At 40.6% G+C, this 60,948-nt stretch overlaps 2 protein-coding genes across 7 annotated transcripts in view; one reads left to right on the forward strand and one right to left on the reverse strand.

Moving 5' to 3' along the window:
- IDE (insulin degrading enzyme) overlaps positions 1-16,825 on the reverse strand; it is a 98,754-nt gene extending 81,929 nt beyond the window's left edge. For 2 of the 6 annotated variants that reach the window (XM_078391315.1, XM_020782916.3), the window contains exon 1: positions 15,874-16,825. In XM_078391315.1, the coding sequence (XP_078247441.1) occupies positions 15,874-16,148 (275 nt within the window). In that variant the 5' untranslated portion in view covers positions 16,149-16,825. Of the gene's footprint in view, positions 1-15,518 lie in introns of all 6 variants that reach the window. The other 4 variants (XM_072995335.2, XM_020782910.3, XM_020782913.3 and 1 more) reach the window with 3 other exon arrangements.
- Positions 16,826-26,947: 10,122 nt separating this feature from the next.
- Positions 26,948-60,214, forward strand: KIF11 (kinesin family member 11). Its single transcript, XM_020782909.3, has 22 exons — positions 26,948-27,158; positions 35,477-35,609; positions 38,810-38,907; positions 38,988-39,066; positions 39,507-39,692; positions 39,780-39,904; positions 41,774-41,864; positions 43,152-43,394; positions 43,856-43,951; positions 44,104-44,192; positions 46,127-46,214; positions 47,935-48,123; positions 49,857-50,064; positions 50,230-50,402; positions 51,753-51,875; positions 52,304-52,462; positions 53,646-53,785; positions 55,952-56,231; positions 57,251-57,473; positions 57,625-57,764; positions 58,278-58,391; positions 59,867-60,214. The coding sequence occupies exons 1-22, from the start codon at positions 27,091-27,093 to the stop codon at positions 59,990-59,992; spliced, it is 3,171 nt and encodes a 1,056-aa protein (XP_020638568.3). The 5' UTR covers positions 26,948-27,090; the 3' UTR covers positions 59,993-60,214.
- Positions 60,215-60,948: the final 734 nt, after the last annotated feature.

Genomic DNA, 60,948 nt, shown 5'->3' on the forward strand with positions numbered 1-60,948 from the left:
TAGTCAGTACATTGTAAAGGTCTATGGCCAGAAATAATAAAGTTTATATTTATGACTGTGCTATCCAGGATGTTTACCTTAGTAGCAGGTTGTATGGTCCAGTGTTAATTCTTAATTATTGCCTTATAGATTTTAAACAATATTTTTCTTTCTAACGCAAACTACAAAGGGCTTATAAAATGATATACAAATATGTAAAATAAATGCATGAACAGAAACTAGACTGGAAGCAATAGTAAAAGGTTGTTAGTTGGGATTTGCATCCCTTCCCATTCAAGGGGGTGCAGTGGGGCTAGGAAAGATTGCACTCCCCTATCTATGCAGTTTCTGTGAGAGAAAGTCCAGTGCTGGACACAGGCTAAAGTATGGAAGGGTTCAAAGACAAGTAAAGCAATCCTTCCACAAACAATTGTAATGATGTTGCCCTCCTGAGAAAATCTAGTAATGAAAACAATTTTTTAAAATGTCTTTTCCAGAGACAAGAAGCAGAGCATCAAGATTTAGCTGAACAGTATCCAAATATCTATGCAATGGGGTGTTTGGCTAGAGCACCAAACTGAAATTCTTGTAGACAAACTGCAACTAAATCTTATTCATAAATTAAAATGAAGTGGTTAAACCTGTAATGAACAATATATGTCCAATTACATTATAGTGAGAGATGTTACCAGGTTATCAATATCAGAAATGACTACAATTGACAGAATCATACATAAAGCTTACAGAAGACAATTTTTCCAGCAGTTAACCCACCCAGACCCAGAATTACCACAAGGGTAGATAAAAATCAATGTTTTTTAAAAAAATCAAATTGAGTTAAATCACGACTTAAATAAAAAGATTTTTTTTTAAAAATTTACATTGTTAAAAATCAATTTTTTAAAATTTTAATTGTGATTTAAATAAAATTGTGGTTTTAATAAAAATTCTCTCTAATTACCACCACATGAAAATCAGCATGGTGGAACTTCTCACCTTTTGTATAATGTTGAGAGCTTTCGAGCATTTCGTTAAACTCACTGCTACATGACAAAAGTATGGTATCAAACCTGGGTCCGTTCCCTAACACAGATTTTATTCTAGTCCTTTTTCTACACATTACCTATTGATCTTGAAAAAAAGATTCTTCACATGGAGTAGAGATGGGAGTTGATAATTGTGACATCTTTCCTAAGGTAATGGTGACATCTAAGATACATCAGCCAATAACAGCTAGTTTCCTTCCAGTATTGAGAATATTTTGTTTTCATAAACATATAGACCTGTTAGAACTACTAAAATGTAAGGGATTTAATGTCACTTTTTACATTATTCATAATAATACAATACAAAGATTCATTGTATTTGGAAAAAGCACATTTATCCCTAATGGTCAAAAACAAATTTCATTTGAGGCTGCATCATCATTCATATCCTCTGTCATTTAAAACTCTCCATACTTTGAAATATATAGTAGATATCAGATTTGTATTAAATTCAGTCCCTGGAAACCACTAACTATAGTAATCAGTGTCACCTAGGATTATTAAATGAAACAATACAGGTACAATATTAGTATAGATCTCACTTGTTTTAGTAATATATGCTTAAAATATTTCATGAGCATAAGACTTTTCAAAGTATATAAATAAAAGTATTGGCATACTCGCCTACCTTGTGAAGGCAGAGAAAAATGTGTCTAAAAAAGAAAGGTTACTTACCTGTAACCATGGTTCTTCAAGTGGATCTCTGAATTCACACATTTGGGTTACAGTCTGTAACTCCTCGGAATATTCTAGAGCTTTTTTCTGAAAAAAGTAACAAGCTTGAGGGTTGCCCTTATAACGCATGCTCCGCCCACTTCAGCCTTCAGTTCCATTTTATTCACCACTTGCAAAGTCAAGGCTCATTAAGCTAAAAAAAAGTGACGGATAGGGGGAGGTTGGGCGGGTAGTGTGTGAATTCACAGAGGTCCACTAGAAAAACCATGGTTACAGGTAAGTAACCTTTCTTTCTTCTTCATGGCTTCTGTGAACATACACATTTGGGTGATTAGCAAGCTTCACTTACCGGAAGGCGGGCCGTCACTCCAATATTGACGTCTGAACTGCTTTCCCAAATCCTGCTTCCCTCTTGGGCCTGAGGACTAGTCTGTAGTGCATTACAAATGTAGAAGCTGCCTTGCAAATGTCCAGAACATCCACGCCTCGTAATAATGCAGTGGACGTTGCCATAGCTCTAGTGGAATGGGCTCTCAAATGTTCTGGAGGAGCCTTGCCAGACAGCTCATACGACAAACTGATAGTGGAGACAATCCATCTAGAAATGATTGCAGAGCAAGCAGGTGAACCCTGAACCATAAAAGCAGAGGAACAACTTGGGAGAAGCACGAAAGTCTTTAGTTCTGGATGTATGGTATGCTAAGGCACGTCACACATCCAGAGAGTGAAACGTTCTTTCAACGTCTGAAGAAGGATTCGGGAAAAGGTAGGCAAAGTCAATGGCTGATTAAGATGAAAACCGGAGACAACTTTAGGTAAGAAGGAGACATCAGGGTAGAAGACCACTTTATCCTGGTAAAACTACAGGTAAGGTGGGTCTGCCCTAAGGGCAGCAAGCTCACTGGCCCTTCTAGTAGGAGTTATTGCCACCAAGAACAATGTTTTAAAGGACAGCAGTCGAATGTCGTAAGTAACCATAGGTTCGAAAGGGCGGCATGTGAGAGCATGGAGGACAAGCTGTAGAGACCATTGAGGCAAAGGCGGCCTAACAGGCGGATGAAGGTTGTGGAGGCCTTTCATGAAAGACTTAAGAGTAGGATGGGAAAACAAGTGAGCCGAGTCTGAATCACAGGGTTGATAGGAGACTATTGCAGAAATATACACCTTTAAGGTTGATAAAGTCAGGCCAAGATCGAACAGATAGCGCAAATAGTGAAGAAGGGCTTCTAATGAAACTGTAATGACTGTAAGCCCCTAGACTAGGCAAACTTTAGAAAACTGTTCCATTTAGAAGCGTATACTGTAGAAGTTTAGTACATGGTTTTCTGGCCCCTTTGAGGACTTCCCGCGTTAGGGGAGAATCCTCCAAGCCGTTAGGTGGAGTGATTCCAGGTCTGGGTGATGGATGTTGCCGGCATTCTGGGTAAGAAGGTGAGGCAGAAGCGGCAGCTTTATAAAATCTGATGCCATAGCCTTGAGAGTGGTAAACCATGATTGCTGAGGCCACCATAGTGCTACTAGAATGACACTGGCCCTTGTTTCCCGGATTTCCAATACTAATGGTATTGGTGGAAATAGGTAAAGAAGCTCGGTTGGCCACCTGATCATGAAAGCATCCCCCAGGGGCGCACGCGCGAGAGCAAAATACCTCACATTTCGTGTTTAGCTGAGTTGCAAACATGTCCAACTTTGGATGACCTCACCTTGTGCAAATCATCTTGAAAGTAGGCGCGTCTAGTTCCCACTCGTGAGTCTCTCCTGTCTGACTCAGCCTATCCGCCACTTCGTTTTCTGATGTGGACACATGAATGGCTACAGGAAACACATGCCAGTCATAACACCACTCCCAAAGGTGAACTGTCAGGTAGAGGAGTGACATGGAGGGGGTACCTCCTTGTTTGTTTATATAATACATGGTCATGGTGTTGTCCATGGACTCCACAACCCTGTATCAACAGCACGAACGCACAGAAGGCCTTTATCACTACCAACATTTCTAGATGATTTATATGAGGAGCACCTTCCTGCTTGGATCAAAGAGTGTGCACTTGGTGGCTGCTGCAGTGTGCCCCCAATCCTGTGGGACAGGCATCTGTGGTGACTTGTACTGTAAGTTGCAGTGGATGAAATGGCTGTCCCATGAGGAGGTGGGGAAGGACAGTAGTTGCTTCGCTAGTTCTAGTGTGACACAAAGGCGTTTCCTCGGGCTGCCTACCATCGGATCGAATTGGGACAGGTACCAAGCCTGCAAGGATCTCATTTTTAGACGTGCGTGCAGAAGAGCGGATGTTGTAGAAGCCATGAGGCCTAGAAGATGTTGGGTGTGATGAGCTGTGACCCTGGAGAAAGGACGAAAAGGGTGGACTGCTCGACATATCTTCTGGATCCATTCTGGAGGCAGAAAAATGCAGGCATGAACAGAATCCAGTTGCGCTCCTATGTAATTGGCTATCCGAGAGGGAACTCGGTGAGATTTCTTGAAGTTCACCTTGAGACCGAGATTTTGTAAGGTATGAAGAACAAATTCGGTGTCTCGAATGGCTTTCTGATGAGAGGCAGCTACGATTAGCCAATCGTCTATATAAGGAAAGACCATGACATTGTTGAGGTGCAGGTGAGCCGCTACTGGGGCCGTACACTTTGTGAATGTGCAAGGAGCGGTGAACAGCCCGAACGGTAGGGCGCAAAATTGATAAGCCATATCTATAAAGAAAAAATTGAGGTATTTTCGATGCTGTTGGTGAATAGAAATATGAAAATACAGTGGTGCCCCGCATAGCGACATTAATCCGTTCTGGATTAATCATCGCTATGCAGAAACATTGCTAAACGGAATGGAAAATGCCATAGGAACGCATTAAACTTTGTTTAATGCGTTCCTATGGCTCCCAAACTCACCGTTGAGCGAAGTTCCTCCATAGCACCACCATTTTCGCGCCCTCGGTAAGCGAGGGCAGGGCGCAAAAACACTTGCAGCAGCCATTTTGGGCACCCGGCGGCCATTTTGGAACCGCCGATCAGCTGTTTAAAAAAACATCGCAATGCGAAGATCGGTAAGCGAAATGCTTACCCATCATTGCAATGCGATGTTTTGCCTATTCAGAACATCGCAATGTGGTCGCATTAGCGATCTAAAAAAATAGATCGTTATGCAGATTCGTTGTTAAACGGTGCACTCGTTATGTGAGGCACCACTGTAAACATCTTGCAAGCCTATTACTACAAACCAATCGCCGCAACGCGTCTAAAGTCCCCATGCCAAAATGACGGGGTTGGAGGTAGGCATTCAGATCTCTGAGATCTAAGATTGGCCTGATACCTCCATCTTTTTTGGCACTGTGAAATAACGGGAATAGAAACCGTTCTGGATGTCTTGTGGTGGAACTTGTTGAATGGCATGTTTTTTGAGTAGAGCCAAAATTTCTTCTTCTAGAGCAGGGTTGAACGATGTAAATTTGATGTGCTCTAGAGGAGAAAGTTTGAAAAACTCTAGCCAATAGCTGAAACGAATAATGTTTAACACCCAATTGTCCTGTGTAATCATTAACCAATTTTGAAGAAAAGATACTAACCGAGTAGAGGGATTTGAGTCAGGAGGAACCATGCTGCTTAAGTCAAAGATAATGCTTTGATTTCTTTGCAGGTGGATGATAAGATTGACGCCTTTGAGTAGACCCCTGAGACCTGAAAGCAGACGAAGTGGATGATGCCTGTATGGGCTTGATGTGGCTCTGTGGTCTGTACGCACGGTAAGGTTGTGAGGATGTCTGCTGATATTGTTGTTGAGTATATGGTCTACGCCATTGAAATTTTTGGTATTTAGGTTGTTGATAAATGATATAAGACTTGGCCATTTTCTTCTTCTTGTGCAGGTTCTCCATGGGACCATTGGTTTTTTCATTAAATAAACCTGTGGCACTGAAAGGGAGCTCTTCTATGTGAGATTTAGCATCCTCCGTGATGTCTGAAGATCTTAACCAGGCATGTCATCGCAAACAAGATGCACCTCCTAAATCGACCGGATGGGGACATAAATCAGTACACTAGAGAGAATTCAAAGACTCACAAAAATGAGGAACTGAAGCCTGTGACCAATTGGTTGAGGTCAGGATGAGACAGAAGATGGAAGTTGTAAATCAGTCTGGGTCAGAAGCAATTAATTCTAATAAACTGAAACAGTAGTCAGGAGCAGTCTACGTCAGTACTGAGTAGTCAAGGAGATCCAAAAACCAAGCCAAAAGAGCAGCCAAAAACCAATCCGAAGTCAAATGAGAAAGCAAGTTCAGTCAGAAAACGCAGGAAGCAAACCAGTCCGAGTCAAAACACGACAGAGTAAAATCAGTAGTCCGTTCAATGATCCGAAGTCAAAAGAGGGGCAACCAGAGTAATATCTAAAGCGTAATCCAAACAGTCCAAGTAAAAAAAAAAACCATTTTTTAAAAAATGCAAAATAGTAAAGCTCTAAGCCGAGAAGTTCCTAACACCTAGGCAGTAAAATGGAACTGAAGGCTGAAGCAGATGGAGGATATGCTATAGGGGCAACCCTCAATATTGTTACTTTTTTTCAGAAAAAAAAGCTCTAGAATATTCCGAGGAGTCCTGCGCCAGCGCAGACTGTACAAGTAACTCAAATGTGTGCATTCACAGAGGGCATGAAGAACTTGTAAGTAAAGAACAGTATCATTATTTCTGTTTTAATCGTGGAAGGGGTGGGGGGAAATTGACCATTTATTTCTGGTTAGCGTTGAAAGATCTTACTCAAGATTTTAAAACAACTCACTCTGTATCACAGCAAAACCATGACTCCGCCATATGTTTCTGTTTCCCTGAATCTGATTATAACACATATATTTCATGGTGATCCAGTCCCCACTTTGCCTCTAAAAATCTCCCATTAGGGAGAAGTGCAATATGTTCTTAGTTCCCAACATTCCTGAAGTATACTACAAAGGCTACATCTGTTCTATGATTGTCTGCTTTACAGCTATTAAATGCAAGGACCTCTTGTTATAATATGTATTCTACAAAATAAGTTGACACATATGGTAAGATAGCACCTATTAATTGTGCTGAGAATAAATACTGCAGAAGCATATGACAAAGTAATATTATTTATAGCAACTTGAACACTCACCTGCAGTAACACAGATAACAAGATCAAGTAATTTCCAGTTCAACAGAATCTGGACTTTTTGCTGGAGAGTTACAACCTGGAACTATGGTTGCATTCCTTCCAGTTCCTACCTCTCTGTCTCCTTGATACTTTAAGAAAGAAATTTATTTACACCCCAAGCACTAGTGGTACTTTTCACAAACCTCACAGAAAACCAGCTTTTGGGTGCTTGGGAGCAACCAGGGGTGTTAAATGAACTCACTGGAGCAGCAAGACTCATACTTCCTGGACTCTCTCAATGAACAGTACTTTTAGCCAATTGTGAATTAGTAGTCTTGTTACACAGGAAATGTTTTCATGAAGGACACTTATTATAGTAGAATTTTCAATAGCTGGAAGTTGCAACAGCTTCCCACATAACTTTTTTATGGCACAAATGGCCTCTCGATTTGCTCAGATCTAAATAACAATAATGAGGGGGAAACTTATATACATGATAATAACAAAAAAATTATTGTCAAACAGTTCATGAGTTTGAAAAACACTGCTGACACAAGCATTTGCTTCCAGTAATTTCATGTATTATTACTAAAAATAAAAGAACTCAAAAGTAGCACCCAACATATTAAGACACAATAGCTTGAACCTTGGTGTTTGCAAAGGGACTGTGTAACTTGCCACAGTTACATGATTCCAACAAATTGACAAGGTGTTGGATCTGAAGATACTGTAGTTGAAAAATTGGGGAACTATGGGTTGGGGATCTTTATAGAAAATCCAAGCTTTTCTCATTGCCTGAGAAATGCTGGGAGAAAGGTGGGGACAAATGTTGCCCACAAAAGAATGGAAGTACCACCTGTGGTTTATATTTTGGGCAAAGACTTCAAAGTCAGATTAACTTCTTCCCTGTTAGTATGCTGATTGGAAAATGAATTTGGCTGTGTATACGAGAGAGGGGGGTTTGAAACTGCTCTTCTCTTTTGAACATTTGAGGGAACTTGAAGCCTAATTGGCAGATCATCTCGAAAGGTCCAGAAGCTGATTAATGAGTTATTTAAAGATGTTCAAAAGTTACTTTAGTTGACTTAGTTATCTAGGAGACACTATGCTTAGGTGCTGTCCTGTTATGCTGTGCTGGAAGGGTTGCACTCAGAGCATGCTGTAAAACTACAGTGGTGCCCCGCTAGACGACGACCTCACAAAACAATGAATCCGAATGAAGATGAGGTTTTGAGATCGCTATAACAATTCGCAAAACAGTGTTTCCAATGGGTGATTTTCACTGGACAATGTTTGGGTCCGTGCCTCGCAAACCATTTCTCGCAAGACGACGATTTTGGCACTGATCGGCACTTCGCAAAATGTGTGTTTTTGGGACCGATGCCTCACAGGCTAGCCATTTTAACAGTTGATCGGCGGTTCTCAAAATGGCTTCCCTATGGGCGATCTTCACAAAACAACGATTTTTCCCCATTGGAACGCATTAAACGGATTTCAATGCATTCCAATGAGGAAACGGTTTCACAAGACAGCGATTTCTATGGAACAGATTATCATCGTCATGCGGGGCACCACTGTATATTGATGCTATGTTAGTGTGTAAGTACTAGATAGTTCAGATAGCTTTCTTAAATTCTAGAGTGTTTTCTCTGTATGGTTCAGCATTCGACTTTAAACGAGTTAAAATACTTTTGATGTATTTTTGCAATCTTTTGAAACTTTCATCTTTTTGGTTTTTTCACTATCTTTAAGAAAATATTGAAATTCTCCACCTATGTCTCGGTTTTTGGCTAAGAGTGTTTCTGGTACTTAAAACCAGTTCTTGCTTTGACCAGCTATCTGGAGTCTATGTTTTTGTGGGTTGTGGTGGCAGTTCTTACTTGCAGGGTTGGTGGAACATTTCAGTGAAAAAGCATGGGAAAACAATTAACCATAGGAATATACAGTACCTTAAAATGCAGATGTGTACCTCATCACAACTCTATTTGATTTATTTATTTAAAATATTTCTTTGCCACCTTTCTCCCCAAAAGGACCCAAGGCAGCTTACATCACTAAAACCTTATTTAAAAGCTAAAACACAAGCTTGTTATTATCTTCAGTCGCTTACTTTAGCAAGTGTTTCTCAACAGTGACAAGCAATATGTTTGCTTCTGTTTTCATTCAGAAAATATATAACGATATTTAAAAAGTTAAAGCAAACAACAGACTACACAAAAATATAGGTTGAATAAGTGAGACCTTTCACTCTCTCCTAGCTGGTTTTACTAAAACTGTCAGCATTCCTTGTTGCTATATATCACATGTGATTAATTCCTGTTACCAACCGGCTGAAAAACTACGTGGCAAGTGTCCCAGGTCTTAAAGTCAAATCCAGCCCTCCTGGGAGTTGAATGCAAACATCTTGGGCTTCACGAGACAGCCACACTTCCTTCTGTCTCATATTGCTGTCACAGACTTCCCAGATTTTATGAGAGTCCCCTCAACTTGCCATTATGAAATTTGAAATCCATCTCTTCACAGTTGAGGAAGGGTTTTAAGCTAAAACCTTGTCTTTTTGGCTCCATGCTTTTACATTTGGCCCTGCTCAATATAGGAATGTGGCTCCTGGAAACATCCCTGAAATTGAATTCAGCCTTCAGGCTGAATGAAGTTTCCTACTCGTTATGAACCCACTTAAATATTCTTACTGCTTACTTGCTAAAATACCACCAAGTTAAATGTAGGCTGCCTGCAAACCTTACCACCAGCCACTCCAGCTGGCTACAGAAGAAAGAAATGAATGAGAAGAAGGACATTTCTACCACCCCTGCAGAAATACTACAGTGGACCCTCTACTTAACTGAATCAATCGGTATTGGAATGGTGGCTGCAGGTCGAAAAGTCTGTAGGTTGAGGCTCCATTGACCTACAATGCATTGAAAACCAATTAATCCCATAACTGACCATTTTTGTTTTTGTTCCATTTTTGTTCCATTTTTGGTTTTTTCTGGTCTGTAGGTCGATTCTCTGACTGCAAGTCGAAGCTAAATTTTGCAGCCAAAGAAGTCTGTAACTCAAAAAGTCTGTAAGTCGAGGGTCCATTGTATTTCCTATCTTACATTTCCCTCCTTATTCCCGATGACTGTAATAGGAACATAGAAAGCTGTCTTATACTGTATTAAATCACTGGTCTGTCTAGCTGAGATTGTCATCACTAACTGGCAGTAGCTCTTTATGATTTCAGGAGGGATCCTTTCATCATTTCACTTTCAAATGCAAGGAAGTGAACTTGGGACCTCCTGCATAAAAAGAAAGCGCTCTCATCAAGCTATAGCCCTTTGCAACTTTCCCCCCTCAATATACGGAGGCAGCTCCAGAAGCCATTTGGCTGAACAGCAGGATAACTAACTGGACAAATAAAATACAGTCAACCCTCGACTTAGAAACGGCCCTAGTTACAAACATTTCGACTTACAAACCGCTCTGACAGAAAAATTATTGACTCGACTTGCAAACTTAGATTCGAGTTACAAACCGAAAAAACACGTGGGAGGTGGGGAAAGCGCGAAATTTGAACTTTCAGCTAACCATTGGCCAGTGAAGAGGGTGCCTGTCTGCTTCCTTGCTCTTCCCAGCGTTTTGAGAGTGGATTTGGAGACAGTATTCAGACTGCCTGGTACTGCCTGGTATTGCCTGGTACAGTGCTGTACGGACTGTATTTTAATTTTTTGGCTTTTTAAAAATTTTTGATTTTTGAATTTTTAAAAGGTGTTCCCTCCCTCCTTTGCTGCCCCCTTTTTCCCCCAAAGGTGCTTGTATTGGCTTGTCTTGATTGAAAAGGTGACTTTCAAAGTGATCTGTTGTCTGAAAGGTGCTTGGTTTTTCCCAGAAGGTGCTTATCTTGGCTGAAAAGGTGCTTTTCAAGGTGTTCTGTTGAAAAGGTGTCTGTTCCCTCCTTCCCTCCCTCTTTTCTTTCCTTTTTTAAAACCTAAGTCATCTTAGGTTAAAAGGGAAAAAAAGAAAAAAATTATGCCCTGAGTGGTAGGAACGGATTAACCAGCTTTGCATTAGTTCCTATGGGAACTAATGATTTGAGTTACAAACCGCCCCTCGACCTAAGAACCAAAAACAGCCAGAACGGATTAATTGGTTTTCAATGCATTCTTATGGGAAATGCTGATCTGACTTACGAACTTTCCGACTTACAAACTACCTTCCAGAACAGATTAAGTTTGTAAATTGTAAAATTATGGAATAAACAAGCAAGCAAATGTTCCTCACAGGGAAGAAAATATGTTAACTAACACACTCAAGAAATTTCCCATCAATACCAAAACCTACTAAATCAACAATGTGGTATCTGATGCGATTACATCACCCACATGTGCAGAATATATTTCAGGTCCAATTATACATATTGCAGTGCCAAGATAAAAAGCGAGAGATATGTTGCCAAACAGATCATGATACACTTTCCTGAACTAGGAGCTCCTTTCTTGAGAGAAAGGAGAGCATTATAATGCATCTGTGATTTTTACAGGATCAGTAGTACTCTAGCACTGGTGAGGCAAGCTGAGGGAAAGAAGATACATGTCAATGAAACAGCAGTCTCTCAACCATTTACACTCATATTTAGGCCACTCCAAAGGACCACTACAGATTCAAGTTCTACTGGGGGACTCTACCATTAACTTCTTTCTCAGAAACAATCAGCTGGTATATTTCTGATACTGTAACAATAACCCTATGAGAGCTATTTCCTCATCTTTATACAGTACTATGATGTCTGGTTTAAGAACAATTTAAAATGAACAACACTAGCTACTAGTACCATAAATAAATCTTCAAATATGGTTCTCTTAAAAGACTGAAGCAGCAACTCCATTCATCATCTGAATATTAACTTCCAAGTCCATAGAGGACTATTTAACTGTAAGTGAATACAAGCTATTCATTTATTCTTAGAATAAAGCATCTTCCACAATTTCTATGACTATTATCAGCATTAACAAATAGATGATGATCAGGGGGACCCATTTATTTTTTAATCCTACACAATGAATCAAAGCAGGTGCAAGAGAGGAACTAAGGAGCAGCCCACACCTGTTTATACATGCAGAAAAAGTTGCAGATACCATTCAGAAAATAACTGCTACTATTTTTAACATAGTTTACTAGCTGCTCCTCTCCTGTAACGGAGTAGAGACAAAGAGTGGAGGAAAGGGATATTGTTCTCTGTGAGATAGCAATAAAGACACACTTTAAACTCATACACCCTTTGGTAAACCACAGCCACAGTGATTTTAGAGAAGTGAAGTTAAGAAACATATCCTGGAGATAGTACTTGTGGCGACCACCCAGGTCATGAATATTAATGTGCTATTCGCTTGGACCAGTGAGAGTGCTGGAGAGGCAGAGTCACGATATGAGAGCAGGAAGAGGAGGGGGAGATTGAGGATTTAGAGTTTTGAGAGATCAGAGATTGGAGGGGATACAGAGAGAGGGTTGGCGGTTGAGGGTGGATGAAGTTGGATTGTTTGGTTAAGAGTGAAAGATATTGATTGTACCTTCATCACCTGTAATAATAAACACCTTCTTTTTGGTTCTTTTTAAAATGACACATTGCCTGGTCCTCTGTGATTAACAATGTTGATGTAATCAACTGGTGAAATCAACATGACACGTAGCTTGTGCCCTTTGATTGGTGAAACAACCAAGGGACAGGCGGGAACATGACAGTACCACTTCTAATAAACAACAAAAACAAAGGGGTTAAAGACGCAGCAGAACAGGCTGGGTGGACAATTTGATGGTCTTACTTTTCCTTGTATTAATATGGGTATATCTGGACATTTACAGGGAGGATGGAAAGTCCACCCACTTCTTACTGTTTGGTACCCAGTGTGGTATAGTGGACAGAGTGATGTATTAGGACCCAGGAGGCCTGGATTTGAATTCCTGCTCAGCCATGGAAACTCACTGGGGGAGTGGAACTAGTAAAACCACCCCTTAAATACCTCACTTACCTGGAAAACTCTACTAGGACTGCTATAAGTAGGTTCTAACTTGATGACATATAGCAGCTCCAGCAAAAAAATAACACATATTGCCTAAGAACAAAGAATGTGTGTGTTTTTCTTCCAGATTACTGTTTCTTCTTAAGTCCAAAGGCTGCCATGAAATCCCTTTTATCATGAAAAAGCCATTGGAGGGAATCTTTAATTTCTGAAAATTGCTGTTGGTAAAGTCATCAGTGATTGTTGACAATTAAAGTCTTCCTTCTCCTGTCCAACTGGCTTCCTGATGATTAAAGGCTCCATGGGAGCCTTGGGACATTCAGGTGAGGAATATGAAATGTCTGATTTTTTAAAATTCACTGCAGCTGCAGATGGCATCAGCCTTATATGTTTTACCTGCATATATATATTACCACCATATACAGTACATATGCCACTACGGTAAACTTTCAAAAACACTATCATATTCCAATCACTCCTTCAGTCAGTAAATTCTGTGAAAAAAACTAGAGAAGTACTGTATTGTAAACATTTCTGATCCTCAGTTTGTTACAACCTTAACACAAGTTGCAGGCCCTACTTTCTAGTTACAATGGCTAAAGGTTGCTATTCCTTTCATCTCCAAACTAATCCCATCCAAACAGTTTCACACTGCCAAGATTTTCACATTTAGCTGAGCAGATGATTGTCATTAACTGAGGCCCACCGTATTCCAAGGAGCTGCAATGAAAGGCATCAAAATTCTGTTCTGGCTGACAAAGAAGAGAAATTAAGGGCACTTGCGTTCCTTTTTTTTTAACTGAAAGGTGCTGTTTCACTTTTGTATCACAGACTTAGACACAACTAAAATGTATCAATGGGCGTATGCCACTAAATGGGCAGTATATAAATCTAGTTAATCAAAAACAAATTAATACTAGGCAAATAATTTATCTTCAGTAAATTCTTGTTAGTTCTGAATTCAAAATTTTACACAAAGTTCATTATGACATCTGGTAATGTTTGCTACTCACTTCAGAAAACCTAGAGCTTAAAGACCTTGATACTGTATTACACACTCACTGGAAACGTGTGCGATCCAATCTTATGTTTACTTACAAAACTCACTCTGAATTCAGCTGTGCTTAGTTCCAGGTCTGTTTGGTGTACTGTATGATCCCTCTCACCTTTTGAAATACTAACCTCAGACTCAAATTCAAACCTACACAAGTTTTTGTTTTGCTACCTACTATTCAGTCCATAATTGTCATTCTTTTTTTGAAAAAAATCATAATAATCTCTTAGCAAACAAATTTCTGACATCCCTAGATTCTTCTACTATTCTTAAGCTGTTTACATTAATTATTGCCCCACTTCTACTCAAGTATGAATTCTGATTATAAGCCAAATTATATTGTGTTAAATTATGACACACACACACGAGTGAGCCTCATTGTGTTAAGTCAATATTACTGCCACATAAACAGGAATAGGAACTGAAACCACGGCAAACTCAAGACCTACATCTCACGAAACATGTATGGAACTGTACTGTATGCAACCAGATAGGTTTTTTCTTTTACAACTGTCAAAGTGTCACACCCACAATACTTATAAGGAATTATTTCTTACCCAGAAGAACTAAGAGGTTTTCAGTCAATTTCTCATCTATGTGACACTGTATTAGTTCTACTGTACTATTTTGCTCCCAGTAAAGTTGTCTGAAGTATTACTGAAGCCAATATGGCAGACATATAAGCACTATAACTTAATCCTCTATTAAGACTAGCAGTGTCTGATGTGCTTGTTATATACTAGGAAGTCCATCCCCCTGGAAAAGGAGCTGATAAGCATCACACTTAGTCTGAAGAAAATTACGAAGAGATAACTAAAATAAAACAAGTACTGTATTAAAATACAGCCAAGAGTCTTGTTGGGAAACAGCATAAAATAACCTGACATGCTTTGAACACTTGTATCCAACACCTCAAAATCAGAAAGATCAATATTTAAATACAGTTCTGGTGTTAAGGAAGGCTCCCAGGCCATGTCACAAAAGACAACTGAACAGAAACTACAGTACACGAACAATTCCGTCCGATCCTTCCCTGCCAAGTTCTTCTGAGTAAATCTGTTTAGATCTGTGTGACGTTAGCTTCCTCCCACAAAACATGACTCCTAACAAGACGTACGTCAGAGGCCGGGAGGGGGGTCCGCTTTAACAGTATTCGCGACAGGCGTTCCCCACTTGCTTACTCCCTCTTCAACTTCTTCTATCACGGCGCAAATGCACGGCCTGTTCGCGGTCGCAAAACAGACCCTTCCCTCGTCAGTAACCCACCCACTGTACAGTAGTATCTGCAGAGAAGCAGTTCATGGATTAAGAAGGCGGGGGGGGGGGGAGGAAAAGGCCAAACTCCCTGTTGAAACTCCATAGTGCCCGGGTTCGCCTTCCTTTCCTTAACGTGGATTCACCGGTTCCCACATGAAAGCTCGAAAATATTCCCTATCATATTCACCGCGTGTTACACAACGAGGGGAGAACACGGGGGTTGAGGAGGAGAGGCGGCTCCTTGTTACATTCTCGTTATACAACAACTACTGCTGCTACTACTGTACTACTATTACCACCAACCCTCCCAACACGTTTCACGGGGGGGGGGAGGCCACACCACCCCCCATTTTGGGCAACGGGCGCGCCACGAGAGGAAAGCCCCAGAACTCTACCCAGGAAAGCAGAGGCACTGTTGCTGTCGCCACAGGCACGAACGAGGCGGAAGAAGAGGCCGTCGGAAGCCACAAGAGAGCGCCGGTGAAGTCTGGCTGAAGAGAAGAACTAGCCGGGAAAGCCACTGCCGCATATTCCGGCCCTGCCTGCTGCCACCGGTGCCAGAGCCCGGCCTCCCTTTGCCCGCCCCTCCCTCAGCAAAAAAGCCGCTTCACCGTTCTCCGGCCGGCGGAGGCGCCATTTTCTTTGCCCTCGTCTTCACCCAGCAGAGAGAGAGAGGAGTGACCCTCTCCCTCCTCCTCCTCCTCCTCCTCGCTTCCTTCAGCCGGGCCCTGGAAACGCCGCGTCCCCTACCTGGTGCTGAGAAGAAGCAAGCAGCTGGACTGCCCGGAGGAACCTGCGTGAAAGGAACCGAGTGGAGCGAACGGGAGGGCGGCGGCGCTTGCAGAAGCAAAGCGGCGGGAGGCGCCTGCTGCAGCAAAAAAAACAACCGCACTGGCAAGAGCCCGGGGAAGTGCCTGTTGGTGCTGCGGTGGCGAAGCCGAAGCCAGCAGGATGACTGAGTGTCTGAGAAAGATCCCCGTTATTAAAAAAAAAAACAAAAAACAAAAAGGATAACAGTGAGGCATTAAAGACAAACACACCCTTGCACAGATGCTTCAGAGTAAATCCTGTTCGACTGACTTCCGAGGGCACGTGGATGTACGAAAGGAACAGTGTGTGTCGAACACAAACGAGAGTCCGAGGCACGAAGCAATCAGCTGCCAGTCCCGCGACCCTTAAGGAAAGTTACCTAGAACCGGGTCCTATTAAATCTTTGAGGCCCATTGCTTTGCGTCCGCTTAAAGGGCGCCGGGAGATCAGAAACCTACAGTAATTAACAGAACTCAATCTCTGCAATAGCAGAATGTGCAATAATCTGGTCTAAGGTTATGTGACTGAAAAACAGGAGCTGTGACAGGCAACAGCCTACTACTCAAACTAGACTTGTCTGTGAAATCCGATGATACAGTAAGAAGGTGTACCCCATGTGGCCTGGATTGAGTCATTTAATCAATGGCTCAATCCTATATTATTCCAGAAGAAAAGATTTGTCTGGAAGGCTCTGTAGTCTGCCATTCTTAACTGATTAGCGTTATATCTGTCCTGCATAATTACAGCAGTTTCCTACCAGTTTAACTCTCTTGATTGCACTTACAGAATCCTGAAGTTTGGTGGTGGTGACACGCATTGAAGTCTTTGCTAGAGAGTTGTAGCACATTGTATTCCTTGAACTGCAATAGAAAGTTCCAAATAAAAACTTTAAATCCCAGGATTGGGCAGGATGGAGGTATGGCATTAAAATTATATCAGGTTGCTTTAACTATGGTATATAATGTAGGTCCAAACTATATTTCTGAATCCAAGCCATTGTCCATAATTGCTGAAGTCAATACAGTGATGCCTCGCAAGATGAATGCCTTGCGCAGCGAAAAACTTGCAAGATGAAAGTGTTTTGCGATTTTTGGTGACTCGCAAAAACAAATTTTTCTATGGCCGTGCTTCGCAAGACAAATAGGAAAGCATTAATTAAATTTCAATGCATTCCTGTGGGAAACAGCACTTCGCAAGACAAAATTTTTGCAATACGAAAGGACACACAGAAAGAATTATTTTCATCTTGTAAGGCATCACTATACTGTGGTTGTGGAAGGAAGCTTTGTGACTCAGAAATAAGCCCCACAGAATGCAGGGAACTTGCAGTGCCATCCTATACACATCTGTTCAGAAATGGCCATTGCGTTTAATGGGGCTTACTCCCAAGTAAGCATATATAAGGAAATCCTGTTCCAAAAAGCTGTATGCAAGTGGTAGGGAAAATTACACTAAAACAGAAGTGATGATCTTGAGGGATTTCTATAGGCCTTTTCTGTAACGGTAACATCTAAACAGTTCGATCAGTTTTGCAGTCTAATTCTACAATATGGACTGCTTGGTGTAACTTTATGTTATACCAGCTATAACAGGATTTCAGCCTCCACTTAATTTTTGAAACATGCATACTATTGTCAGAATCCTACTGGTGTTTATGCGACATATTGTGGCTAATCTGTGAGGTGCTGGGTTGTATCATACGTACTCACATGCCCAATCATAAATAGAATTGCACATTCAAGATGTGCTCAGGTCCCTTGTCACTTAGCCTTCTTTCTTTCTTTCTTTCTTTCTTTCTTTCTTTCTTTCTTTCTTTCTTTCTTTCTTTCTTTCTTTCTTTCTTTCTTTGTTTCACACCGATCTAATGCTGGGGCACTATTCTGGGTGGCCAACAATTAAAATACCACAATCCGGTGTCACCCACAAAGACATAAACAGAGAAACAAGAAACATTAAAAACCCAGGATATCCCCCTAAAAAGCAGGAATCCTGGATGGCAAATTGAAGTCAAGATCAACTGAGTAGATAGGCCCATGAAAATGTTACACGGGTAAGATGTTGCCAAAGGCCTCTTTGAACAGTATGATTTTAACCTGTTTTCAGAAGGGCAAGAGGAATGGGGCCTGGCATGTATCTGCGGGCAACACATTCCATAGTGTTGCAGGCATCACCGAGAAGGCCCAGTTTCTTGTGGTAGTTTTCTGAGCCTCTCTCCCACAAACACATCTGGCTGGTCTGGGTGGACAGTCTTAGGGAGAGACGCTCCGTCAGGAAACAAGGTGCCAATCAGCTGCATTAAGGTATGCAGACCTTACACAAACACCCAAAGGATTCTACCATGTGTATTCTTCTTGGTTTATCTGTGTGGGAGATTTATAATGCAGAGTGTAGTCATGTGTAAACCTACTGATTTCAAGAAGGGTTAGATATATTTAAGTACATAATATTAGGATGCAAATAACCATAAGAAGGAAGCATGAGACAGACTCTTAAAAATTTGACACAATTGTAACAAACTACAAGTAAACTTTAATGAACATTTAAGGGGGTATTTGAAGGACTATAATCTTTAAAAGAAGAATCCTGTAGAACCAATATACTGTACAAGGTTCATTACTTTTAATTGCAGACTTCAAAGTAATTACGCATAATTATGTCAAAAACAGTAATTATGTCATGGAGCAAAGTTGTTTTGAAATTTACATCCTGGAAAATGCAGTGTCACAGTCTTTGAGGCCAAAAGTTACACCATTTGTCTTCTTTTTAAAAAATGTGTATTTGGTTTTGACCTGGTATATCATATACCATTTGCAAAACTATGCAAGAGGATTTTGGCCATTATATAGTATGTTTTTTAGTAGTCACTTATTTTTAAATATTGTATAGCCTATTCACCAACAATAACACAACTTTATTTTAAAGTAAAATGTTAGAGCTGAAGCAAGGGAGCATATATCAATCCTCCATTCCCATTCAAAATAGGAAATAATTGATACACCCTTTTTGAACCCTAATATCTACCCACATAAACAGAAGAGCAGAGCTCCATTCTTTGATTTCCTAAAGTGAGGTGAGGGTAAAATCACCTTTGCTTGTCCATTAAACTTAGTGGTACTTCCATGTAACAAATACAAATAGACTGAAGTAAGAAAGATTATGGATAAGACTGTACTGCAAACACATTATGTTATCATGACCAGAGCATTTATTTTCAGCTCTTTCATATCACTAGATATGTGCTATGTAGAGAGTGAGCAGCTTCGGAAATTGTATTGCAGTGACCACTTAGGATGAATTATAAGGTCCAATAGAAGTTCAGCAGTAAGCCCCTATTTTGAGTTAGAATGAAAGAGGATGGCCTGAGTTTGCATACTTTCTGGAATACTGTATACATTCAACCATAGCTGTCTGCTTTAAACTCAAGGTTCTGCCCCCACCCCCTGGCTTGGGAACATCCCTGGTTTTTGAAATATAGGAACAGATAAACATAAATGCTAGAAGTCTATCTTCACTGAACAATTCAAAGTTATAGGCTTTTTACGCAACAAACAACAAAGGAAACGGTCAACAGCAACATAATACTATAATACTATAGACTTACTGTGCAAAATAGGCCAATTAGTTGTAGTAGCACTGTATTTATAAGGAAACAACATACATTTACAAAGCAGAGAGATTACTGTTTACACCTGTCTCTTAAAGAGATTGATCCTGCATACTATAAAGGTAAAGGTAAAGGTCCCCCTTGACAATTTTTTGTCCAGTCGTGTTTGACTTTAGGGGGCGGTGCTCATCCCCGTTTCCAAGCCATAGAGCCAGCGTTTTGTCCGAAGACAATCTTCCATGGTCACATGGCCAGTGCGACATAGACATGGAACGCTGTTACCTTCCCACCGAGGTGGTCCCTATTGATCTACTCGCATTTGCATGCTTTCGAACCACTAGGTTGGCGGGAGCTGGGACAAGTGACGGGCGCTCACTCCGTCACGTGGATTCGATCTTACGACTGCTTGGTCTTCAGACCCTGCAGCACAGGCTTCTGCGGTTTAGCCCACAGCACCACCACGTCCCACGTGGTATTACTCTAACCCCCTATAGAATAGTGTGCTGCTCAGAGTTTTCTCCTGGAAACACAAACTACAATTTTCACCCCACAATTGCCACTCTACATTGTCTTAAAGAAACTGAAAGCTTTCAGCATGTGGCAGGATTCTGAAATGGATGTGCAGTGGATAACAGTCCTAGCAAAATAGTCACCAAAGAAAAGAACAGTCTTGACTCATTCAATCCACAGGGAGCTAACATGGACTAATCTCTCATCAACCACAACCATGCAACAGCTAGACCTACCACGCAATTTGAAAGTAAATGTGCTGAATTCCCATTGACCTTTTGCCTATGTTCAGTAGTATTTAGTCAGAAATGTGCAAAACATTGTGTGTGCATTGCATTTCTAAGTGATATGAAGTTTTGAGTTTCTAACTATTATTCATGGTTTATTTTGCTGAGAAAATCGAGATTGATGGTGTTTCTGTTTGCAGCAGTACACACTGCATCTGAGTATATCTACTCGGAAATAAATCTCACTTTCAACTGAAGTTAATCCAGATGTAAGTCTCAAGGCTTGATTAAAAACTGGAGTATCCTCTTTGATAAGGTGCCTGTTTTGAAGAATATGCAGACAAATTGATTCCCTTTTGCTTCCTTTCATTTGCTTTATTAAAGCTCCTAATATTTTTGTTTACCTTTCTGGAAAAAGTTTCAACAGCCATCACTTCCTTAATTTTGAAATGGTAGCATAATGCCAGTGTTCACAGAGTATACTGTGTACACGCTTTACCTTTGGTTATTCACATATTTTTAGGTGTTGAGGATGATTCAGTTCCTCATGTGATGAGATGCTAGTGAGAACTAATTAGTAAGAATACATTTCATGCATTATAACATGCTAAATATGCACACACATTGTGTCATTACTTTTAACTCTGATCTCCTCAAAATTTGTTAAAGAATGCATACACAGATATGCCTGCTAAGTAGCCATTCCATTATGTGGTCAACTGGCAAACTCTTATTGTGTTTGTTATGCTGTATATGAAATTGTTGTTTGTACCTGTATTGTGATTTGGACTGTTCTGGGTGTCCTCAGACAGAAGAACAGCATAGAAAGAAAAGGAAAAAATAAAAAGATTTTTCAGATCCTGGCTGTGTGCAGATTACAGAGAAAAGAGCTGACCTTTGTAACAATACTATGATATATATAAGTTACTTCACTAGCCTTTCCTGGTTCAAAGTGGGGTATTAATACACAAATGAATAATAAGTAATTAACAAACCTGGCAATACATTTACTACAGAATGGAATTTAAGAGCACAATTCCAGGATGAAGCATGGCACTGTTAAACCTTATTTATTATCTGAGGCACAGGGCTTAGGGCAGTGCTGGCAAACCTTTTTGAGCCCAAGTACCCAAACTGCAAAATACAAAACAAAATACCAACCCAATGGGTGCCTCCAGACCCCACTCCAGATCCGCCTCCAGTTGTGCCCAACACCGCCACTGCCTATAGCTCAGCCAGCCCGCCACTACCAGCGCCAGCTGCTCCAGATCCTGGCCCACCACTTGTCAGGGTGCTACCACTGCGGCTGCAGTCGCCTCCTCAGGTTTGGCTGCCAAGGGTAGTGATCCAGTGACTTGTGGCTTGCGTGCCCACAGAGAGGGCTCTTCATGCCAGCTGTGGCATGTGTGCCATAGGTTCACCGTCGCTGGCTTAGGGCATCACCAGAACCTAGAAGTATATGTAAGAGTTAAGACTGCCTGAAGTCAGTTAAGATTTTTCTTGCAGAGCCAAAGCTGGTCTGAAAGAATAATGATCCTCACATATGTTTATTGCAGTTGTCTTCTCTCCTTTCAAAAGAAAGCCACTACTGAAATGTACAAGAAATGTGTTTCAATTATAGCAATCAGTGCTCTTCTCAGAGTCGTTTGAACTGTTTGTTTTAAAAACAGTTTAAAGCAGTTTGTCTTAAAAAACTACTGTAGCCTTCCTTTGAAGACAAAGAGCTATTTGTGGATTTACAGATCCTGGGCATGATTTTAAAATTGGCGTCTCTTCTCTGATGATTACAGGACTTTGCCACCTGTTCCTGCCTATCATACACCCACCTGGGCCAGCTAACCAAGCCTCAGAGATTTGGTTGCTGTTATCAATAAGGCCCAAGCAGCCCCAAAAGGACATCGACAGGTTATTAAATATGTGGGAAAGGCAAACAATGCCCAGCTAATTTGAATCTGGATAATCAACAAATCCTGGAATGCCCTGTCTTTTATGTTCAACATCTCGCAGAAATAACATAGACTAATCTGCAAGAAGATGGTGCTGATGCTTCTTGGACAAGGTGGGGAAGCTTTAGCCATTTTAATATATTTCAACTTTTAGAAGCTCCCAGACACGATGACCAGTAGTAACATGATTATGGAAGTTGTAGTTCAAAACACCTAAAGATTTCCCATCTCTGTTATAGGAAGGAAGTGTTAGTGATTGTTGGCACTCACAGCTGAAATTAAGCATTTGTTTCAACTCTTAGGGTCAAAAATTATAAAAAACATTTACTGGTATTTTATAACAGATACAAGTTTTAACCAAAAACCTAAGTATCTATTAAATATCAACGTAGTATGTACAGTATGCTGTTCCTAATATTGCTGTTTTTTAAAGCTCTGGGGGTGTGATTTCTGAGATCTGCAACTGCTTCTAGTACTGTGTGAAATTTCTTGATAATTTCTTCCTAAGGCCCCAATTAATACAGGGACTACTGAAGTGTGTTTCTTCCAGAGGTGAGATGTTTCAATTGCCAGGTCTTTGTACTTGGTTAGTTTTTCCAATTCTTTATTTTCAACTCTGGCATCCCCTGGAATTGCAATGTCAATGATCCAGACCTTTCTTTGTTCTATTACTACTATGTCTGGTGTGTTATGTTCAAGGTGTCTGTCCGTTTGGATCCAGAAATCCCACTTTCTTATTTTCTGACACCTTCTCTACCTGAGAAAATGAGAAGGTATCAGAAAATTATTATTATTATTATTATTATTATTATTATTATTATTATTATTATTATTATTATTATTATTATTATTATTATTATTATTATTATTATTATTATTATTATTATTATTATTATTGTTATTATTATTGTTATTGTTATTGTTATTGTTGTTGTTGTTGTTGTTGTTGTTACCGCTGCTGCTGCTGCTGCTGCTGCTGCTGCTGCTGCTACTACTACTACTACTAGCCATGATGGGGTGTGCTGACACTGAGGAATTCGGGTTTTCTCCACAAAAGCTTGCAATTTGTTTGATTGTATAGTGGCCCCAAAAGAAGTATCACTCTCCCTTACGTTTGTGTAATCTGGCGGAGCACAACGCCCTATCCTTGTTCTTTCTGGCTCTACCGAGGTGGAGAACTGAACTCCCAACATGTGACTCCGCAGCCACATAGATAGTTAACTCACCAAGCTACCCAGCCAGCTCTAGGTGCTTAAGAAGTGCTTTTAAAAACTTGTTCCAGGCTTTGCCCTTTCAAACTTCACCCGTGAGCCAAAGAGTTATTTCCGGAAAATAAATCACCACCCCTCCCCCGCCACACATTTAGATCAGTCTTTCTTAGCACAACAAGGAGGCGGGAATTGTGATTGTTTCCCTAGTAACGGAACGCGTCATTGAGTGATGTCTGCGGGGAATCAACTGCCTCGGCTTGGTCTCCCTTGCTAACCAATACCAGCCACCGTATCATATCAATGCCTCATCAAAAGCAATGGAACTTGTTTTTTTTTGTCCTGCCCTCTGATTGGCCGGCGGGTATGTTTGAGGAAATAGATAGAGCAAAACTACAACTCCCAAGATGCTCGTGATCTGTCATCCTCAATCCGGCCATGCTTATTACAACAAAAGAGTTGCGAAGTAAAGATAGACTTGTAGATTTCCGGGTATAGAAACCGTGGAGCTTTCCCGGAAAGTGCCACTGAGTATGCGGTTGGGATCAGAAGACCGGGAAGGTTGGCGTTCTGTACATAGAGGCATCTTGCATCATTAACAGGCAGTATTAAGGCAAAGATCAATAAGTACTGTATACAAAAAATTTTAAAATGTCACTCTGAGAAGTGGAAAACACAAGTAGTACTAAAAAAACCAAAGCAGGCAAAAATCAAAGCAGTAGTTCATAACAATCTATCTAAAATTCACACACAAATAGCTGGTTATTGCAGGAAGGCTTGCCCAAAGGTCTTTGCCTGCTTGATGAAGGACCACAAAGATGAGGCCAGCCTGGCCTCCTGTTCCAAAGTCTGGATGCAGCAACACAGAAAGTCCTCTTCCATGTCCCCACCAAACACACCTGTGAAAGTGGAAAGGTCTCTTGAGGATCTTAACACCTGAGCCCTTTCACAACAGGAGATAGGTCTTTGAGAGATAGCTTGGATCCAAGCCATTTAGGGCTTTATAGGTTAGAACTAGCACTTTAAATTATGCCCGGTCATTTATCAGCAGCCAGTGGAGCTGCTGTAACAGTGAGGTTAAGTGATCCCTGTAACCAGCCCCAGTCAGCAACGTGGCTGCTACATTTTGGACCTATTGAAGTTTCCTGACACTTTCCATCGGCAGCCCCACAAAGAGCACACTACAGTAATCCAGCTGGGAAGTAACTGGGGTGTGTATCACAGTGGCCAGATTAGATCTTCTAAGAAGTGGACATAGCTGGTGCACTAGTTTTAATTGTGCAAATGCACTCCTGGCAACTGCTGGGCGTCAAGGCTCAGAGATTAATCCAGGAGCACCCTCAGACTATGCACCTGTCTTTTCAATGGGAGTTTAATCCTATCCAGTACCAGTTGCATCTCTATACCTTGATCTGCTTTTCGACTGACCAGGGGCACCTTCCTTCTTGTTCCTGCACCATATGATATGCATTGTGAGTTCAAAGTTTTGGCACGCCCAGATTTTGAAATATTTCCTCTAATGATACAGCAAGATCAAGCAAAAGCAATTTTTCCCAGAGTTTTCTGCTTTTCCAAAGAACAGGATTAACATTTGAAGGGTAACCCTCTCGAGAGCAGAATTCAAATCCCCAGTAGACTGTGGAAGCTCACTGAGAGAGTGGAACTGGTAAAGCCACTCCTTAAATATCACACTCACCTTGAAAGCTTTATTATGGTCATTATAATTTGTTTCCAATTTGACAGAACACAATCATGGGATCCCTGTTAGGAGAGGAGCTGACTTGGATAGCTTAATGAGTTAGGTCCAGAGGTTGGGAGTTTGATTCCTCACTATGCATCCCAGAAACGTCAACCTGTGTGGCCTTGGCCAAGCAGCATAGTCTCAGGATGCTCCCTGAAGAAGGGAATGGTAAACCATTTTTGAGTTCTCTCTATCTAGAAAACCTTCAGGGGGAGAAAAACCGTCAAGGTAAGTCAGCATTGACTTGATGGCACAGAATTATTAATAATAATTATTAGGACAGGGCAATATATTAGGTAACGCCAACCCTTACCCAAGTGTTTATGTTCTCCGGAACTCTTAGGCTACACAGGGGTCTTCAGTTTCTTTAATAATGGGCTCATGTAGACTTAGGGAAATGTCATGGGTTTTGTCTGGGAACGGCTCACTGGAAAATTTTAGATGGGCTGCTCCTCTGCCCTGTTCACAAACTGCCATGACTGCAGCTGTAAAATGGAGGGTGTGAGCCACTGGCTATGGCAGGAAGAGGGTTTTGTGGATATCAAAGGAAGTGCCTGGGGGCTTGGGCTTTTGTGTGTATATTATGTATCATCAAGTTAAAACTGACTCATAGCAACCCTTTCAAGGTAAGTCAGATATTAAGAGGTGGTTTTACCAGTTCCACACTCACACCCATTGAGTTTTCATGGCCAAGTACAGATTCGAATTCAGGTCTCCTGAGTCCTAATCCATCATGTGAACCAGAAACTGTAATAAATGGGAGGTGGTTGCGGAGGTATCAAACTTGACTGATGTCAAAACCATGAAGGAGTCAGTCTTAAGATAAAATGTGGGAGTCAGTAGCAGACATTCAAATCAAGATCTGTTAGTACTATGGTCATCTCAGGTTCCATCTGGAACTGTTCTCCAGAATTGGTGGGATGAAGAAACACACTATTTAATGTCCCATTTTTTAAAATAGAAAATTGTATACACACTTATCTGGGCAAGTCCTTTTATTAAACTCAACTTAAACAAAAAATGGCCAATGGATAATAATTTAAATTAGCACTAGGGTTGATTTGATATTCCCAAGAACATAACATGTACTTGTGTGAATTTTAATGTTGTGAGCCGCTTTGGGTCCCTTGTTGGGAGAAATGTGGCATATAAATAAAACTTCTAATAATAATAAGACAGAAAGGTGGTTAGCCTTTTAGCCTTACAACACATTATAATCAATAATGGCTCTACATTTTCACATACAACGACTGACAAATGTCTACGTCCTATTTTCAAGACCTGAGTAAACTAAGAACACGACCTCTTGCAGCTACTTGTTTTTTGTCACCTTATCGCAGGACTCTGAAATTTTTCCCCGTTAACAACCGACGGCCAAACACTTCACTTTAAAAAAAAAATCTCTGGCAGAACTAAAAATAGTACCTGGAAGACCTCCCCCTCCAAAAAAAAAACTTGGCTTGAGCTGGGGCTATACCTCTATATTATTTTGCAGTCTATGTTCCCTACTCCTGCGTCATCAAGAGTAAGCCTTAATGCCTAATCGTCCCGTTTTGCGTTACGGGAAAAAGTCCCATGCTGCCCCGCGCCTTTCTTCCCTTTTCGCTGATTGGTCGAGGACCAAGGGCGCGAGCTGTTCAAAGTTGTGGAGAGCCGAGGCGGCTGAATTTTTTGGGCGCGCACCATCGTCTGTGATTGACGAGAAGCGGAAATATCTCCGGCGCTTCTCGTCAGGGGCTTCGGGCCTTTAGCCGCCTCTCCTCCCGACCGCTGGTGGTAAGAGGAGGGGGAAAGAGAGGGACTCACCTGCCTATCGCGGCTGCGGTGAGGGGGCAGCCGGTAAGAAGCAGCCGCCGTCTCCCTTCGTCGGCGTTTGGTTCTCTTCGTCCCTTCGTCGTGGTCCGTGACGGCGTGACACGATATGGCTTCTGTGGGGGTCAGTAAGAAAGAGGAGAAGGGCAAGAACATCCAGGTGGTCGTGCGTTGCAGGTAAGTCCTCACGGAAGGAGTGTGGAAAGAAATTAGTCATGGCAAGGAATCGCTCCACTTGAGGAAGAATCAGGGGGAGCCGACCTCCTGATCCCGTGTCTGTAGACATGGAAATAAACCCCCGTAAGCCACTGTGGGGCATAATCCTGAGTAAAAGTGCACTGGGTCGCCATCTTGGGCACCGGGGCTAGACCTTAGGTTGGATCCAGACCGTCATAGTTTCGGGAGAGTCGGTTGGAAGAGGAACTGGGTGGGAGGCATCGTTGTTTGGATTCCTCCTTTCCGCCGGTAAAATTCTGTAAACGGCTTGGCAGTGGTTACAGAATAAAAGCATCGTCTGGAAGAATCCCTTAGTTTGTCTGCTCTAGCTAAATTTGGACCTAAACCATTGTCAGCTATCGCTGAAGTAAAAAAAAATCAAGTTAATGTCCACAGAAAGGAGACTGCAGCACCGTGCTTCATCTGTTGTGATGGCTATGTCTTATCCCCTTAGGGTCTCCTACTTTTGCATTCTAGCCACCTATGATTATAAGCATGTCTTGTTTTGATGTATGATCAATTTCCTACTGGATGCTTGCAGAAAAGCTTTCAATTTCATTTTTTTCACCGTTATATTGCATAGAGTTGGATGATGGTTATATTGATAGGTGTTCCACAGAGTCTGATAGAGATCATCACACTTGCTGTTACAGCCCCTAACTGCCTATGCTACATCTTGCCTCAGCATTAGACCCACTCCATTTCTTCGAAGTTTGCAATTTCCAAAGTAGAACACTTTGTAGTTGCCTGACTGAAAATATCCTGTTTCAGTCCAGTTTAGTTCACTGATACGCAGCACTGCTGGGTTTTTTTTGCATATTTGCCATATTGTTTAGTTAAAAGTTCTGGATTATGTGAAAGGTTGTACCTGGTTTTGTGACCTGGAGCTAGCTTTGCTACAATAACATGGATTTTGGATTTTTGCTTATAGACCTTTGCTTTTGTGGAGTACGGAAAATGAAATGGGAATCCAGATCTTTTTAAATGGCAAGTTTATAAAAATCAGGACAATTAATAACATAAAACGAGGAAATGTAACTGAAAAAGTGAGCCATTAGTGAGCCATTTCTCTTAAGAGAAATAAACTATTACTAGTATATTTCTCTTAACACAATTTTTATTGTCTTCTGAAATTCTTTTATCATCCAGTATATCTAAGGGACGTGGTGGTGCTGCGGGTTAAACCGCAGAAGCCTCTGTGCTGCAAGGTTGGAAGATCAGCAGTTGTGAGATCAAATCCACGCGACAGAGTGAGCTCCCGTTGCTTGTCCTAGCTCCTGCCAACCTAGCAGTTTGAAAGCATGTAAATGCGAGTAGATAAATAGGTACCACCATGGTGGAAAGGTAACGACGTTCTGTGTCTAGTCGTGCTGGCCACGTGACCCCGGAAACTATCTACAGACAAATGCTGGCTCTATGGCTCGGACACGGGGATGAACACCATGCCCTACAGTCGGACACGACTGGACTAAATGTCAAGGGGAACCTTTATATCTATTCCACACACTCTATTACAAAAAATTATCAACTGATAGTTTCGGTATATTGCCCATGGTGTTTTCAATATACCATAATTTACCCACTGACATCTTTCCTGAGACAAACACATCCAAAACTCTATATGCACTTTGCTATGGAGCTCTTGAATAATTTCAAAAAATAAAAGCAAAGCAAATTCATAGAATCATAGAAAAGTGGAGTTGGAAGGGGCCAACAAAGCCATCAAGTCCATCCCCCTGCTCAATGCAGGAATACAAGCAAAGCATACCTGCCAGGTGATTATCTCGGTTTTTCTTCGGACCTTTGTCAGCAGGGTGGTCTCTGCTTTTTAAGATGCTATCTAGGTTTGTAATCGGTTTCCTCCCAAGAAGCAGCGTCTTTTAATTTTGTGGCTGCTGTCACCATCTGCAGTGATCATGGAGCCCAACTGTCATCTGACCCATCATTAAATGTTAACAGGGCGACGGACAGTCTTAACAACTTCTGACCAGTTGGCGCATACCCTTTATTGGAAAGGTGGTTGAGTCAGTGGTGGCTAAGTAGTTCCAGACATACCTGGAGGATGTGTTGGCATACTGAGACAATAATGGTTGTGCTGCACAATGATCTTTTCGAGGGAGACCAACAGAGGGGGAACTATGCTGGTTCTCCTTCATCTCTCAGTGGATTTTGATACCACTGAGTACAATATCCTCCTGGACAGATTCTCAGAGATTGGAATTGGAGGTCTAGCTCCGAGCTGGCTCTGGTCCTTCAAGGGCCATGTCCAGAGAGTTCTGCTTGGGGATGAGTTGTTGGCTCCTGGACCCTGAATTGTGAGGTGTCCCAGGGGTTGTCAGTGTCCCCGATGCTGTTTAATATCTGTGCTAAGCTGCTGGGGGAGGTTATTAGGAGATCTGGAATAAGGTGTCATCAGTATGCTGATGACACACAACTGTATCTCTCCTTTATCACCTATACAGTTGATGCCATCCACTCAAGAAATGTCTGTCTTCAGTTCTGAAATGGACCAGGGCTAATAGGCACAAGCTGAACCCAAACGAGGAGTTGGGGGAGTTGTCCCTAGGCTGGATGGCACTGCCCTCCCATTTAGGGACCACGTTCGTAATCTGGGCATTCTTATGGACCCAGATTTTTCTTGGGACTCCCAGATTACAGCCATGTCCAGATCTGCCTTTAACTAGATTAGGCATCTTGCCCAATTCTGCCCCTACCTAGATGATTCCTTCTGGATGCTGGTGTATGCGTTAGTCATATTCCGAATCAACTATTGCAATGCTCTCTACATGGGGCTTCCTCTAAGACTGACCTAGAGACATCAACAGGTCAAGAACGTGGTAGCCAGGATGGTGGCTAACATGACCAAATTCGATCACATCACCCCGTTGTGGCTTGCCTTCGCTAGTTATCCATTGTGTCCCGGATCATGGTTCAAGGTTTTGATGCTCGCATATAAAGCTCTCTATCATTTGGGAACACCTTACTTGTCAGAATGTCTCTCCCCAATGTCATCTGCCTGGCCCACCAGATCCCAGACAATGCTCCTCCAGGTTGCCACTCCAAAGGAGGCCTGAAAGTCTTCTCCGAGGGGTCAGGCCTTTTTCACAGTGGCGCTGACTCTGTGAAACCAGCTTCCAGTGGAACTACACCTGGTCCCCTCCCTGCTAGTGCTTAGAAAGCAGCTCTAAACACTGCTTCCACAATGACCCTTCTTGATGTTATACCTCTTGCCTTGCTCTTACAGCGGCAATATACTTGTCATTGGTTTAAATTTTTGACTGTTTTAACTTTCTTACTGTTTTGTTATATGTTTATTTTATTATGGTGTGAACTGCCCAGAATAGTTCATTGCACTAATGGGGCAGTCAATTAATCAATCAATCAATCAAATAAAATAAATACATAAATTTAAATTTTATTGATTTGGTAGAAAAAAGTGATATCATTGTATTTATTGCATTTTGTGTGTTTTCTTGTATAATTTTTATCATGTTTTGATGTGTTGTGAGCCATAGAGAGTGTTCACACTGATGGGGGCGGTATAGAAATCAAAGTAATAAATAAATAAAATAACACTCCAAAACTTTTCTCCAGCCTTTGTACTTTCCTTCATCCCAGTTCTACCTTTTTCTTGGGACAGCCCAACTCCTTATTTTGAGAAAGATTTGCTGTTATGATGGCTTTGATATTCAAACAGTTCAGGTATGACTGAGACTGTCTTGATTTCTTGTTTCCCAAAGCCAAGTTGCATGAGCGGTATTAAATTTTCATGGTTTTGGTGTACAGTAATGTCAGTTATCTACACATGTACTTGAGTACAAAGCTGCTGCTAAATACTAACTATACAGTATGTCGGTAGTTCCTCATTCCCACTCCCCAGTCAAATAATATAAGGGAAGTGTATAAGGGCATCAGGACTTGAGAGATGCATAGCACTCAGAGGAAAAATAATTTCAAAGAACTTTAAATTTGTGTTACATTAGCATTTAAGCCACATTGTAAATATTAGTCCTCTCCCTATTCCAGATACAGTATTTTGGTTAAAATACCCTTGGCTACTGGAAGAAAAAAATTCTGATTATAGTGTATATGATACTACATAGGTTTGGGCAAACTGCTAATCAACATGTATAAGTTGATTAAAACACAGCTTGACAAAATTAAAACAATATAAGTTAAGGAAAATTCCGTATGCTCAAGAGTTTTATGACAGCAAATACTTAAAACATAAATTTCAAAACTGAGTGAAATGCATTAGTAAGTTGCTATTTGAGTAGGCTGTTGAATCAGTAGAGAAGGGATATTAGTATTTGTTGACAAATGCATATATATTTGGCCGAGTTGTCCCAAATCCCCAGGCCTGCTCCCCAGTTCCAATCCATCCACTTACGGTTTGCGGTGCAGTGGGCATGGCTGGCATCCTGCTCAGAGTGTCAATCTGCAACAAAGCCCGGCTGCCACTGCTCTGCCTTTCTGCTCTTCTGGCCACTCCAGCCAAGGAGCAGGAAGATGAGTCTCCTCACTCAGCAGATCGGCACATTGAGCAGGATGCTGGCCCCGCCAACCCCCCCATAAGTGGAGGGGTCAGTTCTGGGAGGCAGGCCTGGTGATCCAGGACAGTGGGCCAGTGATATTTGTATTTGTTAATATAAAAAGGCCTACTTTAGTTGTGACTTAATACTGGATTTCAGTCAATACACAGTTCTATTGTCAGTAATAACAAAATGAACGTCTGTGAACTTGCTAGTTGGCACAGCAGACACCGCACTTACAGTTTTATTGGTTTCCTGAGAATGATTGTAAATTGAGCCCTATTTTCTGTTTAGGCTCAGTGTTATTACTGGGGTTTGATTCTTGGAGAATTTTAATGCTTTTTAAATTAAATCACTGCTGTCTTTTTACTTCTGCCTCACGAGTCCCCTGTCTTTCTGGCTTGCCTGCTTGCTTGCTTGCTGAGTGCTCCCTTTCAACTTCTTCCTCCCACCTCCTCTCCAGCTTGTTTGCTGGGGCTCTTTCTCAGACCTCTGTTCTCGTCTCCTTCCTAGAACTCCACTCTTGCTGTTGAGCTTGGTGTTGTAAATATACTAGTTTACAACACCAGGCATAGGGATTATTAAAGTGAGATGGGGTGCTGGGAAGGCATTAACAAATATTGGAATGGTTGTTGTAAATGTAAGGGTAGAGCTGTTGTAAGTTAGCAGTCCCCATAGCAACAATAAAGTGGAAACTTTTAAATTGCTTTAAAGGAAGGCAGCCCTGGTTCTCACTCTCAGGTGGTGTTAGTAACAAGATGAAACACTTCCTGCTATAGACAACAGATAGCAGAGTTTTCCCCTCAAGTGATGATTGATTGGTAAGATGAATATGACATTAGTACCGCATGAGAGTGCATTGGTGATATTGTGCTGGCAGAGCAAATCAACATTCTACAAGGCAATTCTGAAAATGGGGGCATCCCAAATAAAACAGTTTAACTTTGAAATTACGTTTCGGATGAGCAGCACACTTGGCACAAAATATGGTGACATTGGTCAAATAGTTTAATGTTACAATTTTAAAGTATGCCCCTGTGCAGACACCACCAACCTTTTTTGTCAGCAGATTGAAATAAATTGAAAAGATTAGTCTTGTTTTGAAAGAGTGGTTCTCACCACCTGCCTTTTTTAATTTGGAAGGAATCCAGGCTGCAGGCACTGAACTATTGTTATTCAAAAAAGGCTATCAAAGTCTTTATAACTTTGTTGTAAACTGCATGGAAGATACTCAGCAGCGGATATGTTCCAAAGTAAATAGATTGTTGCAGCTTTATGAGCTGGGATGGGAGATGTTTGGAGGGCAGTGAAAGGTCAGAGAAATAGTAAAAAAACAGGTTTTCTTTGAAAAGTCATAACATATAGGTGGAACTGATAGAAAAAGGAGTTGTTTCAGGAATTTTTCCCTTGCTTTGTGTCACTTTGTGAATGCTAGTAAGCACAAGAGAGTACCTTGTAGACCATCTCAGCTGCTACCATTGGTGTTGTCAACATTTATTGGTGTTGGCTACCCGTTGCTATTTAAAAAAACTTGGCATGCTTTTTCCTGCCTGACAACATGGGCACAATATTGTGCAGCAATATCAAGCTATTTCCTCATGTTTTAAATTGTGGACACAAAAGCACAATATCTCATGTTCATAAAACTGAGTTTTTTTTTTAATGAAATGAATATACTTCAAACTTCTTATTATAAGCTAAATGAACATGCTAAATTGGATCTCAGTTGATTTGAGGCTGTAAAAATGTTAAACAACCTCCACGTACAGTAGTTTAAATCCCAGATTTTGCCTTTTAGACAATGTAGTATTAAGTGGTTTTATCTGGCTCTATTCAACTGCATTTTAATAGACTTTTAAGAAATGGACTTAACAGTATTAAGTTCACTGTTGGATGCTAAACATGCACAATGCCATTATGACTGTCCACTAAACTTAGTGTTAACAAAAGCAAAGGGCATTCAGCTTGTTGGTTATTCTTTGTTTGTTTTATTAGATTTATACCCCACCCATCTAGACCAAAGGTCTACTCTGGGCAGCATTACAAATTTAAAAACAGTAAAACCAATAAACATGTAATAAATCCAAGATGGTGAATTTAAGATACAACAGAAGGGAAAGCCTGCCCAAATAGCCAAGTCTTGAGTTAACTTCTGAAGACACCCAGAGAGGGAGCCAGGCGGATCTCCTCGGGCAGGAGGCGAGGGGCCACTACCGGGAAGGCCTGGTTCCTCGTTCTTTATCCTTCCGGACCTCCCTGGGTGTTAGGCCCCTCAGCCACCCCACCTGGCTGGAATGAGTGACTGGCAGAACTGGGTGGGAGAAGACGCTCTGCCAGATATCGAGGTCCTAAACCATTTAGGGCTTTATATGTAATTGTAAGAGCTTTGAAATCAGTGCTGAAACGAATGGGCAGCCAATGAAAGGCGGCCAGCATGGGGGAAATATGTTGGCACCTTTTCACCCCTGTAAGAAGTCTGGCCGCCGCATTTTGTACCATCTGAAGTTTCCGTGTCAATCTCAAAGGCAGCCCCATATACAGTGGACCCTTGACTTACAGACGGCTTGACTTACAGACTTTTTGAGTTACGGACTTCTCTGGCCGCAAAATTTAGGTTTGACTTGCAGCCTGAGAATTGACTTATAGACCAGAAAAAAACCAAAATGGAACAAAAACGGCCTGTTATGGGATTAATCGGTTTTCAATGCACTGTAGGTCAATGGAGACTTGACCTACAGACTTTTTGACTTGAGAACCGCCTTCCAATACGGATTAAGTTCTCAAGTCAAGACCCCACTGTAGAGCACACTACAGTAGTCTAATCTTGACACTACGAGTGCATGGACCAAAGTGATGAGCACCCCTACGTTAAGATAGGGATGCAGCTGGGCAATCCGCCAAAGGTGGAAATGTGTGGAACGGACCACTGACGATGCTTGGGTCTCCATGGTGAGTGCCAGGTCCAGATGTACACCATGTATTGTGGGTTTTTCAGGCTGTTTGGCCATGTTCTGGATGTTTTTCTTCCTAACATTTTGCCAGTCTCTGTGGCATCTTCAGAGAACAGAAGCTAGAATTATATCTGTGTTCTGGTGTAGTTTGTGGGATTGTTGAGTCTTTGTAGCTGTGGGATAAGGGTGTTTGTTTTTGTTGTTCTTTTCAGGAGATTGGGTGTTTCCTGTGATCAGGGTATTGTTATGGGTGTTTTGTTGCAATAAGGGGGAACATGATCTGTCACTGTGATTGATGGGTGTCATTGGCTGGCCTTTTTGTGTGCAATGATCACTGACCTTATGGCTGGGTAGAGTTCATTGAACTTTTGCAGGCTGTATTTTTCAGTGCTGGGAGTCAGGTTTTGCTTTAGTCTCTGTCCTCTGAAGATGCCTCTGTCCTGTCATCTGAAGATGCTGGCTACAGAGACTGGCTAAACGTTAGGAAGAAAAAACTCCAGAAAACAGCCAAACACCCCAAAACCCCACAACAACTATCAGATCCCATTGTGAAAGCGTTTAAGAAGACATTCAGCTTCTTTCTGGATTGTTTTTTTTTTTAATTTCATGCTCACTTAAATTAGACTAATATTTATTACTACTGAAAGTTTAGGTCCCTTCTCACCAGAGTGGATTTGAATTAAATTTTAAAAATCAGTTTTTTTGATTATTTAAATTTAAATGGTGATTTAAATAAATTTGATTGATTAAAAAAATAATTGATTTTTATTCACTCTGCTTCTCGCTCTTTTTAAAGGCCCTTCAATACATCTGAACGCAGGGCTAATTCCTACCCTGTAGTGGAATGTGATCATGCAAGAAAAGAAGTTACAGTTCGCACTGGAGGGGTGACAGATAAAACATCAAGAAAAACTTACACATTTGACATGGTAAATATTGCTATTATAATTGATGTTAGATTTCTAGGATGTCTTTATCAAAGCTGCTTTATCAAATCTAATAGTTCAAAAGGAGGATTATTGCTCTGGTAGATGATATTCTTTATTTATGGAAGGTTGCATCCTGCCATTTCCACATAAGGGGATCAGTCAGCAGGTGTTAAGAAAAGCATCTATCTGCCTAATGCTTTGGAGAGTTGCCTGTCTCAGTGGACAAATTACAGGTTTGGATGTAATGCGACACTATGGTTTAACATTAGGAAGGATCCTTGCGCTTTCGAACTCTTGTTACAGAGTTTGTGGGGAGAAGGAGATTTTCCCAGAAAGGGAGCCCATTCTTTATTCCTCTAAAAAAGAATTAGGTTAAATATCCTAGGGCCTCCTTGCTAAATGGGGACGTTTTTAAACTTCTCACTTACATCTCCATTCAGCCCACCTCTTAAAAAAGAAAAATGAAAATAGTTTGGATTTGTTTTTCCAAAGTCAGAAGAAACAAAATTTGACTAAGTTCTTCCATGCTACAGAAGCTACAGCGTCCAGCATTCCATACCATAAAATCATAAGTATCATTTTAGTTAGTTCTATTTTAATTGTAAGCAATCAACAATTTCTGAAACTGTTTGCTAAATTCTTAAATATGCCTATTTGGAAAGTACTTTCCCATAATCTGAAGTTAGGTCTCATGCAAATGCTGGATTACTTATTTTATTAAACCCCTTAGTCAGCTCTTGTATGGAGCACAATTGGGCCCCTATACTTCGTTTATCCAGCTAGAAGTAGTTCAATCTAAATTTGTGAGAGCTATATTACAAGTACCAAGAGGGGTATCCAATGCAGCCCTCAGGCTGCAAGTGGGCTACCAGAAGGTTGAAGCCAGAGCTTGGCTGGCTATTTTTAACATTTGGTTAAAACTAACCTTTCAGCCAATTGGACTGACCTCACTGGTATTACAGGATAATTATCAGTCACCTTGGAAGAGAGCAATATACCATAAAATCATCAGATATGGTTATTCGGTAGAAAGTATTCAACAAATGGGATATGTTAAGGCCAAGAGTAATCTTAGGCAGCGTATTATTGAGACAGAAAGGCAGCAGGACCTTGGTACTATCAGAAATAGGTTTATACTTGACAACACACTGCTTCCACCCAAACCGGCAAAATATTTCTACTTACCCTTAACACCTAAACAACGCAAAGCTCTTACTTTGGCCCGCTTCAATGCACTTCCGTCAGCAGTCCAGGATGGGAAGTATAACAACATCCCTTACACTCAGCGTTTATGCCCCTGTAACTCTGGTGAGATTGAATCTATCTCCCATGTGTTACTTCACTGTGCTTTTTACTCTGACATTCGAGAAGTCCATGTTGACCCTTACATAAGGGCATTTCCTGGACAATCAGAGGCACACTACACACAGCTTTTGCTGACAGGGTGATGCCCTGGCAGATATATTGGGCTTAATTCAGATATGCTGACAAAAGTTGCTAAATTCTGTGCTGCTGCAATAAAAATCCATGAAGGAAAGGTTCCACCTAAAGCGCAGCTATAGAATCTGTAAATTGGTGTACACCAATTAATGATCACACGGGCTATATGAGCTTTAAAATAACAAATTTGGCATTCTATGCAAGCTGTAATAGCCCATAGATAAGGCCTATGATAGGGAGGTAGGAGATATCTAGTAAGATGTATATATGTATATAGATGCTTTTAGTGCTTTGGTGTTTTTAGTGTTTTTAATGCTTTTACAGTGGTGCCTCGCATAGCGATGTTAATTGGTTCAAAAAAAATCGCTATGTGAAACCATCGCTATGCGAAACACCATTTCCCATAGGAATGCATTGGAAACCGGTTAATCCGTTCCAATTGGAACGGATTGCCGTTGTTAAGCGAAAAAACCCATAGGAAACATTGCTAAGCGAAACAATGTTTCCTTCATTGGAATGTATTGAAGCTGACTCAATACATTTCAATGGCTTTGCGAAGTCAATTTTTGCAAAATTAAGTGTGTCATAAAAGGGTCAAAAATGGTTTTAAATGCTTGGATTAGCTTCTGCACCCTCTAAAACGGATGCAAAAGTTAATTTGGCTTTGATCTGACTTTTCGTTAATTTTTTCTGAATTTTTTCCCCCCAACTTTTGACAGCTGTCAAAATCTGACAGCTCCATTATTTCCTATGGGGGAAGAAAAATTCACAAAAAATTAATGAAGACTCAGCAACTGTTCTAAATTCTTGGGTTCGTTAGAGGACCCCCTAAGTTGTGTGCAAACCTGATTTGGCTTTGATCTGAACTTTCGTTAATTTATGGTGAATTGTTTTCTCCCCCATAGGAAAGCATGGAGCTGTCAGATTTTGACAGGTCCATTGGTTCCTATGGGCCAAAAAAAAATTCACAAAAAATTAACGAAAAGTCAGATCAAAGCCAAAACAGGTTTGCACATGACTTAAGGGGTCCTCTAACGAATCCAAGCATTTAGAACCGTTTTTGACCCTTCTAAGACACTTTTTTAATTGAAAAAAGAAACATCGTTAAGTGAAGCAGGGGACCTAAAATCACATTCGTTATGCGAAGCATGGTCCCAAACTTCGCTAAGCGAAAATCGCCCATAGGAAACATTGTTATACGGTGCATATTATTTTCTAAAAAAACACATCGTTATGCGAATTCATCGCTAAACGAGGCAATCGTTAAGCGAGGCACCACTGTATATTGTTTTTATGTCTCCTAGTTTTAAAAATGTGTCTTACTTTTGCTGGTCAATGACCGTAATAAACATTTATTATTATTATTACTTATTTTATTAATCAATTTTGAAAAAGTACTTGTTAAACACTTTTCTGCCTATCACAGATCCTTAAACAGTATGCAAGAAAATAGGCAGGTACTTGGCATCAGCATTGCCCTTTTCTCCAAAGAGATTACTGTAAAGGAACCTGTGAAAAGGGCACTGTCCTTCTGCATAAACAGCTGGATTTATCCAAGTGTTTGTGCTGTGTGATGGCTACAATCACCAAAACATGTCTTGCAATTTATTTCACCTGGCAGAGTCAGTCACAGACCTGCAAATGAGAGATCACAGTTTTCTAATGATTCAAGGGCAACTATGTAGCAAGTGTGTCTGGGTTTGTTTGTTTTTTAATCACTGCTCTAAAATGTAGTACTGCTATCTTGCATCTAACAATAGGTTTTTGGAGCTCAAGCAAAACAAATAGACGTGTACCGAAGTGTAGTGTGTCCCATCTTGGATGAAGTACTTATGGGCTATAACTGTACTGTGTTTGCGTGAGTATCATGTTTTTTTTTTCCTCCTTCTAACTCCAGAATTTGTTCTTGACATTAATATTCTAATTTCCTTTGCACAGTTATGGCCAAACTGGTACAGGAAAGACATTTACTATGGAAGGGGAAAGATCACCTAATGAAGAATATACGTGGGAAGAGGTAAAATATATTTCATACATTTCCACGTGAAATATGAATGTGGACTCTATGCTAATTTTACCCAACCAGAAACTCCCACCTGTTTTGCAGTATAGTTTCTAGTGATTATGTTAGCTGAAAATGATAAAACTTAATTGTCAGACATCTGAAGGGCATCAGGTTAGGGAATATCTTTTTGCAGTAATAGTTAATTTCTTATGTGTATTTCTTTTGAAGGAGGTCTATTCTAGTTTAATGCTGGGAAAATGTATGTGGAATTGGAGCCTAAATCTCAGTACCTCCACCATACAATAATAAGCCATGGGCTTTATTAGGGACCTTTTTGTTTTAAGGATGCATGCTCAATCCATATTTGGCATTGCCAGCATGCTAAAAGTGACTTGCAAGACACTAAGGAGAGCCAGTTAAAGGTATACTGTGCTTTTGCTCTTTTGTTAAAGGATCCACTCGCTGGTGTAATTCCCCGAACACTGCACCAGATATTTGAAAAGCTTGCAGAAAATGGTACAGAATTTTCTGTGAAAGTATCTTTGCTGGAAATCTATAATGAGGAGCTCTTTGATCTTTTGAATCCATCTTCAGATGTTGGGGAAAGGCTGCAAATGTTTGATGACCCCCGTAACAAGGTAAACATTTTTTGTGTGTACTTGCTTTCTTCATATTAGTTGGGGGGTTCTGAATAAAACATGTAATCTTGCATTTTGTTTTGATAGAGGGGTGTGATAATCAAGGGTTTGGAAGAAGTGACTGTACATAACAAAGATGAAGTTTATCAAATCTTAGAAAGGGGAGCAGCAAAAAGAACCACAGCAGCTACTATGTTGAATCAGTATTCCAGGTGAGAAATGTTTCTGTGTCTTTGTAAGAGATCTTTTCAAATTCTGTCTTGGAGTTCTCCAAATTGGTGCCCTTCAAACATTTTAGTTTACACTTCCATTCAGTCTTAGCTAGGAAGGTCAATAGCTAATTGTAAATGTTTGCCAGACACCAGGCTGGAGAAGGCATTTGAATACATAGGGAGTATGAAGTTCTTCTAACAGTGAAATCTTATAAATGTCTGCTTAGGAATAAGCTCCATGCGATAATCGGTTGTTTACTTCCTTCTGTGGGTCTTGGTTCTCACTATCATAAAAACATACAGACTTGTTTCTATGAGGCAAAGCAACAGCTGCTTGTATTACAAACTGTAGCACTGTGTCTGTCATTCATTTGAGGTGATAGGCAAAGTGGTCAACCAAAAGGCAAGACTGCAGAAGGACTAATTCCTCCTAGTATCTTCAGTTTCAGTCAAAGATTACTAGAAGGCAGGGGAAGCCTTGGGTCACAAGCAGTTATGGCCATCTGTGCTGCTCTCATGAAAATCGGGAGTTGGACTGCAAGGTATTTTAGGCATAGCCAGGTAAGGGATTATGAGATTTGCAATCTAGCAACACCTAGAACCATTAACCAGGTTTGGTACTTTATAGAACTCTCCTGCCTGCTTATACTGAAAGATGCATTTGAGATGGAGAATCATTAGGGGCATCGGAGCCATCAACAAAGATTACCTCCTACCATTCTACATGGAATAAAAGAAAGAAGGATGATCCTAATAGAGCAGCCTTGGAAAGGAAAAGCTTCTGTCTTGTGTTGTAGTTGGGAGATGTGTGTGCATCTTAATGAGTGTAATGCTCTTCTGCCGTTAATGACTGCACATGATCATTGAAACAGGAAAAGGCAAAGCCCATTGCTATTTGTTTTACTAGCATACATGCCAATTGAATGTCTCCTTATCTCTAAAATGCTACCCTTTCATCCCAGGTAGGAGGGGAAGACTGATCAAAGCAATCCCCACCCTTCTGTGGGGGGCAGAGAAGTAATCCCCCCACTCTGTTTGCAAAGACAGTGTAGCAAGGAAATTCCTTCACTCAGACTTCACCTGTCTACGCCGCAGGGGCATAGAAAGACAGGGGAAGCCTGAGTAAAGTGATACCCCCTGTCTTTGTAAACAGGGAAGTGGGATTCCCTTTGAGCAGGTTTTAGCAAGCCTCCCGAAGGGAAAACTCCTCTCTGCCTGTGTGCCTGAGGAACAGCTGTTCTGTGGGGGCATGAGCAGATAGGAATAGACAAAGGGATGAATGTAAAAAGGTTATATTCGGTGTTTCCTATTTGTTGGGGGGGGTCTCTGGACCTCAAGAATAAGAACCAATGAATATCTGACAAATCAACAATATTAGTTGAATATTGCGATTTTTTATATTTACCCCCATGTATACTCAGAAATATATGTTGTCAAAATGATTAGCTTATTACTCTATACTGAATTTTTCAACTATTTCTTAATAGGCAGAATTTAGCCCACAGTATCAGAATTGTGTACCAAAAATTGTCATTACCTACTTAGATCTTTAAAACTGGTGGCAAAGAATTGAAAGAAGGGACGAACATTCCCTCTAATTTTACAGAACTCTGGGCATCTTGCACGTGGGGTTCTGGCTGCAACTGGAAGCAAATGGGCAGAAACACTGGCTCAGCTGCACAGCCCCAATGCAGTTCTGCGCAGCTTAGAGAGTACATTGGAAGGGATTCTGCATGAAAAATACTTTTGCAGACAATTTAATTTCTGTGTGTTGATATAAGTGACCACTGGTCAGGTGTTTTGTGAGTGAGAGAAAAATGTTTCCAAACCCTTTTGCAACTTATCTTAATTTGTTAATTTAATTTCCAGCCGATCTCATTCAGTGTTTGCTGTCACATTACATATGAAAGAAACAACAACAGATGGAGAAGAGCTTGTTAAAATTGGGAAGTTAAACCTGGTGAGTATAAGTATGGTTTTAATTTGCAAGGCCTTAAACGGTTTGTGACCTTGATACCTGACAGAACGCCTATTCCCATCTGGGGCCATCTGTTCTACCCACATATCCCAGGCAGGAGGACTGAGGATGCAAACCCAGAGGGAGGCCTGGAGAGAGAAAACAAGAAATTGCACCTTCTCAGCAATCGCTCCTCAGCTATGGAATAAACTACCACCTACCATTTGCCTGGCCCCTTCACAGGGGATTTTAAAGAAACAACTAAAAAATTTCAGCAGGTCTTTCAAACCATGTCATCTACAGAGCCTATTGAATGAAGCCAACAGCTGATAATGTGATTGACTACTGCAATGTTACATGTTTTGGGATTGTATTTTATACTTAGGTATTTTATAATGCAGTTTATATTATCTGAAATTGTTACATTTTATTTTACAATTGAGTTTTATTATATGATTTTGTTTGTGTCACTTTTTTGTTATGAACTGTCCAGAGTGGCCATAAGCCAGATGGGCAGTATATAAGTCAAACAAACTGAACAAGTAGGGCTTACACATAGAACTAACAAAAAGTGTTACCTCAGCCAGGACAATTGGGAGATTGTGTAAAGTAAACCAGAAAAACCTGGAGTGGATTTGAGGGAGAGGAAACTTGTGCTTCCTAGGTATAAATAGTATTGGCAAGAATTTCTACTTCACCTTCAGGAATATTGCCTTTCTGATTGAAGTATCCTTGTTCTCGTGTGTGGAAAGCAGCGGTTGTGCACATGCTGCTCTAGTCCCTCTCCTCATTACCTCTCAGTCTCTCCTTTCCTGGCTTTCCACATGCTGAGGTTGTCCTGCCACTCTTCATCTAATTCCCATCTCATCTTTACCTCCCTTTACACTGTTTTGTAAACACTTCTTTTGTACAATATAGGGTTATTCTCATTTGTTTAACACAGGTCTTCACAACTATTTTGTGGTATTTGTTGCACTCCATTTTTCTCTCTGTTCACATAACACAAGTATTGTTTACTTTTTTCATCATGAAAACTGGCACAAAATGAATGAGCTACTTCTGCCCCCTTATCTTCTCAGTGTTCCAAAACAACTGGCCATGTTTTGGTTTTGTAATATAGACAAACTTCACAGAGCACTTTCCAGTTGTGCTTTCACCTTTAATAGACTTCTCTGAGACATCTTTTAAAAGGCAGCTTTCATTTTAAGGGCAACACTTTTGCACCCCATAAATTCAGATTTTTGAATTCTTAAGAGAACCACTTGATGTAGGCAAGTTTTTCAATTACAGGTTGATTTAGCAGGAAGTGAAAACATTGGTCGTTCTGGAGCAGTTGACAAAAGAGCTCGTGAAGCTGGAAATATCAACCAGTCTCTGCTAACTCTGGGAAGAGTCATTACTGCACTTGTTGAAAGAACCCCACATATTCCGTACAGAGAATCTAAACTCACCAGAATCCTGCAGGATTCTCTTGGAGGACGAACAAAAACGTGTATAATTGCAACAGTCTCTCCTGCATCTATCAATCTTGAGGTAAGATTTGCCTTTGTAAAAAATTTTACTGACTAAGAAAAATCTACCTTTAACATTACATTTATACTAACAAATGAAAAAAGAAATACTGTACAGGGGAGATGCTGGAAACTGACTAAGAGTTTATTTATTGTAGGAGACAATAGATGGGATGTTTTTAAGATAGCAGTGTTTCATACATTACATCAAGTGGTTGAGTATTTATTTATTTATTTATTTATTTATTTATTTATTTATTTATTTATTTATTTATTCAATTTCTACCCCGCCCCTCTAGACAACGTCTACTCGGGGCAGCTTACAAACATTAAAACACATTAAAACAATGTAGCGACGCAAAAAATGCGTCGCTATGCGGATTCGTCGTTAAACGGTGTGGTCATTAAGCGAGGCACCACTGTATAGAAGTTCTAAATTATAAACCACTTGGTCAGCTGCCACTTCTGTCTTTTATATAACAGGAAACCCTCAGTACCCTTGAATACGCTCACAGAGCAAAGAACATCATGAATAAGCCTGAGGTGAACCAGAAGCTCACAAAAAAAGCACTTATTAAGGTTCAGTATGCTTACCTTTATTATAAATTAATTCTTTTTGTCTGCTGAATTGCATCCTATATATGTTTAAATTATTTGGATCAGATGTTTTGGGTTGTGTGTTTCATCAGTGACTGAGGATATATTCCTGTGCTCTTCTAACATTTAAACAGGAGTATACAGAAGAGATTGAACGCTTAAAACGAGATCTTGCTGCTGCACGAGAGAAAAATGGTGTCTACATTTCTTTGGAAAATTATGAGTGAGTATTGGCTTTCTGTAAAATATGGCCACTTGGGAAGAATATGGCCTCTACACAGGTCTATAAATACAAGCACCCTAGCCATAATGACAGGTCTTTCTCAATCAGAAGCCCAAGCACTACAGCTTTTCCTAATTGAGAATGGAGGACGGTTGGGTAATGTTGCCTGGAAGAGGCCCGAACACCTCCAAGCGGGTACTTTCTGCTTGGTTCCCTGGTTAGCTTTTCCTGTCAGAAAAGGACCTCAGGAGAGGGGCTAGTTAGATGACCTTGGTTGACAGCCACCCCCAAGACCTTCAACCAATCTTCCCCACTTGCCCTTCTGCACCTTCAAGCAGAAAACAATAGGGAGTGGGGTTTTCCAGTTGCTGTGTTGCTGACCACTTAATAGCACCATATTCACCACTCCAAGTGGCTCTGATGGGGCCCTGCAAATGTATTTAATAGTGAATTCAGGTAGCAAATGTCAAAAGGGTTGCTACCAAATGGTGAGAAAGAAGAAGCAAGTTTAAGCATAGTAAAGAGAATCCCAAGATTTGCAGAAATGCCACACATATTTTAAGGTAGGTTAGATCTTTAAGGAAAAAAAATAAAAGAATACCTTAGTAAGGTCTGAGCATGCTAAGTGTTTATGGAGTATCAGTTGGAAAAGAAACAGCCAGAGGCAGGGAGTGGAATGTAGTGTGCTGGAGGAGAACGTGGCTAGAACTCTAAACAAGCACCTTTGATGAGGAAATAAGGGTACACTGGAACACACTGTGGCTGATTCCATTTGTGCCCTCTATATTAAATTCAGGTGGGTCAGTCCTGGCAAGGTTATTGAGAAACAGGAGGGATGTATTAGCATGTAGGGGTAGAATCTAAGGATTGCAGAAGGAAGAACAAGTATTGGTTTTTAAATAAAAATTGGGTGAAACCAGCCTAGTGATGCTTACACACGAAGATCCACAGAACATCGACTGGGACCAAAAAAGGGAGTGGGGGAGTGAATTGACCTCCCCAAGTCCTTCATATTTTATGGTCTTGGAAAAGTGAAGAGCGTATACCTGATACACTACAAAGTTTTGTTGCAGTTTTGCTTAATGTGCTATCTAGGCAAAACAAAGCTGTATGAGATGTGTGGCATAACGTTAAAAAAACAGTATAAATTTCTTGTCTATCTGTTAGACTTCATAGGATGTAAATTACAGTGGGGTCTTGACTTAAGAACGGCTTGAGTTAAGAACATTTTGACTTAAGAACCACTCTCATAGGAAAATATTGACTTGACTTAAGTACTTAGATTTGAGTTAAGAACTGAAAAAAACCCACATGGGAGGCAGGGAAAGTGCAAAATTTGAACTTTCAGTTAACTGTTGGCCAGTGAAAAGGGTGCCTGTCTGCTTCCTCACTCCTCCCAGCGTTTAGAGAGTGGATTGGGAGACAGTCTTCGGACTGCCTGGTACTGCCTGGACTGTATTTTCCCTGCCTTCCCTGAACCTTTCTTGACCTAAGAAAAAAAAAGAAACAAAATATCCCCCTCTAGTGGTTGAAGGCGGAATAGCAGCTTCCCATTAGTTTCTATGGACGGAAAAGAGCAGATACGGATTAAATGGTTTTCAATGCATTCCTATGGGAAATGGAGATTTGACTTGAGAACTTTTTGACTTGAGAACCGCCTTCCAATACAGATTAAGTTCTCAAGTCAAGACCCCACTGTATAGACCACTTACATTTCTACAAGTTCAATGACTCCAATCTAAATGTTCTGCCTGTGTAGTTTACACCAGTATAGCTAGTGATATTTTTAAAAGTATAGTACTATGAAAACAGGATAGAAAACCTGGTTGTCAAATATGGGTGCATATGTCTTCCCTGCTTTTCACAAGCATCTGTTTTTGCAGCATGATACGAGTTGATTTGTTCCGATTCACCATATGCAATATTTTTTAAAGCATTCTTCATGGCAAGCTGACAGCTCAGGAAGAACAAATTGCAGAGTATACTGATAAAATTGCAGCAATGGAGGAAGAATTGAAAAGAGTGAGTGAATGACGTCAATTGTTCTTAGTCTTTTGTGTTGGAAAAAAGTCTACGAAGTGTAATGTATGTCATTCAAATTTATCAGGTGAAAGTGAGATGTATGAAAGATAGCCTGTTGTTATCTAAATCAGAGGTCTTCAACCCCCGGTCCATGGCCCGGTGTCAGTCCGTGGCCTGAGCCGGACCGGGCCGCCGAGACAGACCTCCTGCCCCAACCCCCGCGCATACTCACCCCTGCGCAGCCTGTTTGCACCTATGTGTCTGCTCCAGCACACCCATGTGAGCTCTGTGCTGCCGTTTGCACATGAGTGTGCCCCCATGCAAGCGCCAGGCTGCCATTTGCGCAAGTGTGCACTTGCTCGCATACACAAATGGCAGTATGACACTTGCACAGGCATGCTTGTTCGTGCATGTGCACAAGCACAGAGGGTGCCCCGCCTTCCCCAGCCAGTCTGCAGACTGAAAAAGGTTGGGGACCACTGATCTAAATAACACACACAGACATACACACACACATATTTGTTGCTGTTATGGTAGAAGTGAGAGCTCTTGAATGGTCTGTTCTATTTTGGAATTATCGGTTATCAGCTTCATCAGATATTACATGGATCTCACAAGAGATTTTTCATGACTCAGTCAAAAATGCAAACATTTCCTGAGAATGAGTAGCAGCAAGCTTCAAGCATACACACACTTCATTTCTTTCTGCTCTTCGTGTGTGTGTGTGTGTGTGTGTTAGAAACTATTGCAGGAAACTGTAGTTGCTACTTTGTTTGATCAGGTAAATCATACAGTAGTTCTTTCTCCCATCAAACCATGATTTGTGTCCTAGTTTGAGTAAAAATTATGCCTGCCTGCATTTGGACAAAGTGGCAAATTAGAAGCAGAAGCTTGTGTACAAAGGAACAGAAGGGAGGGAGCATGTGAGCCCAAGATTCATGACTGATAGTTCTTTAATGACTGTGATGGCTTGTCACTAAACGACTGTGTCCTAGTCTGGATGTAACATTAAACCACCACGGTGGAAAGGTAACGGCGTTCCGTGTCTAGTCGTGCTGGCCACGTGACCACGGAAACTGTCTATGGACAAACGCTGGCTCTACAGCTTGAAGACAGGGATGAGCACCATGCCCTAGAGTCAGACAGGACTGGACTAAATGTCAAGGGAATCTTAACCTTACCTAAACATTATGTATGGGGCTGTTTCTTCCCCTCAATATGGCTGAAAGTAGGAAATGCAAAGCAATTGCAATTCATGCTGACTAGTCATAGACTAGACTGTGTCCAAACCTGGGAAAATGATAGTTTTAAGTATGATGTGCCTCAATAAACAATTCCAGCTGTGGTTCCATTCCAGGTTTTTGTTTTGTATTGCTTTGGGTGAATCATAAAACTAACCAGAGTTTGTCCAGCTTTGGAGATGATGATACTATTGACATTTGACTCCCAGAACTGAAGTCTGCAAAAGGCTTCTGAAGATGAATTATACTTAGTTTTCTGTTTGTTATAAGATAAGCCTGTGGCTGATAACCAAGGTCTTTTCAAAAAACAAAGCATGCACTTGTCATCTGTCTCATGTCACTTTCTAGTAATTTGTCTCTTCCCATCATTGAGAAACTTCATCATCAAGATAACATTCTTGATATTACTTCAGCTCATACTAAGACTAAAACTACCTTTACAAGTGTTTTTTCACCATCTTGTATTACTGTTAATACAGGTCACAGAGTTATTCACAGTTCAAAAAAGTGAAATAGAAAAATGCCAAACAAACCTGCAAGTCCGGGAAAAAGAACTAGAAGATGCTCAGAAGCACCTGGAAACAACCAGAGTTCGTCTTGCTGAAGAAGAATATGTGGCCTCAACTTTGGAAAGCACGGAAGAAAAACTTCATGGCACTGCTACCAAGGTTATACAATATATTTCCCAAGATTAGGCACATACTGTTTTCATGGTTAATATGAGTGGAATACTTTAGTTTTAACTTACATTGTTGGATTTCCATAGGTTTAAGTTCTGAAGCTAGCACCAAGAAATAAATACAATGTCGAAATAGGAATGGATTGTCTACTTTCCTACCTGGGGAAAAAGGGCATTCTATAACCTGTGCCATCCATTTGGGGGAGACTAGGCTTGGCAAGACTAGCCATGGGCTTGCCTTCAACTCTCTCAACATCATTTTGCTTTTACTGAGATATCAGGGCTGCCCTTCAGCCTTCTGCATAGAATCTGCATACAGGCATAATCAGAATAATGATATAATATGAGACCATTAATCAGAGACTCTGGTAATTAACTAGGCAAGCCAACTTTAAACCATGGTTTGTTTAACTTGAAGTTTTTTAACCACTATACCTTGGCCACTCCCAATGAGAAGCCAGAAAGAAGCAACAGTCCTTTGTTAAAGACCCTTTCATAACTGTGAGGCAAGCGAGAAGAGAGGCATGAATCTGAGTCTCTGCTTGAACTTACAGAGGCTCTTCTGTGTAGAGCTAAATCAGTGGTTCTTAACCTTTTTGAAAGAAACACCCCCTTGAGCCATTGAGGAAGTTATCATCGCCCCCCTCCCCACGGCGATGATATTTATTTATTTGTTCGAGATACTTAAATCCAATGACCCCTGAAAACAAAATTCAATTGCAAGAAAACAAAATGCGCCCCCAACAGTAACATTTAATGATTTACTTACAAGTGAATTTTACGACGCAGAAACAAATTTAAAGGCATAAAAAGAAACCACAATGCAGGAACTAAAAATTTCAAGTTGAAAACTCTGAAGCTAAATTAAGATTCAAGGAAAATATATGCACACTGTAAAAAGGCTTTAAAAGACACACAGAATTTTTTTACAGAAGGAAAGCAACAAAAATCAGAGCGACAAAATAGTTTACACGAATAGTCCACAAAAAGTTTACACAAAGAGCACAACAAAAATTGAAACCCTAACACCAAGAAACCAAAATATAATGTCAAACTGGAGTGCACGCTAAAAAAGTACAATACAAAGAGACACACAAAATGTTTTACAGAGCACAACAAGAATTCAAAAAGAAAGCCGAAAACACAATACTGAAATGTGAAATCCAATGCAAGTTTTTACCTGGTAATGTTCTAACACCCTGCTCAGCAGTAAAGGGTCCATATTTACACTGATGTGACAGTGACTAGGAAATAATTGATGGAATTTGGCTGGATGCAGCTGATTGTGGGTCAATGTTGTTTCCTCAGATGTCTGTGCTCAGTATATAGATATTGGAAGGTGGCTTATGCATGCATTATCAGAAGGACCTGAAGTGCAACCCTAATTCTTGCACATATGGATACCCTATATGTTACTAATGTGTTTACAGGGCTTTTTATACTTTTATTTCAATGTGCTTGGGAGCTATAAATGTCAGGCTGGTCAGGTTGCAACTTCTTCCTGCAGATAAAAATGGTTCTGGTTTATTCAAAATATTTTTTTACTAATTTAGTATCTTCCAAAAGCCATAAACAGTGGCAAGGACTATCTTCTATAACTTGCAACTACAGCTACACGTTCTGCTGTAATGTAACTTAGTGTGGCTTACGTATCATAATCAGACCTGCTTTTTGTAATGTAGGAGGTGGTATTTGAAGACTCACAGTTTCTTTCTGTCTTAGCTACTTTCTACAGTTAAAGAGACTACTCAAGATGTGTCTGGTCTGCATGCAAAACTAGAACGCAAAAAAGCGGTTGAGCAACATAATGCAGAAGCCCAGAAGACATTTGCAGAACACATGGACACTCTTTTCAAGGGGATGAAAAAATCTTTCAAGGAGAACTATTGGAAACAGCAGATGATGCTTGACTCTTACACCCATTCACTTGGTAAGTACTGCTGCTCAACATTAAATGACAATAACTCAGAAAAACCTTCTGCCCCTTAAGTTGACTTTGGAGTTAGGCATGTTTCTGAAACCTTGAGGCTGTTCCTATATAGCCTGGTGAGAAATGACTTGGCTAAAGTGTCACTTCTTGCTTTCTCTTGGCAAGGTGATCTTCTGTCGGACAGTTCTTCAGCATTTCAAGCCACCACAGCAGCCATTGTTGAAACATTCAGCTGTCTCAAGGAAATGGTTTCCACTGAAGTTTCTGTAGTTTCTGAAAAGATCCTTAAGCAGGAGTCACTGACATCTGAAAATAAAAATGACCTACAGAAGCTGATAGTAAGTATATGCTCATATGTGCTTAGCTTAGTAAAAGAATTATATAATCTTAATGAAGAAATGTTCTGATTTCCTGAAACACAAACCTGTACAGAATGTATTCAACAATGGTATCCTTATCCAGAGCCAGAAAAGCCAGGCACTGTTCAAATGAGGCAATAGATCAAAAGCCAGTAACTGATACGTAGATTGCTGATTCCAACTTGGCCTCACTACAGTCAACCCTCGACTTACAAACGGCTCTAGTTACAAACATTTCGACTTACAAACTGTTCTGATAGAAAAATATTGACTCGACTTGCAAACTTAGATTCGAGTTACAAACCGAAAAAAAACATGCAGGAGGTAGGGAAAGCGTTAAATTTGAACTTTCAGTTAACCAAGGTCTACCCGTATCACCCGCGTGAATCAGGAGGTGAGGCTGAGGAACCTGACACCAAGAGAGGCCCGGAAGGAAAGAACTAGAAACTGGACCTTCTCGGCAGTGGCTCTTCGTCTCTGGAACAATCTTCCTCCGATGATTCATGCGGCCCCTTCGCTGGGTATTTTAAAAAACCAACTGAAAACATGGATGAACCGAAAAGGGGGGAAAAAAGCGGGAGAGGCATTCTGGCTTGCAAAGCCTGGGTCAATCAGCAGAACATGCTTTAAAACATGCTTTAAAATTGGCTTCGTTGAAAAAAAAAAGATTTCAAAAGTGCTTTTAAAACTGTTCTCTGCCTCCCCCCTCCTTTCCTGAACATTTCTTAACCTAAGGAAAAAAAAGAAAAAATCCCCCTCTAGTGGCAGAAGGCGGAATAGCAGCTTCCCATTAGTTTCTATGGACGGAAAAGAACAGATACGGATTAAATGGTTTTCATTGCATTCCAATGGGAAATGCAGATTCGATCTACAAACTTTTCAACTTACAAACTGCCTTCCAATACGGATTAAGTTTGTAAGTCGAGACCCCACTGTAATATGGTTACAGGGCACTCCCAGCCTTTGTCAAGAACTTGGTATAATGGTCTGAGAAGAAATGCTAGAACAGACGAGGGGTGGCTCCAGGAGAAGAGCTTTTGTGTCATAGTGAAAACAAATAGGGCAGTTGTTTGAGTGGCGTACCTCCTCTTCACACAAAGAGTGGAAAAATTGGTGGACATGCTTGCAGAAGGCTTAGCCTCAAACCTGCTTGCTGCCAGTTCTACCTGATATCCCAGGTGAAACATTTTAAAGGGTTGTCTATACTGCCAGGTAGCAATGGAGGAGGCATACTGGGTTTCTTATCTCAATGCTGGTTTTCGATGGTTTTTTTTTTTTTTTAAACGTGGAAGAATTGGGAGATATCCCATTCTCTTCTTTTGCTTCTAGGAAGAACTCGCTTCAGGGCTGAACCAAGCACTTAGCACTCTGCCACCTATGCTGAAATTTGTGATGAATAGAAATGGTCAGTTGCAGAATAACATGAAGAAACACTCCTCACTGGCTGACAAGGTAGTTGAAAAAACCATAGCATTGTCCCTGTGCCGTACCTATTGAACCTGAGTAGGTGCAAGCAAGTTTATTTTTTTAATCTACCTACCTACCTACCTACCTACCTACCTACCTACCTACCTACCTACCTACCTACCTACCTACCTACCTACCTACCTACCTACCTACCTACCTACCTACCTACCTACCTACCTACCTACCTATATCGATATTGATGTAGATGTGTGAAATAAAACAATATTTTATATATATAAATATAAATATTGTTTTATTCCACACATCTACATAAGGAAATGAAATATCCCATGACATGGCTTTGTGAACAGATAGTGAATTTTGCACACACCAGATTAGCAAAATGTTTTTAGAAAACAGCAAATCTCAATGTATTTCTGAATGCTGATATGTTGTCTTTTTATGACTTAAAGATGATGAGCTATAAAGAGGAAATGGCTGCCTTCTTTCAAGATCACTCTCTTGCTTTGAGTAAACTACAAGAAGACAGTTCCCGAATGTTTTCTCAGCTTCAACATGACTGTGAGGGTTTGCAGAAACAGGTGGAATTGGCAAAGGTGAAGCGAAAAAAGGTATCTTTTAACAGCACAAGAAATAGGCAAGTCATTGCCGGCAGAAGGTTTCCAGGGCATTAGAAAGGAGATGGACAGGATGTTTGTTCTGTTGAGAAGTAGACTGCTTTGGAGGGGAGCTGTGGAAGCTTGTTGGTCCTACATCCCTTTGAAAACTAAAATTTGACTTGTGAATTGCTTCCCATAAAAGTGGAAAAGTCAAATCACAGCCATCATCTTTTATTCCATTTGAATGTCTTAATGTGCAAGAGAAGGGTTGTATTTTGGAATATCTTATCTCTCTGTTTTGGATGGCCCACACAAGTCACATCTGATTGACTGGAAGTTAAATCAAATTAGGTCATATTCTAGTTAAAGCGCTGAAAAAAATTCCAGTGGAGATCTTCATTACTGCCAACTTCAGCTCTTTGGGAATGGCAGAAATAAAAGGCAAAAGAATGCCCATCTTTGCTGTAAAATATGTAATATTAAGCGTTTTCATGTATATAATTTTAAAAATTCTAAAATAACTAATTTTTGAGTTGCTGCTATATGCCTAAGGTTTTAAAAAAGTGGGATTGCAATGTTAAATATACTTAGGAATAAATCAGAATAAATTTGCATTGTCCAGGTATGTTTTAAGACAGGTGTAGTCAGGCTTTTCTGCCCCCAAGAATTTGATGCAATGGTGAGCAGAAGGCAGTGCTTGTGTGTGCACGCACAGACATACATTCACAAAGGTGCAAGCACAAACTCTTAATCTCCTCTCACATAATAAAAGGAAGAAGTTGTTTAAGCTGCCTTTGGTCTAGATGGTTGGGTTAGAAATCCAATAAAATAAATACTTCCTTTTCTCCTAAACAGATCAGGGGGTGAGATCATAGCAAAGTGAGAAATGAACGTTGCCTGCTACCTGTGATCCCAGTCAGTATTGCTAATCAGTTGGTGGTACTAAAGAGTGTGTACTTGTGATATGCATCCACAATTACAGATACACACATATGCATGCCTAATATCAGTATCGGCACAGTAGTCTTTTCCATGCTGTCAGCTCGGCTGAGAGGGCATTCTTGGTGCTTCCCAGATGTTCACAGCTCATACTAAGAACCGCTTGATGGCTATATTTGCCCCTCATGACTTTAAATGTTAACACTTTGCTCATCTGTACTAACCCTGTTGTAATAACTTTCTACATTTGTTCTAGGGAATGGCCAAGTTTATTGTTTCTCTGCAAGAGCAATTGAGCCTGCTGGATGAAGAAACTGAGCAGAGTTTAGATGGAGTCTTAGAGAAAGGTGGACAGTTGAAGAAGAGTATTACTGCTGTACAAGAAAACATAAATACGTAAGATAACTTTTTACTTTGTTTCCTCTGTTAAACATCATTAAAACTATTCAAACATTACACAGACCTATCTTAATGAAGTGTTTTTGTTGTTGCCTAAATACAAATTCAAAAGTTGGAGCCTTGAAATTTTAGACTTGGATTCTAAAACTCTCAAATTCCAAACATATTTGATTGCATCATTCAGTAATACATAACCCATTTAATTATAATATGCTTCTTTGTGGTCTTATATCCCATAGCTACGACTTCTAAGAACTTCAAAATGAGCGACAAACATAGGTGCTATGGATATTTAGAAACAATTTTGAAATAATGTTTCCAGTGACTCTGAAATAGTTTTCTGAGTACTGTAGGTGTCTGATCCACTGTTGTGGCCAATGCTACAGAAATGTTATTTAATAAAATATGTATCTACTACTACCCTTAAAGGTTTAAAGGAAAACAAGGCTTATGTTAATTCATACAATAAACATGAGCAGCAAAATATGTAATTAAGCTTGTACTCCTAATTTTTCTGATGATGACACTAGAAGAAGTTCCTACTCAACTTTCAGTTTGTTCCTCAGTAAGGCTAGGAACATGGTGGCGCTGCGGGTTAAACCGCAGACACCTCTGTTCTGCAAGGTCAAGACCAACAGTTGTAAGATCGAATCCACGTGACGGAGTGAGCTCCCGTCGCTTGTCCCAGCTCCTGCCAACCTAGCAGTTTGAAAACATGTAAATGCAAGTAGATGAATAGGTACCACCACAGTGGGAAGGTAATGGCGCTCCATGTCTAGTCATGCTGGCCATGTGACCACCGAAACTGTCTTCAGACAAACGCTGGCTCTATGGCTTGGAAACGGGGATGAGCACCGCACCCTAGAGTCAGACACGACTGGACTAAATGTCAAGGGGAACTTTTACCTAAGGCTGTAATCCTGTGCACACATATTATTTTTATTTTATATGATTTATATGCCACCTTTCTCCCCATAGGGGGACCTAAGGCAGCTCACAACAGGTAAAATAAGCAATTTTAAAACACCATGTAAAAATATCACATTTAAAAAACAATTAAACATCCATTAATTAAAACGATTTAAAAACATTTAAGACTTGTAAGTTGAAAACCAGCATTCCTGAGATAGCGTACTGTTTAAGCCCCATTGAATTCAGTTAGTTGTGCTTCCTTCCAAAAATATGTATCGAGTTGCATTGGAAGGGTAATTGCGACCACTTGACCATCTATTTAGACATAATCAAAGGACATCTTCCCTATGAGTTTTCCCTCTCAGAGAGTAAAGATCCTTCTTCCTCACATTTCACTTTGCTAATTTGATTCTACTGCGGGCAGCTTCTGCACAACATTAGCATTTCAGCATCACTCAGGAGGCCCTTGGCTCTTCCTAACTGAGTGTCATTCTATCTGTTCCAGCAGAAAGATTTTCATGTAACATATGGAAATAAGCATTTTTGTGACTAAACTACACTGTGCACCTATTGGTTAAAGGGAAGCAGGGCATAAATGAGTTGAATCGTTAAAACTTTAAGGTAAAGGTAAAGGTTCCCCTTGAGAATTTTTGTCCAGTCGTGTCCGACTCTAGGGGGCAGCGCTCATCCCGCTCTTCAAGCCATAGAGCCAGCGTTTGTCCAAAGACACTCTTTCCGTGGTCACATGGCCAGTGTGATTTAGACACGGAACGCTGTTTACCTTCCCACCGAGGTGGTCCCTATTTATCTACTCGCATTTGCATGCTTTCGAACCGCTAGGTTGGCGGGAGCTGGGACAAGCGACGGGTGCTCATTCCGTTGCGTGGATTCGATCTTACAACTGCCGGATCTTCTGACCCTGCAGCACAGGCTTCTGCGGTTTAGCCCACAGCGCCACCACTTTGAATACACTATAATTCAGAATTCTGCTGGCAGAGGCTGAGATTCTATTCACAGCTGACAGAATGAAAAGATGTTAAAATTACATTTCACCACCATAATTACGCTGGCTTGCCTACCACAGCTATTGTGCAAACAGTGACTGCAGCTGCAGAAATGTGACTTTTGCATGTAGCCTTGGGTGCCAATAATTTCAAACTGCTTTACAGTCTGTTGCACAAGTTATATGACACCTTTGGATCTAGGCCTTGACCAGCAGTTCTGATCCTCTTGCTGAATCTGTTCACACAGGCAAAATACTGATCTTGTCAGCTCTACAACTTCTCAGCATAGTTTATTGGCTCAGCCTCTGGATAGCTTTTCCCAAGAGATCAGGCAATCCAGCAGTGAAAACATTCAGATCCTGTTGCAATCAGCCAGCCACTATGAAGACCTGAATAGCAGTCTAGAACGTGTGCGTCAAGAAAGTAGTAAATGGTGTGAAGCTGCAACTACAAAGATGATCTGCACCGTTGATCAACAGAAAGCCTTTCTCAACAGCACGAGAGAATACTTGCAAAAGTTCTCTAAGGTAACCTTGACTCTTACAACTTAGTGACAAGTGCACAACCAAAAGGTGATCTTTACACCAGAGGTGAGCAACTTGTGGTCTTCCATGTCCTGTTTGACTGCAATTCTCATCATTTGTAGCCAACATTTAACTGTGCTAAAAGCTGTTACATGCTGCAAGTATACTGTGCATTTCTTTACAAATGTAGATTGTATGACAAATCCTGGAATATAACTTCCAACGGTGATGTCTAGTTAACTTACTGGATTTCCAGTGATGTTTGAAAGGCATGTTCCCTGTATTTTTCTGGATGTAATTCTTGGATACTAGTCACAATATATAACAGATTCTAAAATTTACTTACTATATCCAGATTTTTTTTTCTTTCGCCTCCTTGCCCAAGATATCTCCTTCAACACAATATTTTATAGTTTAATAGATGCATGTTACTTCACCCCTAGTAGTGATGCTGTAGGACCCCATTTTCCTTAATTTTGAAGTAATCCTTTTCTTTATGATACCAGCCTTATATTTTTAGCAAGGCATTTGTAAAATTCATATTTAAATTAGCAAAGAAGCAGCAATCATCAAACGTGTCGTTGTTATATGCTGTCAAGTCACTTCCAAGTTACAGAGATGCTACGAGTGAGTGATTTCCAAAATATCCTGTCTTTAACAGCTCTTGCAACTCACGCCTGTGGGTTCCTTTAGGGAGTCAATCCATCTTGTATTTGGTCTTTCTCTTTTCCTGCTGCCTTCCATCTTTCCCAGCACTGTTATTTTTTCCAGAAATACTGTGTCCTTTAAAATCACTAGTTATATATTTGTCTCTGCACATGAAAGCATGTAGAAGAGACCAGTTCATACTTCTTCCTGAAGGTATATGTTCCTAAATATTAAATATGCTTCTAAAATTTTAGAGGTTGATAGAAAGAGCCCCAGACTGCCTTGTCTTGTTGAGTAGTAAATACTATATAAGCCAAAGGAAGATTTTCTAATACTGTATCTCTGATTCCTGAAGATAATCATTTTCCTTTCAGAATCTGGATGATAGTTGCAGTGCCTCAATTGCTAATGTCACAGAGTGCACATACAGACAAAAAGATGCTGAAGAGGTGGTCCTCAAGAGCCTTCTTCATAAGATGCAGAATGATACGAATGTCCTTGTGAAACAGAAAGAGACACTCCTTGAAAAAGCAGAAGATGGTTTAACTCGTGTTAATGAATTTGTGAGAAGTGAAATTAAAGTAGATATACCAACAGGTATTTTCAGGGGAAGAACAAGCCATGAAGCTATTGGGGTGCAAGAAAGAACTATTTGAAATGAACAAGAATGTTCCACTCCAAAGGGGAGTGCTTGTTTAGATGTCACTTTAACTATTTGTTTGTCATCTCCCCCACCCCCCCACCCCAGGAACCACTCCCCAAAGGAAGGACTACTGTTACCCATTGACAGTTGTGAAAACAGAGCCCCGTGATATGTTGCTTGAAAAATTAAGGCAAAAGCAAGCGGAGCTCTCGGCTACACTGAAGGCAGCTGCAACCATGAATCAGGTAGCTCATTTAAAGGAAGAAGAAAGTGACCTGCCTTAAATTGGTTCTCCAAAGATGTGAAGCATAGTGGTAGAGCAGGAGTGGCTGATGTGCATCCCCAGGCACCCATATCCTGTGAAATATAAACATATTTTGGGTGGTTAAATGATGCAAAGTCCTCTCATGTCCTTTAGGGTTACTAGAGGCTGCAATGTATCTTTTTCAGTAAACCTCCCACTATTTTTATATTTAAAAGGGGTTGTGAGTGGAGTTTGTGGAGGCAGGTGTGTGGCCTTCTGAGGTCTAAGGATGGTCATGCATAGTCTCTGGACCTCTGGAGATGCTTATGCTGTGGTAGAGATATTACTGAACATTACAAAGTGCAAATTAAGTTTTTAAGATGATAAAGAGCTATGAAACAAATCTATCTTAGACCTGAGGTGGTTTCCCAGTAATACTCTTGTTGTATAGTTTATCTTGTAAAAAGGGGTCAGTCTCTGTGCTTTTGATGATACTAACAGTTGTGTTTCCTAGGAATCTTTGGTGGATGAAGAGGCAGGAGAAACCAACGAGAGCCTGCTCAGTGAAAAATCCTATGCAGACCCAAGTCTGTGCATTCAGACAAGCGGTGGTGTGCCCTTCTTCCAGGTGACTATTGTACTTTCTGTCTCTTCAAAGACAAATGACTTCTAGTCTATCAGCTAGATATGGACAGGTGGATGGATGGGTAACGGTCCTCCACAGATAGATTCTAATGCTAGAGGAAATGTTCTCAAAAAGCTGCATCAGTAGAAATAAAAGCACTTGTCCTAGTGTTACTGGCAGAGAAAATGCACTTACAGTGGTGCCTCGCTTGACGAGGATAATTCGTTCTGTTGAAATCGCTGTTAAGCGAAATCCTCGTCAAACGAAATGAAAAAGCCCATTGAAATGCATTTAAAACCGGTTCAATGCGTTCCAATGGGCTAAATACCTCAGTGTCCAGCGAAGATCCTCCATAGGGGCGGCCATTTTCGGTGCCTGTAAAGCGAGGAATCTGTCCTAAAGCACAGCGGGCGGCCATTTTAGAGCTGCTGATCAGCTTTTTTAATATCATCATCTAGCAAAAAATCGGTTCCTGAAGCAGGAAACCGATCATCGTCAAGTGAAATTTCCCTATCTAAACATCGTTTTGTGGTCACTATTGTGATCACAAAAACCTAATCATGAAGCAGATTCGTCATTTAACGAGGTAATCGTTAAGCGAGGCACCACTGTACGTATATCCATCAGTCTGCCCATGCATTAATATAAGAAACTAGACTTCAGTACTCTACGTTTACTAATGCAGCCATCTTTCTTCCCTCTATCACATGGACAGAAGTTTGTTATCCAAGGGATATGTCATTCCCCGGATGGGAGGCTTTTTGATCATGGTTAGGCCTCCATGAGTGGAATGGGGAAGGAGACTACTTTTGGCAGTTCTGCTGAAAATTCCCCCCTCCCCATGTTGTTAATGGAAGCTTCTGCTACCATGAAAAGAGCTTTCTGTCAGTGAAGATACACCTGTTGAACAGACCTGGCTTACCTATGCAGCAGCAGAATGAGGTAGAGTGAACTGCACCAACTCAGACTGCACATAAGGAATGCTGTTTTTCAGTGTTCTTTTAAAAACAGCTTGCAAGTAGAAAATCAGCACAATGGGCAAATTCTTAGGTTTGAGCTATTATTGTTGGCGTGTTGGTTTTCTGTTTGTGGAATCATTTTTAGAAGGGAGTATTAAAAGGAGATACACATCAGTGCTATTAAGAATAGCCTGTTCTCTCACCATATTCTGCTGCATTTATTAATGCAATCATATAAAGCATGCTATTTGAAAAGTCAGAAGGTCATCTTCTGTCTAATTTCATGTGGGATTATATTTCACTAGAGGACATGTCCATGATGTTTTCAAATTTCGTGTGTTCTGGATGCAGCACTGTGCATGTACAGTTGGGGATGTAGTTGTGTCTTGCCAATAAACTATGCATGGTGACATACTTTGCAGAATTGTGACCTGTCCAGAAAATGAAATTGATATTGAGTGTCTTCTGCATTGTGGATAAAGTAAAATGAAAGATCATTTGTGCTCTCTAACTTTACAGCATAAAAGGAGTGTCAAAAAGGATAAAGAGAACAAAACAGCAGTCTTCCTAGAAAAGGCAAAAGAAGAAGATTCAGCAGACACATCTCTTTCAAAGTCAAGCTATCCATTAAGAACCCAGAACTAAAGAAATTGAATGTTTTTGTTGCAATTTTTCTCCAGTCCTGCATGGCTTTTCAGCTTGAGCTGCACATATGGTGCTGTAGCATTGGTCTCATAAATTAACTGTAAAAATATCTAGTAAATATCTCGCTGCTTTTTATACAATATAATTTACTATTTTTTTGCAGCTATTGAAACTTAATACTTTCGTTCTCTTAAATAAAAACCTCAAAATAAACTGATATAAGGTTTCTTTTTTCCTTCTTTGTAAGGAGAACTGAAATCCATAACAGGCCAAAATAGACTGTACTGAGTTTTTTTAAAAACATCTTGTTCTGTGTTGTCTGGATATCCTATGTTGGACTTGTGTAAAAGTCCCTTTTAAAGCAAAGGTACCGAATTTTGTTCTGCTTTACTTTGTGCTACAGCTCCCATCACTCCGATTGTTGGCCAGGGATGGCTGGAACCAGTGAGAGCTGAAGTCTGACAATATTTGGAGGAATATTGGAAAGATGGAGTGTTAACATCAGTTGAGGGCTAAGCAAAAGCGCTTGACTTAAACTGAATCATACTTATAGGCCTATTGAATTCAATGGGATTTAAGTTACAGATAGGTATGATAACATTTGGATCCAGTCCATAGCTGGCTATATCCTGGTTTTAGAAATCATAGTTTAGATAAAATAAATAGTTAGACCACTTCCCCAACCTTACCAGCATGAGTCCTGATCTCATTAAACTGACGGTTTCTATTACATCTGAAACAATTTGATTTTAACAGTGGTGGTTACTAGGATCTGAGCTCACAATGGCTGATCCCGGCTAATAACTATAGTTGCTTGTTTTGCACATAATTACCTATTTTTTGAGAACTGAAGCACTAAAGTTGGTGCTTGGAGGAAGGAAGAAATGTAGAACCAACCCTTCTTCCTTAATAAACAATGTGTGTGTGTTTCCCCCACACACAGCTAGGAAACATGC

This window comes from Pogona vitticeps, chromosome 3, assembly GCF_051106095.1.
Source record: "Pogona vitticeps strain Pit_001003342236 chromosome 3, PviZW2.1, whole genome shotgun sequence".
In the NCBI taxonomy this organism is placed as follows: domain Eukaryota; kingdom Metazoa; phylum Chordata; class Lepidosauria; order Squamata; family Agamidae; genus Pogona; species Pogona vitticeps.

Bases quoted from the DNA above. Each gene is read 5' to 3' on its own strand.
- KIF11 (XM_020782909.3), top strand. From the start codon at position 27,091: ATGGCTTCTGTGGGGGTCAGTAAGAAAGAGGAGAAGGGCAAGAACATC. The intron at 48,124-49,856 runs GTTATACAATAT...TTTCTGTCTTAG, and splicing joins TTCATGGCACTGCTACCAAG to CTACTTTCTACAGTTAAAGA. The intron at 50,403-51,752 runs GTAAGTATATGC...TTTTGCTTCTAG, and splicing joins ATGACCTACAGAAGCTGATA to GAAGAACTCGCTTCAGGGCT.